At 31.0% G+C, this 72,089-nt stretch overlaps 7 protein-coding genes across 9 annotated transcripts; 1 reads left to right on the forward strand and 6 right to left on the reverse strand.

Annotated features, from left to right (window-relative positions):
* Positions 1-1,624: 1,624 nt before the first annotated feature.
* On the reverse strand, positions 1,625-6,018 carry LOC108329497 (squamosa promoter-binding-like protein 9). Its single transcript, XM_017563725.2, has 3 exons — positions 4,992-6,018; positions 2,671-2,810; positions 1,625-2,536 (listed from the first exon to the last, which is right to left on the reverse strand). Exons 1-3 carry the CDS (start codon positions 5,351-5,353, stop codon positions 1,944-1,946), a joined length of 1,095 nt encoding a protein of 364 aa, XP_017419214.1. The 5' UTR covers positions 5,354-6,018; the 3' UTR covers positions 1,625-1,943.
* Positions 6,019-20,016: 13,998 nt separating this feature from the next.
* On the reverse strand, positions 20,017-22,153 carry LOC108327976 (uncharacterized). Of its 2 annotated transcripts, none has more exons than XM_017561729.2 (2): positions 21,796-22,153; positions 20,017-20,799 (listed from the first exon to the last, which is right to left on the reverse strand). In XM_017561729.2, exon 2 carries the CDS (start codon positions 20,746-20,748, stop codon positions 20,338-20,340), a length of 411 nt encoding a protein of 136 aa, XP_017417218.1. In that variant the 5' UTR covers positions 20,749-20,799; positions 21,796-22,153; the 3' UTR covers positions 20,017-20,337. The 2 variants fall into 2 exon arrangements, with proteins under 2 accessions (XP_017417218.1, XP_017417219.1); XM_017561730.2 differs by lacking the exon at positions 21,796-22,153 and adding an exon at positions 21,399-21,786.
* Positions 22,154-26,270: 4,117 nt separating this feature from the next.
* On the reverse strand, positions 26,271-29,495 carry LOC108326925 (transcription termination factor MTEF18, mitochondrial). 2 transcript variants are annotated; one of them, XM_017560538.2, is made up of 2 exons: positions 26,934-29,495; positions 26,271-26,428 (listed from the first exon to the last, which is right to left on the reverse strand). In XM_017560538.2, exon 1 carries the CDS (start codon positions 29,270-29,272, stop codon positions 27,614-27,616), a length of 1,659 nt encoding a protein of 552 aa, XP_017416027.1. In that variant the 5' UTR covers positions 29,273-29,495; the 3' UTR covers positions 26,271-26,428; positions 26,934-27,613. The 2 variants fall into 2 exon arrangements, with proteins under 2 accessions (XP_017416027.1, XP_017416028.1); XM_017560539.2 differs by having other exon boundaries at positions 26,923-29,495.
* Positions 29,496-32,596: 3,101 nt separating this feature from the next.
* Positions 32,597-37,027, reverse strand: LOC108327034 (UBP1-associated protein 2C). Its single transcript, XM_017560705.2, has 6 exons — positions 36,851-37,027; positions 35,646-35,766; positions 35,284-35,427; positions 34,560-34,756; positions 33,950-34,025; positions 32,597-33,244 (listed from the first exon to the last, which is right to left on the reverse strand). Exons 1-6 carry the CDS (start codon positions 36,973-36,975, stop codon positions 32,897-32,899), a joined length of 1,011 nt encoding a protein of 336 aa, XP_017416194.1. The 5' UTR covers positions 36,976-37,027; the 3' UTR covers positions 32,597-32,896.
* A 2,708-nt stretch (positions 37,028-39,735) lies between these two features.
* Positions 39,736-42,174, reverse strand: LOC108328723 (protein PHOSPHATE STARVATION RESPONSE 1). The gene is made up of 7 exons (XM_017562618.2): positions 41,511-42,174; positions 40,931-41,099; positions 40,771-40,847; positions 40,657-40,696; positions 40,282-40,336; positions 40,084-40,153; positions 39,736-39,970 (listed from the first exon to the last, which is right to left on the reverse strand). The coding sequence occupies exons 1-7, from the start codon at positions 42,069-42,071 to the stop codon at positions 39,854-39,856; spliced, it is 1,089 nt and encodes a 362-aa protein (XP_017418107.1). The 5' UTR covers positions 42,072-42,174; the 3' UTR covers positions 39,736-39,853.
* A 4,568-nt stretch (positions 42,175-46,742) lies between these two features.
* On the reverse strand, positions 46,743-49,903 carry LOC108323469 (uncharacterized). The gene is made up of 6 exons (XM_017555941.2): positions 48,891-49,903; positions 48,586-48,799; positions 48,389-48,505; positions 47,858-47,912; positions 47,691-47,760; positions 46,743-47,202 (listed from the first exon to the last, which is right to left on the reverse strand). Exons 1-6 carry the CDS (start codon positions 49,482-49,484, stop codon positions 46,993-46,995), a joined length of 1,260 nt encoding a protein of 419 aa, XP_017411430.1. The 5' UTR covers positions 49,485-49,903; the 3' UTR covers positions 46,743-46,992.
* A 16,412-nt stretch (positions 49,904-66,315) lies between these two features.
* LOC108323472 (uncharacterized) lies at positions 66,316-67,320 on the forward strand. Its single transcript, XM_017555944.2, has one exon. It carries the CDS (start codon positions 66,400-66,402, stop codon positions 66,967-66,969), a length of 570 nt encoding a protein of 189 aa, XP_017411433.1. The 5' UTR covers positions 66,316-66,399; the 3' UTR covers positions 66,970-67,320.
* The last annotated feature ends 4,769 nt before the right edge of the window (positions 67,321-72,089 follow it).

Raw genomic sequence — 72,089 nt, forward strand, 5'->3', positions numbered from 1 at the left:
TATCTCTTAACATTCTTCTAAATCAATGTAGAACTTTTGAATAAAGTTTTGTCCTTTATAATTTGCATAGATAAAAAACAACACAATAGATAAGAAAGTATTATTCGTACATGCGTTTAAGTGTTAGACCTTTAACAAAAGGGTGGTAGATAGGGTGATATGCCCCTGTCTACTGGCTTGTTTGAGGTCACAAAGAGATTTGCGCAACTTACAACCTTAACATATTAAAGACTTTAGTAATCTCGAGTAAAGGATCAATCAACATAATATGAGATCTCACTGAGGCAAATTGGTCATTGAGCGTTTTAAGAAAAGGAATAATCTTGTTTTTTATAATTCTTGGTGGAACAAGAAAATGTAATGTCACACTTACACAGTGAAAAACAAGACGAAAACTATCAATTTCTTCCCAAATGATGTGCAACTCAATGTGAAATTCAGTAATGAAAAGTGGACTTAGGTGTAATTTGTAGAGTTCTTGTAAAGCAGTGACTCGAAAAATGTCTCCATGATGAAAGTAGTGATAAAGATCTTGCCACATCTCCGAAGCCATGGATTTCGATCAAGATTTTGCCATATCTAGATTTCGATCTAGATAATATATTTAAGAATCGATTCATGGATCGATCGTTAAAGTCATGAGAGAACTATTGTATTACATCAATACAAATACTCATGAAAAGAGTTATGCAATAGTGGTTCAAGTAGGTTCCATGATGAATTTTAGCTTGTTTTTGAATTTGAGCGCAAGCTTCATTCCCCGAGGCTAAGCATGATTTTTTGCCATCTAACACAAAAGAGACAAGAACAAGGGCAAGATTCTTATTGGAATGAAGGAAGAAAGGATTGGAAGGATTGGTATAGGGTTAAGAAACCATAACAAAAAGGGAGAATCAAGAATTTGAACCATGAGATACCATCTTATTTCTAAGAAATATAAAATATTCATTGTATTGAAAAATCAAGTTCTTCTAATTGAGTGTGTACAAACAGAGTTTATATAATACTCTACATAACAGAAACGAAACAATGAACAGAATGTATAACAGAAAAAAAAAGAGAAAACTGTTACAACCATACCCAGGAAAAAAATATCTACTAATAATTATCACGTTTATGAAATTTCCATAATCTTGGTTTTTCATGTAGGTCGTTGCAGGGGATAGCATATTTAATAAGGGCACAGGACCAAATTAGTATGAAGGCCACGGTAGTGCAGCTCTCAAGGTTATGCCAATGAATCCCGATGATTTAGGATTTGATTTCACAGCTTAGGTTGAATTCGAATTTTCAATTTTATCTTTGCTGAACGGAGCATTATTGTGTTTCAGCGGGTGCTTCTTCTAGTTGATTAGCAACGGAACAAGGGGAAAATAAATTAAGAACATAGGCAATGAAAACCATACCTTCTTTTATTTCAGACTTTGTTTAAAAACAAATATGACAACGAACGCAGTTTACAAATTGACTTCAACGGAAAATCAAACATGAAACTTAGTTTTACTTTTTGAAATGAACGCTGGGACCTCCCAGTTGAAAATCACATGCCTTGTTATCTAAGTCATTCAACTCAACACACTGCAAAACATTCTCAGGTGACCAATGTGTGCAACACTGTTCAAAATAGTCAAAAGATAATATCAAATAGCTTTTAGTAGGGGTAGCAAATAACAAAGAGATTGTCCTCCCCAATCACAAATACTTCAGAGGAGACAGCAATGGCAGATGACACCATACCTATGCTGCCAAAACAGTAACAAAACACACTCTCAGGTGATTCATTTGGAACCTGAAAGTACCACAAAAGAAGCAAGGCCACCCACGCCTTGATTATCAGTTTAAACAAACCAAAACAAGCAAATGATATCAGTCTGGTAAGTAACCAGGTAGGCACAGGTTTGTGCTATTTGTTATTACAAGCCACAACAACAACAAAAGTGCATTTAAAGTGACCAATGAGCAGATTCATATTCCCTGGACTGTTCTAGATCCATGAAATGCCTCCTTCCCTGTTGAGACAGATCTAACTCACCATGGAGCTGGCCATTCAGAGGCTGTGAAATATGACCCAGACCTAGATCAGGGACAACCTCAGGCGAACAGTTACCAGAATCAATGCCCTTGAAACACCACGAGGTATTTGGAAGTTCATGGAGTGATGCACCATGAGATGAAGCAGTAAGTTGTGTCATGGGTGTCCCGTTGAAATTTATCATATTATTCAACCCAAGACTTGGTGCTGTGTTTCTAGAACCCCATGTTTGACTTGACAGAAGAGAGAGAGCACAGCTCGAGTCAGTGACACCTGTGTAACTTTCCCCTGGAGGATGACCGGGACCGGCAAAGCTTGTCCCACCAACCGAACCCTGCAAGAAAATGTCAGATGGTGTCTCTGAGTTGCCGTGCCAGCTAAGTGTGGAGGTTTGACTTCCAGGAGCTAGCTCGGATGATCTAGGAGTTGGAAGTGAATTTCTCAGACTAAGCTTAGGATATGAAGTCAATTCCATCAGAAAGTTGCCCCCTCTGCCACTATTATCTGTCAAAAAAGGTGCCAAACATTAGAATGTGTTTTATATATAATGCCAAGAATGGCACAAGCTGAAACTACACGTCCTTCCCTATAGAAAATTTGAGAGGCATGAAACTGATGTTTTACTGATAGTTTCTAACCAAAAGCAGATGAAGAAAGCCTGGCATAGCGAGAGGTTAAGAGAGAGCTGGGTGGGGGCTTTCTCCGACGTTCATTATGGCCAGCCAGTCGCCTGCGGCAACTTCTTTTTCCTTGATCAAACTCAGGAAGCTGGTGAAATCTGAGCAAGGCTATGAAACATGATATTAGTTTTTATAGCTATAACTTATAAATTATTCCAATTTAAGTCAAAGATAGATGAATAAGTGCAGCCATGCTAACATGACAAGACTATTGTTTCCTAGCATGACATGCTATCGTGTTGTCGCCACACGTATTGTTGCCACAAGACGAAATTTCTAACAGACTATACAGTCATAATTGAAAATAGTAAAGAGCACAAGCAATATAATATGTATAAACAATAGAAGAACGGTGTTTTTCCATTAGATGTAGCAATCTCGTTCACATTTTGAAATGACGCACATCATGTGAGCATGTCTTGCACTGAATGAGATAGCATATTAGCAGAGTATAAGACGTTACTTGACACCTGCTTTACAAAGACAATCCTTAAACATTGCTCAGATAACATCATGTGGTTCCATGATACAGAGAATTCAGCTTTAACATATTCGTAAAATAAAACTATGGACAATACCAATAACGCTCTTTCTCTTCTTTATTAGCAAAAGGGGAAGCAGTAAGAGAAGTTAAAAATCTTAAATATAGGGAATAAACCACAATATAGATCTTCCTATAGCCCCATTTGAAATGCCTTAAGTCAGGTTGGATGCTAGAAAAATCCATATTCAAAAATATATTTGCATTATCACTGATATTAACACGTATTTTATCTAAGCATAGAGTATTATTTTCGTATTTTCTGATTATTCTCACTATGAAAAATAGCTTGCTTCTCCACTAGAAATTCTACAGATCAAAAGTATGACCTATGACCTAGAAAAGCCTCTTGAAACACTGAAGAACCGTGAGACCAAAAAAGACAAAAATTACACTTGGAGCATATACCCAAAGGCTATCCCTGCTCCAAAAAACATACTGCAAAGGAAAACCACGTTCATTGACTAATGTGATGCAGCCAATGAATGGCAGATGTAACAAAAACAGTCTGCATAGCTAGAATCATAAAACATGATAGAAAGAAAATAGGCAGGCACATAAGCAAGGCGTGTGGTTCGGATTTCACACTCATTCTCAATAAAGAGATAATAAGTCAATAACTACAGAGAATTAGACAACCTATCAAGCTATACATGAGTCTCGGAGGCAATACATGAACAATTAGACAATGTATCAAGCTTATGTCATATAAAATCTCATTATCTACTACCAGGACCCACTTTATGGATGGCCAGACAATGGAAGGTTGTGGCCACTTTCATAGTCCAATTAGCGGAAAACTATCATTATGATAATAATGCAAGCCTTAACCAACAACCCAAGCTTCACTAAGATAAAAAGGGATTGCTCTTGTAGCACAAATAACAAATTATAAAACACTTGATTCATAACACTACTGAAATACCTGGATTAATCTTTTCACGGATACGGACCTATAAAGTTTGCCCATGTTTGGTAATATATTATATTTGAGAAACAATAGGTTTTTTCAAAGGCTCTCTCAGTAATCTATAAATAGAAAAAACAATCATTATTTCCCCAAAACATGAAATCCAATCACTAAACAGTAATCACAAATTATAACAGCACATGAATACAGAATAGAGGGCCCATACCCCAACCCCACAAGGCTAGAGGTAGAACAGCAGAGTAGTGTAGTGTATTGTGATTTTCAGACTACAAGTTGCACACCCACTTCAAACCTTTTCCGTACAAACCGAGTTATTATTTTTAATACCAAACACACCTGGGGTGCAAGAATCAATTCGCTGAAAAGGAAAACAATATTTCACACGCGTTATCAGACAGCCGTTCAGATAAGCACTTTAAAGCTAGGCTAGAGGAAAAAGCAAAGTACACCGTGCATAATCAACCAAATCATAACTGAACAAAACATCTCCAGAACGGACACAAAGAATCACACCAAAACTTGATCAAAAGCAAGACCACGATTAAGGAACTAAACCAACAACACCAAATAAATAACAAGCCTATAATTGCAACGACAAAACAGGATAACATATCTCACCTACAAACCTACACCACAGGCACCCGAAACCTTAGAATAACGGACAATTTTTTTAATAAAATAAACAACACCCTACCCTACTTTAACTTACCTCACCTATTATAGTAAAATAATAAAAGAGCACAAGAAGAAGAAAAGGAAAGAATTTTTTTTGTTTCAGGTAATAACAACAATGAAAGATGGGTTGACCTGCTACACTGTTGACAAAACCTTTGTTGAAGGCCAGCAACAATGACTGTAGGGGATTTAGAGTGCATGCCACAGACCTTGTGCCTAGAATAGTAAGCTTTAGCATCACTCAGATCTACCATACACCCTTCAACTTGACACCTTGGAGGCTGAGCTGGTTGAACAGACCCACCTCTTCCTTTCCTTGAAGAAGAGGAAGAGGAAGAGGAAGAAGAAGTAACACCAGCAGCAGCAGCAGCAGAAGTAAGAGAAGTGGCTGGTGTAGCCAGACCCACATCCTCAAAATAGATTTTTTGGCCGAATTTCAAACCGTTGAGGGACTCAGAAGAGGAGAGTTTTGTGGCAGCAGCGTCTGAACCCATTGTTGGTGATGAGAGGTGTGGTGGCAGGCTAAAGTGTATTGTTATTGATGTTATTATTCATTGTGGTCTGTTTGACAAGAATAAGAGAGAAGAGAGAGAGAGAGAAGGAGGGAGAGAGAAAGAGAGATAGGGGTTGGTTGTGAAGTTGTGAATGTGAAAGTATTGTGTTTGATTCAAAGGAGTGGTAGTGGGAGAGTAAAGTGGAAGACAAAAGAGGAGGTGGAAGGGTAGGGGGGAAAAGGAGAGAGTTGACGCTGGGCCATAGTGGCAGTGGGCAGTGGCAGCGTGTGGTACACTGAGAAGAGAGAAGGAGTGAGTGTAGTCAGAGAACCAAACACACCCTTGTCTGTCCAAAACCAAAAATAATGGAGGTAAAGCGCCAGCTACGAGAGACAGATTGTACCCTCTTTCGTTTTTCTCCTTTTTCTTCCCTTCCCTTCTCAACTCAACAATTCAATTTCCCTCACTGCCTCCACATCCAAATCCAACGTTTCAAGTTTTAACCATTCCTGGCCCTAACAAGTGTAACTGTCGTTTTGTGCAACTTTTTCTGTCCCTGTCACATACTCGCTATGCTAGCTGGTTCTACATACGAAAGGGATGTATCCATCCACCCAAATTTTACAATAAAACAAACACATCTCTCTACCCATCCCTTCCTAAAATTCAAACACACATACCTTCACATTCACATATTAATTTCAGAATCAACATATACATACATACCCATACTTTCAGAATCAAAACTACTACCACCACCAACAACAATAATAATAATAATAATTAACCCTAACCTCGCAATTCTTACCCTCTTCCCAGCTACTACACTAGCGTTTTCATAGAGGATCTCCTCCATTTTCCTCGCCCTGGAGAGTCTTTCCCTTTCGCACCTATTTTCTGTAGCACAAGAAAGTAAAGGAAAATATCAAAATTGTAGTGTAACGTTTAGTATGCTTAAATGTCATTCAACGTTCTATTACATTGGTTTTGGAAGTACTGTACAATGCAAGTCAGCGTTAATGGGTTGTTTAAGTAACGCCAAAGCGCCTCACTATAAATAATATCAAACAGTTCCGTATCCCACAAAATGTATATTTTAAACTTGATTTGTGTACTTAGAAACTTTTTATTTGTTAGATTTGGGTTTCAATTCTTATGAATATCCTACTATTTAGTTTTAGTTCTTAAAGTATTGTTCGGTTTGTGTCTTTCAAAAGTGAATTATCTGTCTCTTAACCAGTGATTTTGTTAATAGTAAGTTAGCAATTATAATCTGTGTCATCATTCTCTTTCTCACACGTACCCTCACAACCATCACGTCAACGAGTCCTAATCAATAAGAAAAATAATAAAAAGGAAAATTAAACATAAAATTTTTCAAATAAATAAGTACATAAAGATATTCTATATCTTTTTATTTTCTCTTCATTCCTTTAAAACTAAATTCAATAAAAAAAGTATAAAGTAAATTAAATAAAAATGTTGTACCTTCTTTCTTTTCTTTTCTTTTTTTCTCATTCAATTTTCATGAAAAAATTTCGTTTCCCTTTTTTTAGGTTAGGGAAATTGTTAAGGATTGGGAGAAAGAAAGGGAATATAACAAATGAGACGAGGAGAGTACGGCAGAAAAATGAATCCGTATCTAAGTGAGATTAAGAACATAATTTCAAATATAATCAATTATTAAATAATGAATCCGTACAGTTCAAAACATAAAATATAAATATAATGAATACTTTTTTTATTAAACTTTAAAAATATATTATTTTTAATGCATATTTTAAAATTGTAAAACTAAATACATGATATATAATATGAATACCTGTTTTTTATCACTCAACTTAAATCAATATAAGGATTTAGTTTTGTTGATTTAAAAATGGGTGGGTTATTATAAAAATATATATATTCAACTCTTATCAATTAACGTAAAACTATTCCAAGTTAACTTAAATATAAATATGTCATTTTATTAAATGCCTGTCATAATAACTTTATCCTTTTAATAACTCTAACCAATAAAAAGTTCAATGGAAAATACAAAATAAAAAAAAAAAACCTTTAAACTATTTCAAATTATACCCTTTTTTGTTTTGTATTACATTTGACTTTCCTTTTTTTATATCTTTTAATTCACCATCTTTTATCTCTTAATTTATCATTTTTTTTATCTCCGTCTCTAAATTAAATTTGTTTTTTTTAAATATTAATATTAGAATGAATTATATATAAGTTTAAAGCTATTTTTATAATAGAAAAAGTTATTACTACTTCGATAAAAAAAAATTAGTGATCCATTTCTCAATCATTATCCGTATACTACATTCCTTCTTTTAATTACCACTCAAAATCAAATCAATGTAATTCCAAATCAAAACAAATGATAAAATCATCAATAAAATAATTCAATTTTATATTCACATCTTAAATCAATTTAATTTCAAACCAATTTTCATAATATAAAATTTCAAAGAATAGTTCATTAAATCACACAAAACATGATAATTTAAAATACAAGATGTTACTTGAGCAAGCAGTGCAATCCTTGGCACAATAGAAATGTTTCACTCTCCTTTTTACTTATATGTACTATTAGTGTTTCAACGTCCCTTTTAGCATTTAATGGACTAAACACTCTAAAAAGAGACAAAATTTGTCTTCACATCTTTCTCACACAAACAACAAAATGTAGCTTGAATGATAAATTACATTGCTTGAGGGATCCACTCAATTAATGATTGAGTGATGATACTCTATCACAGCATTAAATATAATATCATATTTAATTACTACAACCTAGAATGTTTTATATAATCATACTAGTATACTACAATAAGAGGTTTATATTAATCTTGTACACAATCCCATAAATTATCCTTTAACCTATATATTTTTAGATACAATAAATAATATATACAATAATAATTCTTATCATTAACATTTAAATATATTCATAGGTATCTAACCTATTTCTTTCTAGAATATCTATGAAACACTTTCCCAATATCAAAATCACGTTAACTTATAAGTTTATGTTAATTTCTCTTTATGTTTTATTGTGTTTTAAGAAATTATATTATAACACCTGAAAAGTGAAGAAAGTTTTAACTTATTTTTAGGAGACTTGATATTCAAAAACCAAACATTATCATGGGATTAACGATAAGATTTATGTTTGTGTTTTGGGCGTATGGGTTGAATATATATACTTAAAACAATCTTTTTTATTTTTTAGTTTCTTTTCTTTTTATTTGGATATTCGGATTGGATATATTGGCTAAAAATATTTCATTTTACTTGTATTTATAGATTTTTTTTATAGGTTTTTAATTAAGATTAGGCTAATGACAATCTAATTTTGTTAAATCTAATTATTAACTTGTTTAGGTTAGATAAATAATTAACTGATTCTCATAGACGATCAATTTTTTCCAGCTCAAACAATCGATTTAAGAAACTTCGACTGGTACGTACATATATCATACAGTTTGCAAACCAAAATAGTTAAAATCTCTTTAGAAAATCTAGATTTAATTATTTAAGAATGAATTTTAAATTTAAGTTAATTTTATAAAATCAAACACATCACCATGATTTTAAACTATAATAAAGATTAAACTATAAAGTTAAAATATTTCTGTAGAATCTGAATTAAGTCTTTAAAAATAAATTTTAAATTTAATTAAAATTTATAAAATTAACTAGATTAAAATTATATATCTAGTGGAGACGAGATAACGTGACTGACCAGGCGGATAAAACCTGTTGCCTCCTGGATTAAAATGTATCACTCACTACTGTTAGACACCTTCCCTACAATTCAACTCACACCAAATTATTTCATCAACCAACCTGAAAGTCAGTTTCGAATGATACGAAGAAACCTAATTATTTAAATAGTATTAAAAAAAACTGAAAGTATATACAATACGACGTATGTACTGACGATTTAAATAATATAAAAAAGGCATGGAAAAGTAGTAATATATATTGAATGAGTTGCATGTAGGTGGGTGTACGTAAGAAAAATTGTATGAGTAGATGAGTACCCTATTCAGCAGTCGATGGTAAAAGTGAGACATGAATGCAGCCATGAAATAGGTCCTATAATATATATATATATATATATATATATATCCGCAATACAATAATCAATAGGGAAGCAACATAAGATGCCAAAGTGGTTAAGGATGATGAATCGTGGCAGATTATGAAACCAGCCACATTTTCTGATAAAAAGGCTTTTTCTGCAATTTCTATCTACCATCGTATAGACAAGATCTGAGTCTGCACAGCATCTTATTAATAACGACGCAACATCAACTAAAACTACTCTTACTTCCATCACTCTTATAATTTACCCCACTGCTAAAAATACACTATAACTCTTACCAACTTTAATAACTCCTCATCGTACACTGGGCCTGTGTCAATTCTTTCTATCACGTGTTTAAATCAATTCCACTTAATCCTTACCACTGCTGCACATCATGTGTATTATAAACTAATTTTATTTTGAGACAGATCAAACAAATTCAAATTAGTAAAAAGAAATATTAGTGTTAAGTTATTAGAATGAAAAAATTAATTACGAAAATTTCCAACTTTGGTGTGTAAGTTTCAGGTGACTTATAGTGCACAATAAGAAATGGACTCACAATACCATAATGTGAGTATTTCTTTTTTTCATCCTTTGTCTAGATGCATTTATTTCATCGGCACACCTTCTCACCCCTTAAAAGCATATCATATATATACAAAGTAACTTTACAACAACCCTATACATCATCGTCCAAATTAAGTTAATTTTACGTGCTGTTTACATTTTAAAAAAATAAAAAGTTGTTTCTTTAATATACGTATATGTGATAAACTAATATACGCAAACTTATAATAATATTTTTTTCATGATTAATTAATATATATTTTTCTTTTCATGTCTTGGTTTCGATTTCAAGTTCGTGGATGTCAAAAAATAGAAGAAAAAGACGTATTTAAATTATATTGGTTATTTTTTTTAGTATAGAATTTAAGTGATTGAATGTTTCAAGTTTTATCATAAGTGTGTTAATGTTCTGATTTTAAGTTTGTTGAGTAATATCGTTAGAGTCAATCAGTTGGTATTATTTATTTTAGAGTATTGTTTGTTACGTTTTTATCCTTAAAATAAGTCTAGAAGAATTGAAGAAAAAAAAAATTAAACTGTTATTAGACCTCGATTCTTTTAAACCTTAACTCTAAACAACATCAGAATATTGAATATGATAATAATACTAACTTTTGTATTTTTCTTGTTATTTTTCTCTTTTAGTAATAGTCATATGCGAATTCTTCCTCATTCCTTATAAGTCAATTATATATATTATAAGTGTAAATATTAAATAAATTTGAATATAAATTTTGACAGTATAAAATGATTTAATTTTTCTCAAAGACTGATATAAATATAAGTTTTTGTGTTATAGTTTTAAAATACATTTTTATTTAAATTTTTTAGATTTTGCATAATCAAGAGAGGAGAAGAAAAACCTAGTTGCTACCTTTTGAACATGTGCAAGCAATTTATTCCTGGTCCAAAATTCCTGACTTTTGAACTTTCTATGCCCCATTTGTGTCTTAGTTTCTACTGTCAGACTAGTTAGCTAAGGATTTGATGCAAACCATAGGAGACATACAGCAAGCAGAGTATATAAAAGATGATTTTGCGGGAATCTGTTTTACAGCCAAGCCCAAACTATTATGCGTTGGACAGAATGTCTTTCCAACAGTTACCCTCTCATTCTTAAAGACCACTTTGTTCCTGAAATTCCATATGCTCCAAATAACTACTACCTACATCCTATTTCCTCTGTCAATTAAGTTAAATTGTTGAAAGTTCTGCCTTGATTGGTTGTGATCCTACAGTTTAAAAAGTTAAATCATGGACTGATTCTTCCCATAAACCCTCCATTCTACTGTTATCGCTTGCCCCTCATCCCATTTGTTGTTGTCGCCCTCCATTGGGTTGTTGTTGGGGGCTCCATTAAGGGTTGGTCTACCTTTTATTGGTGGTCTCCAAGGAGTAACCACGACAGTTTTCAAACTTCTAACTATTAATTTTTTTTTAATTTTATTTAATTTGAATAGTTTGGAATTACATTTAATTTTTATTTGATATCTAATTAAGATTATATTTGTATTACATGTTGTATGTTGAACGTGTTCGTTGAGTCCGAGAGTGTTCGACCCTCTACAATGTTTTTAGAAGTTATTATTTTAAGTATCAATTTTATAGTTGTATTGTGCCTTAATTTCATGTTTAAAAGATTTAATATAAAGATTGAATTATACTTTTATCTTTAATTATTTTTAAATTAAAGAAAGCATAAAGAAAATCATTATGCTAAACTTGAATTGAGCAATTGCAAAAGACACACAGATAAGACTAAAAAGTAAACAATTGTAACATTCCATAGAAGAATATTAAGTGTGGAGAAGGAACGATTAAAAGAAAAAATTGGTGGTGGATATTTTTGTCAAAAAGTAGGTAATTTATTATAATAAGATTATCTCAAGTGTTATAAAATAAATTTTTATAAGGAATTTGATGTTAATCAATATAGTATTGAGTTTGAACTGTTAGATTATGTCAGAACCCATTTAAAACCCACTAAAAACCTTATTCGAGTGGACGTCAGGTGTAAGCGATTAGAGCGTCTGAAGTTCAGAAAGTGGAAGACAGGTGTGTGATGCATATTGGACGAACGGTTTTGACGGTAGGAGTAAAACTGAAACTTTCAAATTTTCGTGTCACTTCTCTGCATGCACCATCCATCTTCAACCTTCTGAAATCTCCTCCTTCTCTCTAGATTTCTTCATCTTCTCTCTAAGAAATCTTAACCATTCATTTCTCCGATCATCACTCAGGAACCATTTCCACTCTTCCGGTCTCAAGGGCTTTCGATTGAACCGATCAGTTTGTGAAGCTGAGCTGGTAAGTTCTTCTCTTCACTCAGTCATGCGTTTTCCTGGATGTGCAAACCAAGTTCTGGTTTCATGTGTTGATCACTCTTCTAAAATGAGTGGTTCTGATAGTGTTTTGGTTTTTACTTGGTTTAGTTCTGGAAATTGTTGAGCGTTGAGGGTAGAAGGACTTATAGAGGTGAATCAATAACCATATCTGGAAGCGTTCGGTCACGTTAGAGGTAAGGGAAGCTTATATAATTTGATTTAGATTCTTGCTTTGTATGGATGCATGTTCGTTGATTTTTGAATGAATATGAAAAATGGTTGTTACTGCATTGTTGACGGTATGAAGAACTGGAATGATATTGTGTTTGATGATTTGGTTGATGATTAATGAAAGCCATGAAATGGGTAGGGATGTTGTCGAGAGTCAGTATTGATCATTCAATTATACCAATGTTCGTTCTCAGTAGCGTTCGTTCTTAATAAGTGTTTGATATTAGACCAGCGCTCGTTCGATATAGTGTTCAGTTTTCTTGTGGACTCGGTTGGAACTGGATCCTTTCATTTGGAGAGAGCTCTAGTTGAAGACTAGCGTCTTCGTTTCGTTTTGTAATATTTTTACTTAAGCGTTCAACCAAGGATATTCATTCCTTGGTATTTGATTATAAACTTCAGTATATCTATATGTATTTGTATATTTCGTTCGTTCTTGAACATTAGTTAAATGATATCTTATATTTATCAAGCCTTTATTCTATAAATTAAGTTGTGCTTGGTCTTACACCAAGCGCTTGTACTAAGTAGTGCTCGGTCTTATACCAAGTACTCGTACTAAGGGGTGCTCGGTCTTAAACCAAGCGCTCGACCTTGATTCAGTAATATGATTTTTAAAATAAGGGCATTCGGCCAAAACCAATAACGTTCAGTCTCTACAGTGCTCGGTCTTCGACTAGCACTCGTTCTCCTTGATGTTAAACTCATAAATAAGCTAAGTATTTATAGCGTTCAATTTCTTCATATAAATCTGTAACTTATTATTATTCGATGTCCTACAGTATCAGTTTCTATGGTGTTCGGCCTAGAGTCTTAGTACTCGGCCTAGGCTTATTGACATTCGGTCTAAACTCTCATGAGGTAGTTCATTAAATTGGCTCACCTTGTAAATAACGTTTGATTCTACTAGTCTTTGAGAAATATTATTGTAATCGGCCTCTTTCTCAACCCTGATAGTAACTCTCTCGGTTTTGATCTGTTTTGGAACTGAAGACCTCTCGGTCTCACTCCAAGTATTCGATCTCGTTCGGGATTGAAGATTAATGTTCGATATTTGGTATCCTACGGGATCTTTATTCAAATTGGTTAAGTTGAAGTTTTAATGATGAAAGATAATGAGATATGATATGGATGAAATGACTTTGATTATGAACGAGTATTCCAGGGAGGAATATTCATGAATGGATATTGGAATTGGTAAAGTATGAATGTGGGCACGCTAAGCTGGCGGTTCATCCTGATATTCCGTGATTACTCGTTCTCACATAGAGAAGGGTAAGTCATGTGTGAGAATGGCAGGAGGTCCTAGTCTTTATGGTTAATTTGGACAGATAGGACTAACCTCGGGTGACAACTGTTGAGGGTATCCCAGTTACTACATCACCCGGGTGCACGAACGTCATAGCTACACATAATTCATACAGTCCGGACAGTCAGAGTCTAGTATTAGGCTTTGCATGAAAGAGTTAATGATTTATCTTGTTTAGTTGATTGTGTGAAATATATGTTGATACTTGAATTAAATTACATAAGCTTACCCTATTTCCTGTCTTGTCATGTATTCCCGTTCGTTCGTCCTTGTCATTGCGATGATCACCCTATGGGTGGGAGCAGAAGGAGAAGAGTTGCTGGAAGAAGCATTGGAAGAGACGGACGTGAAGGTCGAACCTTAGGACGCTCGGTCAATTGTTGGCCTACTCTTTTGTAGGAGCGTTCAGTCATGCGTTTACTTTATCTTTTGATTTGACCGTTCAGCATAGGAAGAGTTATAAGCCGTTCGTCCTATATTTGTAGCCATTTGGGCAGTTTTAACTCCCTGCTATTTTTTGTAAGGTCGTTCGGCCTTAACTGTACGTCCTATCTTTTGTAAGAACTGAGCTGTAATATTATTATATGTGATCATTCTATTATATGGTTTTACACTATATTTTTGGAATGTTACAGATTCCAAGATAACGTTCCTACTCATGGACAATTAGGGGGAGACTATTTGATAACTCTCCAAATTTGCATTATTTTCTGTGTTTAGAAGATTTTGTTAGTGCATTTTTGTTTTTAATTTCTTAGAATTATATTAGTTTTATGTTTTTCTCTTAATTCTTTAGTTTTATAAAATTTTAGTTAAAATCATGTTTTTAGGGGTAATTTTTAGCATTTGTAAATAATTAGGATATTAATATTTTTTTTTAGAGAAAATCTTATAATGAAAATCTTTTTCTTTACTTTTTCTTTTAATTTTTTTGACTTGCTGAAATATTTCTTTTATTGGGCATTAATTCATTTTCTTCTTATTGCAGAAAGGCCCTAAGAATTGGGTTACAGATGCAAAGCATTTGGGTTGGATTGGGCGTTCAAATTGCTGGAAGCTACTGCTGGAATGCTGCTATTGCAAACTCTGGTGGGCTGAAATCCAATTAGTGATGCGGTGCGTTTTGGTGCACTGTTGCCTTAGGGGTTCTTTGCTGGAGTACTTCATTTGGAGAAAGGGCAGAACGAAAGCTGAAGAGAGGAGCACATCACTTACCTGAGGTTCGTGCTATTCCATCGAAGTTGCACACGTGCTGAAGAAGCTGATCGGTGAGGAAGAAGCTGACCGGAGAAGCTGACCAGCAAGCAAATGGGGCTGACCGGAGCTGCCACGTGGAGAGCTCGAAGCGTCACAGCAAGGTTCTCCATCTCCCATTTTTTCCCCTTTCCTTTTCCCTCTTTCATTTTCTTTTGTTTTTCTGACCCTATAAAAAGGGCTTTCACCTTGTAAATACGATACTTTGGCACATTTTGAGATACAGTTTTCTGTTCATAGTTCTAAGCTCTGTAGATTAGGGTTCTTTTCCATTTTCTATAGAGTAGGATCCCGTTCTCCTTGCTTTTAGAGCGCATATCACGGTGGTGACAACCGCGGTGCTTCTGATTGAGCTTGTATTCGGTACAATTTTTGTAAGTTTCTTTTCTCGTTAATAATACAGTTTGTTCTTGATGTTTCATATGTCCAGTATTTTGATATTCTGTTATGTTTCGTGCTTGTGTGTTTCTTGTGTTGTTTCAACGAATAAACGAATTGGACTGTGATTCTTTGCATTCTGTATTTCCTTTTGGAATCAAATGACTCTATTTTGAGCATTCACTTTCGAGATGTCTCCTCGAGCCAAAGATGAGTCCAGTAAATAGAAATTCATTTAGTTCTGTGTTTTTATTCTTGTTCTTCTATTATTTTTGTATGTGATTTTAGATCTGAATTGAATTTTTATTTGAGATTTGTGAAGGAAAACATCCACATTTCTACATCTGTTTTGGATGTAATATGACTCCATAGTGAGCATGAATTATCAAGAGGTCTTCTTGAGAGATGTTAAGCTTCATAATTGTCAGATTAAATTCAATTTCAGTGTTGTTATATTGTTCTTGTTTTGTTTCAATTATGATTTCTGCTCCTATTTTCTATTTGATGATATATAGATTAGGTTCAGTTTTAGTTTTGTTTTCCTTGTGCTGTTAACTGTTAGCATTCATAGGTTAGTTTTAATTACATTCAGTTCTCATTTTAGTTTAGGTTCTGTTCTGTTATACATAGATTCTATAGTTTAGTTTAGGTTTTATTTTCTTGCATTTTATTTTTCCTCTTTTCTTTTTAAAACAGTTTCCGTTTCTTTATTGTTTTCTTTTAAATTTTCTTTGTTTTAATTCCGTTTCCCCACCTGTGAGTTGGTAGTTAGTAAATAAAATATAAGAATTAATTCTACACTTTAAGCTTAATTTTAGCCGAGTCTTTGGATTGATACCTAGGTTGTCCTTATACTTCATTAGTGGGGAAACTTACTTTGTTCTGATTTTGTGCGACCAATATCAGTTTAACACTATTTAAATGCAACAACTTGAAAGTTTTGAGGATTAGAAAAAAAAATCCTCATCTTAAAAAATCATTAAATTACTTGAAAAATAGTTTGTGCTAATGGTACAAGGAGTTTGACTATTTCTTGAGGAGGTCAAGGCTTTTTATGTGTAAATATGATAATGGTGTGTGTTTTTCTCTCTTGTAGGTAAATGGTACCATTATACTAAATCGTTACAAAATAAAATTATGAGATAATAAACTAACACCGAGAAATGAGATGAAAGATCTTGTTTTACAAAACAAATATTTTTTTATAAATATACAAAAGGATCGCATAATAGAGAACTTAAGTTTGTCTCAACAAGATTATTATAAGATAACATGGTAGTAAAGTTGGAAGGGAGAGTGTGAGAGGTTGTGGGTTTAACTTTTTTCACTAACATTTAGGAGTAAGAAGGTTGGTTTTGTAGATTTGAAAGAGAAGTGAGAGAGATTGTGGATTCAACTTCTCTCAGTAACACAGAATACTAACAATTAACATTTATGGATAAAAAAAAATACAAGATTGTTTGAATAAAGGTAACTTAAAGAGTTAATACATACTAATCTACTAGTAAATACATATTTAGGTTATCTCGTAAAACTCTTTGTAACCTAAATTCCTAGCTTTCAAGAAGAAATTAGAAGATAAAGATTATTCTATATACTAGTAGAATTGTAGAGAATGGTTTGTAATAGACTAAATTTGACATTTATTGTTATTATTATTAGCATGATGAGTCATGATGGAGCTTCTTGAAAAGGTTGTGTGATGAAATGAGGATAGATTGAATTGAACTATTATTATTGTGATAAATTGAGTTAGAATTGTTTTATTATAATATCACTATTTTTATATAATTTATCTTATACTTATTATTTGAATGACAACGTATTATAAATTATAATTGAACCGTATATATGAACCTATATTTAAAATTAATTATTTTATATTTTAGCGACAAAATTTTCATAAAAGTTTGTTAATCGAATCTAAGTTATACTTAAATTTCAAAATATGTTAAGATAAAAAAAATTAATAATAATTTGTAAGTATTTAATGAATTATTTTTGCTGTTTGGATTTTCAATATTTAACATGGACAATGGACTGATGATATTTCATTTAAGTTTCTGTAATAGACTTATTTGTTTATTGTTTCTCAAAATAAGGATGTTTAAACATTTTATTTTTGTTTAATATTAAGCTTATTATACATTTATCAATATTTTTTAAATATATTATTATATTTTATAATATATTTAGCTTCACCATATAAATCTACATCATAATTTCAAACTAAAAAAAATACATATTTAAAATTGTAATTTGTAAGTGAAAAACATTGTTGAATTAAAGAAAAAATTTAAAAAAAATCAAAGACCAAATCGAAATCAATGTCAAATTTTAAAATTGAAAATATAATTAAGACAAAAATAATAATATTAACATGTTACAGTATTTATTTAATTATTCATTATTTTATTTTCTTACTTCAGCTACATAATTCACAAACAATATTCTTCTTGGACAACTCGCAAACACTACCACATTTAAGTTTTCTTAACATATTTTCTTAACTTAATTTCAAAATTATTAACTTAATTTCTTAACTATATCTTCATTTCAAAATTCAAAATTATTAACTTAATTTGTACTTGGTAAAATAGTGTAATTTTTTTAAGATTTAAGATAAACTTTTTTTACAAATTTCTAAGACCAAATCTAAACTAACCTAAAATTTCACAGTAAAAAATATAATTAATACAAAAGTGCAACAGTATTTAAATTAGTTAATTTCTTTGTTTTAATTTTTATTTTGTATGGATAATCCACAAATGATAACGTGGTTAACCCACAAATAACACTTCGTACGAGTTTTCCTGATATGTTAATTTGTCTATTATCACTCAGAATAAAGAACAAATTTATTATTAAACTTCTTAATGATATTTATATTATTTTAGGTACATTATTTTATATTTAAACTTGTTTATTTATTTAATTAAAGGAATAAGATATAGCTATATATTTAACTTAAGCGTACAATACATTCCCCATCATGAACTATTTCAATTAATTTGAGGATAAACTTAATAAGTTAGTCCAGTATTATGTACCAATATAGTTTGAAGTATATATTTTTTATTTTATGCAACATTATATTAATTTTCTTTTACTATATATATAATAATAAAATATAATTGTAAACGTAAACCATACGAATTGAATCGACTCGTAAGTACGAAAGAGTCCAATGTAGTTCAAATATGTCATGATTTATAATGCTTATTCATTAGATAAAACAATTTAAGAATTCTTGGAAGTTTAATCAACAAAATAAAAATATTACATCGTTAAAATATTTTTTTAAGCGCAGTAAATCAACATATAATAAGTAAATATAAATAATATAATTTATAATTGTTCTGTTAATTTTTTATCAAACACTTGTTAACTTAATTAAAGTTTTAGGTTTGTTAACTTGCATTTAGAGGCCCTTTACGTTTATATTTAAACACAAGTTTGGCTAGAATTTTGACGAGACTAAATTAGCCTTAAAAGAGTTTTATAAGTAGATGAAGATTAAACCACATGTTTAGGAAATAAAAGTCAAACAACTATTTAAGATTTAAAAAAGAAAATTTGACTTTACATAAACATGTATTCAATCCCAATGTACCTGTTATATTAAGAAAGAGTTTAGTATTAATTTTAATCATGTTAATTAAAAATGCATACTCTCATTTTCACCAGAAAACCAAAGCAATCCATTAATCAAATAAGATAGGTGAGTCTACACAGTTCAAGATTTTTTGACTTGTACTTGACTTATTTAATTATCATAAGACTTTATTAAACCCTAATTCAACTCAAACACTTATTTAGAAGGTCCTAAATATATCAACAAAACATACTATTATATAGGTTAATGAATTTATGTTATTTATATTCAAATAGATAAATTCACTTTTACTAAAACCATTTTACTTCTATAATGGATTGTGAAAATATAAAAGAATCTTCTAAGTCTAGCTAGCAAAAGAGAGAAAAAGAAAAAAAGACAAGATGAAAGGTGATAAAAGAGAATGCAGGTCTAGCTTCGAAGCAAGTCAAAGGAAGCAGATCAAACACTAGCTTAGGCCTTGTTTGGGGACTCACTCTCTAGAAAAAAAGGATCCCTATATATCAACATCATCAGGCTTTTCTCAGCTTTACTCCTGATCGATCACAATCATCACATGTACCCTTTCTCCAACAGGAACATTTATCCATGCCTTTTCTTTTCTTCCTTTCTTATGCTTTAATCTTCCTATTTCCTCTCATTGTCTACTATAAATGCATGTTGCTAGACATACCTATGCTTCTTTCTCCTTTCAAACTAAAAATAACACCCAAAAGGCCAATGTGTGATCATAACTAGTTGACCAGATGGACGTGTGAGGCTTCTTGAAAACTTTATGTTGACAATAGTTGTAGAGGACTTGGAATTTTAACTGGCATTGAACCATTCAACAAGATTACATTACTTGACATCACACACATACATGCTTGTGGAGGAAACAAAATGTATCTATCAACAAAAAAACTTTGTTAATTTGAAACAAGTGAGAAATCCCCTTTTGCCTAACAATGATGAAAATAATATCTACAAAATTTCAGACTTTTCTTTTTGCAATAGTTTTATAGAAGACTAAAGGAGCACTGTCTGCTATGAATCATCAAAATTAAAATCAGAAATAGCATATGGAAGTTACAAAGAACAAAATGAGCAATAACAAGCAACCATAACAAGCCTTACACAATCAAATAAACCCTCTCTCTGGTGATAACAAAACTCCATCAACTCCAAGGGCTTTTTAGAACAGAACTTTCATGACAACCTTGCTGCTCATTTGCAATCTACCCCGGCCTCAGCAGCACGGCGAGGCTTGTTCTTACGCCGGCTCCCATTCTGCCGGAATCCGGTAGACTTTATTGAATCATCAGGGCCTGACTTTGCTAGGATGCCATTGTCGTCTTTCATTGGATCTATCTTTTCTTTAACCTGTGTAGATCTCTTCCTTTTCCTTTTATTTATTGTGATAGGTTGAGTTTTCAACTCATTGGTAGAGCCATTATTACCCTTGACATTCTCCTCATCTTTCTCTATAGTTTCAGCTACTTCCACTTCTTCAATTTCATCAGTCAGTGGCTTCAGAGGTCTTCCTCTTCTTCTGTAAGCTGGGACTTTATCCTCTTCACTTCCAGGATCCTCAGTTATAACAGATTGCTTCTTCCCTTTTCCTCTGCCTCTACCCATAGCTAAAAGCCCTTGTTGACAAAAATGAACTAAAATTTCTCTACCAAAATTCTGCGCAGATAAACAATTATACTTCAAAGGCCAAACAAAGATCATATAACTGAAACAAAACATAAGGTTTAAAAGATGATAGTTAAAACCGCACATCAATTCTGAGTGATGTGCTACTTGAAACCAATTCTTGATCACATACACTTTTTAGTTTTAAGTATCACTTGCTTGCATCAATTATTTGTTTATACTAAACCAAAAGTAACAGAAGCCAAGTTTGCAATTATAAGTTCTCTTCAGTTTCTTTACTATTTAAGGATCAAATACAGAATGCATCAGTTAAAATTCTGCTGTTAGTCAAGATCAAGGAATTTAGGATACTATTGACATATGATCTCTCTTCACATGGAAAACATAAAAAACTTAAACACCGTTTGGAAAACTCATTCCAGAGGATGATTCCTTTTGTGAATGATCAGCAAAATAACATGCATAAGCACTCGACTTGCACGATGCATCCCACTATTTCAGAAATTCTGAATAACCAATTTCAGAACAACCAACCAAAGGACCAAGTTATCTTAACTTTCACCAAATAAAAATTACAAACGCATCAAACAGTGAAAACATTGCATCGCATTTGAAATCATTTTCCTTACCAACAAACTGAACCACACCGCGGATCACCTAATCGTAAACCGAACAAATGAAGCCATCCTCACTCTCAGGCAACAACTAAGAAACCCAGATATAACAAAACTCAATTTCAATGTAAACAGTGTAAAATATTTCAAAGTTTTTCAACTTCGATCTAGTTCAAGCTCATGCAAACAGACTTCATAAACTGCTCTGCTTCAAAACAACATGAAATCTAACAAGAAAGAGGAATTCAAGCCACTTTCCCAGTTTACCAAAAGGATCAAAGCAAAAGAAGATAAACATCAGAATAGAAAAAAAGAAAGAAAGAACAAGAAAAGGCAAGCAATAACATTATAGATTTACACAGAATTGAGACTGATGAAGTAAGAGACAAAGAAGAAGACAAATGAAGCTGACCTCCTATCTTGAATCAATTTTCCGCATAACAAAGACAACCCATTTCACAAAATCAGATAAGAAAAATCCAGAAAGAGGATAAATCCAGATGGGAGCAGCGGTTTTCTATGAATGGCTTGAAGGAAAGCATAAACAGAGAGGGAAAAAAAGGTCAAAAATTTGATCTGGGTCAAAGAAAGTGAAGATACAGATCAGAGAAGTGATGAGATGATGAGCAATATTAGCTTAAAGACAGAAACTTGATGAGCGAAAAATGTAGAACTAGGTTAGAGAGAGAGAGAGAGAGAATGCAGTGAGCAAAGGAAGAAGTGAAAGAATGCAGAGAGAGAGCAGAAAATGAGTGGAAATAGGATGGAAAAATAGAAAATGGAAGATAGCAAGATAGAGTGCAAATTTTCTCTCTTTTTATTATTTTTAATTAATTACTTTAATCTCTAATAGTAATAAATACCTGTCAGAAATAATAATATTTTTTGAACTAGTATTCTGTATTAAGTTATTGTAACAATAACCAAATACTGCCACAAAAAGGTTAAAACCTCTTCTTCTATATTACAACTTTCTTTTTTGTTATGTGGATGTGAATTTGAATTGTGTTTTTAAATTAAATAGCAACTACCAATATAACAGCGAATGACAAAATATTTATTATTATTAACATTTTATAACTAATATCTAGAGTAGTAAAATCTTTAACAAGGTAATTAAAATTATTATTAATAAGTTTGAAATTACTATTCCAAGATCTTTATTATAATTTTTTTCCCTCAAGACATGGGTGAGAATAAACAATTTTTACTAAAATATGAAAATATGTTTATATTTTATTTAAAAAGCTATTTCCTTTTCTAAAATAAATAAATTTTCCCATTATATTTTTATTTTTCTAAAACTAGTAAATACTTATAACGCGTGAAAAAGAAAATATATTTTCTAGATATAATATTTTTGAGAATATAAATCTTAATACTATAAAATTACACACGTTTTTAATATTATACAAATAAAAATGGAAGAATGTATTTGTTTTTTTTCCTGTTCACTACCCAATTTATTTCCTCCCTCGATTATGTTACACTATCGAATTTTCCATTATGATTATTGAAGAATATATGAATATTTATAATCATTACTATACAATTATTCTTTTTGATGTATTTTATGATATACAGGAAAAGTAAATAATATATCTTTTCTAAGTCTCTTACTGAATAAATTACAAGAAATAAATATATTTAAACAAAAATATTACAGTATTTAGGTAATTAAAATAGGAGTTAATGCGTCTACCAATGTCAATTATTTCAATATTTTTTAGAGTGGTTAAAGAACTTTAATGTGAAAGCAATTATTTTAAAAATATGAGTGTTGATTGGTTTTTGATAACCTTCTCATACGAGAAAAATAATAAGCAAATCTTTATAAATTAGAATTAGTTTATAAAGTAATTTGTAAAAAAATTATTATAAAATTTCTTTAAATTTTTATTTTTAAAATTTATACATAAACTAATTTTAGTTTATAAAAAAAAGTATTTTTCAACATTTACTATTGAAAAACTCGTTAAAAACATGTCATATAATTGCACATATAATGGAGTATGAACATTGGTATTTTGTTCAACACTTTAATATTGTTTTTGTTGATATTAATTTGATAGGGGATAACAATTGGTAGAACTTTCTATTTTTGTCTTGAAGTATTAACTTTTCTAAAAGACCATAGTTTCACATTCACCTATATTATACATGATATTTAAAGACTGTGCTTTTAGAGTTTGACATTGATATTTTATTTGGTTGGACAATAGAGGAATGTCTAGTAATCTTATAATAAATTAGTCTTTCATGCTATTATATTCTCCTATGGTCTTATAGGATGATTGATGCATAAAAAATTATCATCATAAGACTATGTATCTTTTGAATGAAATGTTAGTTTTTATTATCATAGAGAGTGATTACACATTAAAAAACAACATTCTCATTCATTTGTAACTTTAAAATATAAGATTCACTTCTTTTTTTATTTTTAGTTTTCAATGAATTTAACTAAAAGATTAATTTTTATGATATTATATGTTAAAAGTAAGTTTATTGATTAAAATTTTTAAATGTGTTTGGTTGGAAAATGATTTTATTTTCTTATGTAAAATTTTTATTTTAAATTATTCTTTAAAAAAATGGCTGAAGATATATAAAATAATAAAGATTAATAATTTTCATATTTTTTTAGTGTGAAAATTTTAAGATTCGAAAATAAAATTCATTTTAAATAGTGTAATATTATGACATTTAGGTTTTTTTTATAATATTTTTTTTAAAGAATACTACTTTGTATTTTTTGTGTATGAATTCGGTTGGTCTTAATGTAACTAAGATGATAAATTATGTGATGAGTTTTCAAAAAGTTAATTTCTAACATAATTAATTAGCTATATTATATATATATATATATATATATATATATATATATATATATATTTTGATGGTTTTTTTAACAAGATTTAAGAAAGGATTATATGAATGTGATTTAATCTCTGTTCATATAAAAAATTAATATTATTCTCAATCTAACATATTATGAAAATAGGTTTATGGGTTTTATTTCCTTTATAATGTTTAATTTTGTTACTTCTATTCAACGATATTCAACCGTGAGTCATTTAATATGATTTATCTAAATTATACGATGATCTTTATTTATTCAGTTGTTGTGGTTGTGTTGTTTTTGTTAATGATTTAAATCATTATCAAAACGAATTAGAGACTCTCCTGTCATTAATGAATTTTCTAAAATTCATTAAGAGAAATTATATAAACGTGATTTGAACCTAAAATACAACAAAAATTACACAATTTTCGATTCAAAACTTTTAAATAATAAGTTTATGTATCTTTTTTAATTTTGTAAAACTTAAACTTACACTTTAGTTATTTCAATATATATATATATATATATATATATATATATATATATATATATATATATATATATATATATATATATATAAAAATTTTGTGCTAGATTATTAAAATGTAACTTACATTGATGGTATTCCTTTAGCACAAGCACTTCACGTTTAGAGCAATTGAGGGCATTTAAGCATTGTTCCTTATTAAATATTTACTGCAAAAATCATGTTTCTTTACAATATTTAGAAGTTAATTATAAGACATAGCAACTAGCAACATTATAATAAGTCATTAAGATGGATAATTTTAAGTTCAATTTAAAGTAGTTATTATGAATATTTTTATATATAATTAATTTTCCATGTATCTGATGAGTTCTGTATTTTACACCTATTATCATTATAACACCTAATTATAATTTGTAGAATCATTATAATATGGACATCCACTAAAAGGAATTATATTTTTGGAATTTCTACTTTGTTGGTTAAACTTCGCTTTCATTTTCTTATACCTTTCAAATCATATTCAACGATCAATACATACACTTTTAGCATTTCCATACCAAAAAATGCATGCTCACACATCATGATCATCGTTTTGGTAACATATATTTAAATCAGGTAAGTTTTAAAAGTAAATAAAATTATTGAATAATGTTAAAAAAAATCACATCATGGCTTTTAAAATATTAGAATACCTGAAATATTATTACAAAGCCTTTATGATAAAATAAATTAAATTCATTTTAATAAATTTACTTTTTTTTAATTGAGATCCAATATGCGTCAGATTTTGAAGCTTAACTTACAAATTATTTAGTGAATTAATTAAGAAGTATACAAATAACTTACACTTCACAATTTTAATTAAATTAGAATTGTGTATTAAACATTATTATCCTTATTATTGAATATGGTGATATTTGTACCTTTGCTTTAAAACAAATTTTGTAAATTTAATATAAAATAAAATACTGTCATACTTAAAGCAAAGAAAAATACAAGATTTTTTTTTTGCTTAGTAGGGTTTTTGGACCAAATATTTGAGAGATTTATTTAATGTTATTTTTTATTTTTTATTCAATTTTGTCTTGATGTTAATATTGTTTGAGAGGTGATGATATCCCAATGACTCTAAACTTCTTTCACCCTTTATTCTCTTTGTTACTATATATCAAAACATATTTTTACTCTTTCGGAAGACGACTATGGAAGTGCAGTGACTACAAACAGAGTAAAAAGTTAGAGAAGTCAGGAGAGAGTTATTGACATGTAATCACTTTTGAAACCTATCAGCACCAATTTAATAAAAATGACAATATCAACTCATTTCAAATAAAATAAACTAAATTGAATAAAAAAATTGAAAAGTTACATTAAATAGATCCCTTAAATATTGAGGTGAAAAACCTATAAAGCCAACAAATTTTTCGTCAAGTTTGTAGGATACTACATAATATAACAAAAATAAAAAGTTTTAATAAAATAAAAATGTATAATATTACATATAAAATATTTAATATTTACTAGATTTTTTTATGAATAACTAAATGACGAATAAAAGAAAATAAAATATATTAAATACTACTTAACACACACTCAAAATCAAATCCAAAATGATAAATGGAACATGGTAGTTGGGTCCGCCATAGGGCTATTGTCCCTTTGTAATGATGCCATTTAACGAGTTCCAACTTCAGTCCAAGCTTTAATCATCTAATGAAAGGACAATTCAAATTAGACACTATATTTGCTCAAAAAAGGGTAGAATTGAAAACCTAGAATTTAATGGCCAATTGAAGGGAGCCACCTAAAATAGGATTCTAAAGTTAGGATTGAACGGTGGTTAGTTAAAAGTAGTTTGGTTGCTTTAAAGTTTGTATTTAAATACTAGACTTTTGCCCCGGCAAGAAAGGCAAAAATTCCAACTAATCAGTGTGGAGGAAACAAGCCACTAATAGTTCAAGATCACTTGTTTCCTTAATTTCTGATTTTCAAAAGATGATAATTGGCTCTGTGGCAAATATCCAAAGATTACACTATTCATCATTAAGAAGGTTCATATTCTTTCTAAGTTGATACGCTTAGTGTTTGAAGGTTCTAAATAATTTTGGTTGGCTCTAATATGGTACTAATTCAGCATAGTTGAAGAGGGGCAACATTCTATCAGATGCAATGTGGGTTTTCTAAAACTCCTAGACATCGTTTACCTGCTACTTACATCAAAACTTGCAGTGTCTGATTTCAGAAGCATACTGTTACATAATGCCAAGCTGCGGTGAGCATGTATGTTCCTCTTCACAATTTATTTGGCTGGAAACATAATCATATCAACAAATTTATTCAACCCAGCAAACCTGATCATCTAATTTCAATTGTGAAATACAGTTTCTCATCCTCAACAGCTCCACTGCTGGTGTGGTTCATCCTTGAGGAACAGATGTAGTCAGACTATAAATTAAACCCTAGCGATCTGCAATGTAACTGGGGTAAGAAGGTGATATTGACAATGTCTGTTCTATCTAGCCAACGTTCTTTCCATCTACAAGAAGTGTGATAAATATCAGCAATCAGCAATCCTCTAGATGTTAGCTCATGAAAACCTGCATATATTAGTCGTTCTGTGACATCTGATCTTCAATTGGCTATCTGCAATGCGCACACCATGTCTACCAACTTTAAGTGACTTATTCCAGAATAAAACTTGCAGTTCAATCATCCTTAAAATATGGTGAAAACAGGGGATGCGAAATTATCTGACGCAGAACCACAACCAGGTTGAAAAATTAGTCCATTATTATCCACGTCAGAAGCAATTAGTCTCTGCGAAAGACTCGATATATTATCTCATGTTTGCTTTCATCAAATAATACAATCGAAGTGGAGGATTTCTTCAAACAACTAAGCCATAGAAGAAATTTGTGCCTTTAAATCCCGCCAAACTTGAAGGCCAGAGGGATGGCGATTTACGTACATCTTCTCAAACGCTTTATCAGAGCATGCAATTATAGTGCTCAAAGCAAGCCCTGCTTCTGCAGCTCCATGCTTTTTTAGCCAATTATACATTGAAAACCTCAGCTTAACCCTTTGAGCCGAATACGAAAGGAAGGAAGGAAAACTAGCCAAATCCGACATTGCATATCCTTCATTCACAAGAGACTCAATTTTCATGTTGATCCTATCCGTGGTCTGACTAAGAATCCGCGGGGACTCTCGAATCATCTTACAGACAACCTCATAATCCAACCCAGCATTAACAATAAAGTCAAGTCTCTCCTGGAGCTCAGCTCCCCTACCCCTGAACAACTTAATCGACTCATTCATTGCTTTGGAGTTCTCTTCGTACCCCAAGCTCAGCATGAACTCCTTCTTCAGCGCCTTGGATTCACACTCCAAATAAGAGTTAACCAGAGGCTCAATCCTCCTTCCCAAAGCCCAACTCTTCATTACCAGAGGATCATCCTTCACAACTTTACATAGTCGCTTCTTTCCAACATTCAAGTTAGTAAGTAAAGTAATCGTTCTCTTTATAGTGAAGGAACCCAACACCAAGCAGTGAGACTGCAAAATCCTCCCAATCTCCGAAGCCTCCATCTCAATCTCTGTCAAGAACAGAAAACACAATCTTAAATTGGACAAAAATTTCACAATCCGAATTTCCGGAAACTCGTGCAGCATGACACAAACCCGGTTTACAGACAATCCAAATTTCAACAAAAAGCCAATCAAGGATAACGCACAACCTCCAGATTCCTCAAAAATCAATCCAGGGCTACTGGTGATTAAATCACCCAATTGTTTCTCGTTGAAAACCCTAGAAAGCAAAGTCAAAACATGAAACATCACCCTCCAATTACAACAACCCTTGTTAATCAACAAATGTTCTCCAATCCAATCACAATCCTTTCCAATAACACTCTTCAACATTTCGAAAACCTTAACAAAATCAAAATCAACACCCCCAACCAAAATACAGGGGTTGGAAGCAACCACATTGATCAAAGTCTTCCGCGAAACACCGAGGTTTTCGTATTCCTGAAGCTTCGAGATCAAGATCCCGGGTTTATACCGAAAAACCTGAGGTGCGAGTTTGAAAACCCTCCCCATCTTGGTGCGGGGTACCCCGAAGTTGCAGAGAGCCTTGTGATTCTCCATGAGCACAACGTCGTCGTTTAGGTAAATCATATGAGACGGGAGAAGGGGCGCGTACTCGGAAGGGGAGAGACCCGCACTCTCGAAGAAGGGCTCGAACTCGTTGATGGGGTGGTAGCGGAGGTAGCGTGAGATGGAGCGCTTGGTATTCACGTGCGGCGTGTGCGAGTGGGTTTTGGCGAGGAGATCCTGGATGAAGGAGGGCGAGTTTCTGCACATGTTGTCGGCGTCTAAGAAGTTAAGGCTGCGCGTGGAGTGGAGGTACTCGAGCAATGCGGCTTGGGCTTCTTTTAGGGTGGCTTTTCCGGCGAATTTGGTAGCGGATTTCGTGCTCTGAAGTCTAGGGTTTTGGCAGGGTTTAAGAAGGAAGAAGGAGCACTGAGCGTGGAGTTTTCGAAAGGGGAACATCGTGGGTACGGCGTCGTTTCGGAGGGGTGATGATAGAGAAACGTGGAGAGTGAAGTTAGATGGAAGAGAAGACACATCTTTGGGTCAACGGCGCAGCTAGGGCGAACCCACTGCCATGTTGATGCGTTTCAGAAGCCACGCCAAAGCCCACAGTCAACTATGTCCCAACTCATGTTCCGGCGGAGATGGGTTAGTTATAAATATTTTTACAACCCTCAATTTCTTGTACAAAATTCACACCACTTTATCACTCTTGTTTTCATGGTACTAATATAAATTCAAAAAAAATATATTTATTAATTGATTTTTTTGTTATTTAAATATTGATTTAATACATTATTTGGTTCCTATTTTTAGGGGTTTGGTTCAAAATGTTCCTACTTTTTAAAAAAGTTCAATAAAATTTCATATTTCGTTAAAAAATGTTCAATCCGGTCCTTTTCGCTCACGCCGTTAAACATCTAACGGTGTAAATGCCACTGTTGCCAAACCTGAGTGAATTGTGTAGTTTGATGAATATGTGACACATTTGAAGAGGTTGCACTGTGTAAATATTTTAAAATAATTAAAATGACGTAAGTTAGGTGCAAATCCCAACAGCCACCACTGTCGGACCGAGACCGGTAGGGAACCGCACTGGCGTATCCCGGTGGGTACTAGAGGGAATCCGGCGAGACCTGGAGGTGCGGGAGAGCCACTAGCTGGGTATCCTCAACGACAGCGGCAGCGGGGGAGGAAGAACGTGCGGCCTTCAGCAACTTGTGTGCGAAATAAGAAGCAACCTTAAGCTACTTTCCATAACAACTCGAGAGAGTGCGCAAGAGAGAAGAAACCACCACTTTTTGTCCTCCACCATAAGCATAGTGAGTAATAGAGAGAAGACTCGGAGTACCAAGGAGTTGTGCAGGGGTCCTTGTTGCAGTCACAGGATTTTCTAGGAACCAAGGGGCCTTTAAAGAATTCACTAGAAAACCCAGGTAAGGGGAGTTAACTTTTTGATGTATTAATTGAGCATGATGTGTTTCCTTTGAAACTTGTTAATCTTGAGAAACGGTATGGATAAATAGTATACCCAATTGGAAGGTTGTGGGTTGCTAAGGAAAAAAAATGGTTTGGGATGTTATTCCCAAAATATGAATGCACGGGTTGAAGGATTACAGTGCATGTGGTTTGTAGTAAGGGATAAATGCATATCGTGAAACTTTGGAGGGTAGCCATGGGTTGGCTAGGTTAAGAATGTAAATAAGAGTAGAAATTTTTAACGTGTTGTATGAGTGAAATATGACAATAAAGTGCATTGGTGATGGGTTCTGTTCTGAATAGAGATACCAACATGGGTTTATGGGTATAATAAATTATTATTTTGTAATTGCATGGAATGTTTGATGGATATTAAATGTATGGAAGTGGTATAAATGTTAAGTAATGTAGACATAATGGTATGAGTGCATGTTTTCTTCTTGCAAGTGAAGAGTTTCAATGCATGTGGGGGCCAAGGTAAGATGAAGAGAAATATTATATTTTCGTCCTGTATAGTGTAGACGTTGGAATCCAGAGAGTTAGAAGGGGTTCTTGATATTGACATTTAATGGTTTTCGTGGTACCTACCTTGGGAGGGAAATCATAATATGGTTAATACCAAGTGCATGAAATTGTTGTTGTGCATGTGTTGTTATGTCCCTTGTTGATAGGTAAACTACGCAAATGATATTTTGGGATTGCATGGGTGTATTATAAGAATGGTGAAGGATTACAGGCTAAGGTTTTCGTTGTAGAGATTTTAAATTTTCGGTCTATAAAATAGGTCTAGGGAAGCTAAAAGAGTTTTTTTTTTTGAAGATATAAAGATTGATGAGAGAGGTGCAGAGGTTATCTAATGGTCACGGTTTTGTTGTTAATAAACAAGGATTCTTTGTTTTAATTATATTGATGTTGTCCTAACAGTGAAATATCTAGTTTTATGGGTTTCGAAAATTATATCATTATTGAGTGAAATAATATAAAGGTGATATAGGGTGGAATCTGGAGGTGAGTGTATAAAACTGGTGCATTGTTGGGTAGTGTCCAGAGAAATATTCTCTCTCTAATCAATAGATCAATATCTCTCTTCAACTATTAAAAATCATTTATGTTTCTCTCTTTGCATTTAATTCTTCAAATAGTCATTTTCGTTTCTCTCTCTCCATTTAATTCTTTCAACACATATTCATCAAACTACACGGCTCACTGATGTTTGGCCAAAGGACACATCGTTATGTTTTTAACGAAATATGGAACTTTACTGAACTTTTGTAAAAGTAGGATCACTTTGAACCAAACCTTTAAAAGGTCTTTTTACGAAGTCATGTTGTGCCTTGAGTTCAATGAATAATTTCTCCAAAGAAACCAAATTGTAATACCTATCTTACTAGTTTAGTTTCTTCCATAAAGATTAGAAAAAAAGTGATAATTCTCCTTTTATTCAATACAACTACTGCTATAGTAAGATGAAGTCCAATGGCCAATTCAACGCGAATATTCATATATATATATATATATATATATATATATATATATATATATATATATATATATATATATTAAGATGGTGTGTAATGGCCAAGACGAGGATCACATACTTAATACCAAAAAGCAAATTTATTAAAGATCCTAATATCTAAGCCTTTGTTTGTTCCCACGTTTGTAACACTAGATAAGGATGATTTTCACATTCCAACAATTTTGAGAGAAAAAAAAAACCCAACTAAATGTTACTTTTATTTCTTTTTTCCAATATCCACAACAAAATATGTTCTCATAAAATTATTTTTATTATCATTAAAATTAAATATAATGATAATAATAAGATTAATTTGATTATTTTATAAACATTATTTTATATTTTTTTTATAAATAAAACCATTTATCTTTTTCCTTAATACAAACATTCATATATTTTACTTAATTTTCTGTTATGTGCTCATGTGTAGCTCTCCTAATCATAATTTACAAATGAAAATATCAGAATCAGAAATCTGTCAGTTTTACAACACTTTTCTTTTCGGTTCGATTGAAAGAAAAGACGAAAGAGTTTTATTTTTTCATTTCTTTCCATTCAGGATTTGTCACTATAGTATTTTTAAAATTTTAATTTTTTACTACACAATTTTCCAAGTCTATTTTCATTAAAGTTCAAAAACAACAAGGAATGGGAATGGATTCTGCGTAGTAGGAGCCACCTGATGGACATCCCTGCAACAGCGACCATGTGGTGTGATTCATGAACAAATGTCAAACAGGGGAAGGGGTGAAAATTTTATAAATGTAAGCCGTCCAGCGAGGCTAAATAAACCACACTCAAGAGTAGCAAATTCAAAGGTAACTTAAATGCAAAAACAAAAAAATGTTGCTCCCGTTCAAGATATTCAGAAAAAAAATACATATAAAAAATTTCTAATCAATATTACAGTAATAAATAAGAATGCCAAAAATCAACTAGATGAAAAGCTGTAAAGAGAGGATGCAGAGGTTCATTAACAGGTGATGTGATGACTTATGATATGAGAGGTAACTAATAGCTAAAATGATTCGAAAAGAAAAGCAAAGAGAGGGAGTGTCAAAATCATCAGATTCAGTTAAATGCATTCATTGCTTGGGATAGTAATAAGGGTAGTTGTTCATTCCTACAGGTTGGGTAGGCGGAAACCCATGTTGGTCTTTCTTTGCAGAAAGAGGAGGGTAAGGAATCTGCCCTTGTGTTGGATAAGGAGAAGGTACAATGTGAGGGTTTGGATAAGGAGATGCGGAATACGGTACAACAGTTTGGGGGTAATTGTAATTTATAGGGTGGCCAGAGCTTACATGAGCTTTACCAGGCTGCATATAGCCTGTGGTCATAGGTAAGCCAGCCATTGGAACCACTCCAGAGGGAAATGGCGGCTGCCCAGTTTTTCCTTTGTTGGAATCAGCATATTTTACAATTATATTCCTTCCCTGCAATCAAAACAAGTAACATGTCATAACTTCCAAAATTTATACAGCTTCAATATGAATTGCAATTTCCATTAAAAAATATAACAACTGCCTGCAATCAAAACACATGAGATTGTTATTGATCATGCTAGTTTATTGTCTAGTTAGATAATTACCAATTAGGGAAAGAATCTCCTTCCAATATACTACATGGTAGGAGTTTGTATTTTAGTCATAAGTAGGGTTAAACATAAAAACAAATTCAGATGTAGGTTGAATAAATTTTGGTATCCCCAAAATCTTTGTTTCTGTTACTTGTAAATTAATAATATAAACGTACTAATTTTCTAGTGTCAGATGCTATCATCCTTGCAAATATCAACATTCTTAGTTTAAGAGCAACATAGTTACTATCAAGACCTGAGAACATATTTATTAAAGGTTGAGAATCAAAAACACCAAAATATTTTAAGAGAAACCAATTTCAATAGGGGTAAATTTGGAAATATAAAAAAATTATTTAACCCTATAGTCTAATATGCAGCCTAAAAGTGTGTAAATCACCATATTTTATTACTTTTTCTTTACCGTATAATTAAGATGCCTTTTTCAATGATCTTCCATTTCTTATTGTCACATCCAAGACATTTTTAAGCACAGAAATAAACAGGTCCCACTCTAACAGCTAACCTCGGACTTGATATAAAATATGAAGCGTTTGCTTACCCCAAGAGTCTTTTCAAGATCATCTATGGCCTTCTTGGCAGCTTCTGCTGTCTTGTACGTGACAAAGCCAAAGCCACTACAGTTGGAAATAAAACAATAATAACACGTTACAGTAAGAAAACAACTCAGAGAATTACCGATACATAGATGAAATAGGTTGTTAAACATGATTTTTTGAAGTTGATAATTCAGAGAACAAAATTGTGGAACTTCAAATTGAGACTTCGACAGAACAAATCGGCACAAAAATAGATATATGAAATTGATAATTTCAGAGAACATACAATTAACATATAGTTTTTCCCTATGTGACTGTTGCAAATATATAGGCAGAGCTCTATATATGAGCGTTGCTCTATATAAACCATTTTCTTTAAAAGAAAAATAATCAAAGCCATTCCTGACAACCCGTTTCTGAGCTACTAAAGTGAGCACAAATAGATTTTTTCAAAAGCAACACTGGATGCTCTCCACCAATGAATACATGAATACATACTTAAGTGGGCTGGGGTAACAAATTAACAACTATCTTTCTCAGGCAATCGAGCTTCTCTCATGGAAATTAAAAAGACTATAAAGTTTGTATCCAAGTAATACGTGTTGCTTTTACCGTGATTCATTTGTATCCCTGTCGTATGCAACTGAACCTTCTTCTATTTCACCATGCCTCGCAAAATAGTTGAGCAGCAGTTCACTTGTGACTTCTGGTGATAAGCTTCCTATATAAAGCTTCCTCAGGGAAACATCAGGAGCACTACTTGTTCCACTTAGACCCTCACAGGCTAGATTACAGACAGCCAATCTTCCCTGAAAACACAAATTTCTACAATCAATCAGGGAAATGTCGGAATGACAGCTGCAGACAGTTTCACACATATTAATAGTTTTTCATTTTTTGGGGGTTTAGGAAGGACAGCACCTACACAACTAAACTACTAAAATCTATAAGAATAAAGAAAATACAAATCACAAATAACCTTCCTGTGTATTTTCGACCTTAGGCCCTAAGGTTTAAGAAATGTCACTAGGCCTGAATGTTTCTCAACAGTACAAGGTAGGTAAACGTAAATTGGATTCTTCAACATGAGAAGTATTGAGAAAAGTGCACAAACCCTGATTACAGGTTGTTTGCTACCAGAAAATAAGCTCCCTCAACAAAGAACCACATACAAAATAATCTTCCTGATACATTTCATAGTTTGGGTGTATTGGGATTGGCAAGTTAAGAGATTCAAAGAGGCAAACTCAGATACCATGATGTTGCTAAAGCAAAACTGCAGATTCATGTATATAAGAGATAAAAATCCAAAGCAATAAAATGCGGCAAAGCTTACATCAATTAACTTGCTAGAAGCTCTCAATGCTTGCTGAGTTGATTCCATATTTTTGAAAGTAATAAATCCATAGCCACGGGACTTCCCTGTTACCTTATCATAGATCACAGCTCCTTCCTCAATTTCTCCATGCTCTTCAAATGCCTGGAAAAATAAGCAATGTATAAGAGGCAACATACAGAGAAGAAAGAATTTTTCATTTTTTTTAGCTCTCAAGGCTCGAGCCAGAGACAAGGTACAGGGTGGGAAATACAGGGACAAAAATTTGGAGCTCTAGAAAATAAATTTTGTTGGGCAGATTCCATGTGACATGGAAGCAATCACATGCATGACACACTAAACACAATCACCAATGCACTCACAGCACGCAAAGTTTCTGAATTGGTATTCCATGCCAAGCCACGAACAAAAAGCTTTCGATGGGCAGGATCAGCACTTGCAATACTTTTTATTTCTTCTGCAATTGAAGGATATTGGGACCCTCTTTATGCCTCAACATGAAAACAAACACACATGCACACGGTCAATCACACAGCATACAAGTGGGAGCAATTTCTTTTGGCCCCTTTTTATGCAAAGCACACCAAGCAAGCAGAAGGTACCAACAATTCAAAGATGACAACTGCACATTGTATACACACAAATGTAAAGCAATGCCCAAAAAAGGATTCTTTTCTGAGAAACTGAAGCAGAAAATTAATACCCGCCTCAAAGTAGAAAAAATTATTTTCACCAAGCATTTATTGATTTTATTTTAATGTTTTAGGTACAAATGGTCGATTTTTGTTTCATCTAGTCATAATTATAATAATGCTAAATTTGTCAATTAACAACCATGATGCCCTGAGATGACAAGCCTTGGCACACCAGTAACTAGTAAGGACACTGCCTTGTGTCCTAGACACATAAGGTTCAAATCCACAAATTGCAAGGATAATGTCATATGCTTCTTTCCTCCTCCAATCCCACTATGTTATGGGTCACCCTTCTAGAACTATGACAACAAAGTGCACTGGGTCTGGGTCAGCACTAAGTCATTAACTACAGCCTAGATTATATGCCAAACACCACCTTTCATCCCCACAACAAGAAACAGCTGGCAATGGGGGTGAGACAGCTTAATGGAATGCAAGAAGGAGGAAATTGTTATGGTTGTCCATATTTCAATCTGTACTTAGAAAAAGGGACAAAAATTAAGTTTGAAATTATTCCGAGGACCGTGTCAATGGTGAAACAGTGAAAAAAAAATGCTAATTCCTAAAGACCCATGCTTCAACAATTTTAAGGCCAAATCCTGCAATTCCAAACTTTACCACATACTCACAAATCCAACAAGGTTAAAAAACTATATATTACAGTCCCCAAAGGACACTACTACAAGATACAAGTTCCACACGAGCCAATTCAAAATTAAAATACACAATTCAATGAAAGAACTGCAATACCAACGGATGAAAGCGAAAAAAGATAGCAAAAAAGCATGGGGAAACTGATTGCTCGGAGAGGATGACGGAAAAAGAAAGAAGTTGAAGAAGGAAAGAAGTGGAATTGAGAATATGAAACGCACAATTTAGCTAGAAGATCAACAAGCTGGGGTTTTGCAAGAGGTTCAATGAGGAAGCGAAGTTCTTCCTTGGAGGCAAAATCACCGTTTCCTGCTTCGTCCAGTTTTCTCTTCTTCAAATCTTCCATGTCTTCTTCTCCACCTTCTTCCACTCAACACCTCCGAACCCAATGCATTAGGTCTTTAATTGGGCCTCTCTTATACATCCACCCTGGGCTTCTGGTTTATATGCAGTACGGGCTTATCTTGCAAGAAACTCTAAGGCCCGTGTTCGGCCCAGCCTCACCGTAAATAAATTTGTAATATACTTTCTATGTATAATCAAATTATTTTGTCATTTTTTTTAACAAAAAAATATAATTTGCTCTTACAGATTTTTAAGTGTAGAGACACATCTACCTTTACTACAATACAAAATTTATATCTATATATAAAAATTATAATTTTATTAATTTTGTTTGAACCAGTTAATAATTAATAATTGAGATAATTCAACATATATTTTATCTTTAATAATTATCCATTAAGCATATTATTTTTAATAAATATATTTAACAATTATTAAATATCAAATACGATGTTTGATTATCTTAATCAATTGAAACAAAATTAAATAATTATATTAAGATTATAATTTCTTTTATACTAAAAACAAAATGTGTCAATATTTATACTATTTATCTTTCTCAATTTATATATTACTTCCATTTATTATCATCCTTGAACAAAAAAATTACTTACTCTTTAATTTTACAAGACATTTTTTATTTTATTTAAATTTTGAATTATAAAAATTTCTTAAAACTTTGAAAGTTACTCAACAATATAAAAGTAAATCTACTTTTATACATAATTATATGTACATAATTTTCAAAAATACATTGAGAAACTATAGATATTTCTTAACATTATAAGAAGCAGAAGAGGACTTCCAATTTGTTTTACAACACCTTCAAAGGATTTACATTGCTCTTTTCTTCAAACTCTATATAAAGAAGACTTTTTTTTTTTTAGAAACAAAGTTGATGAAACTATTGAAACAATGACGAAAACAAATTTGCGTAATCTTAAATAATTCTTTCATTTGTGAAAAATAACACTTTTTGTGTTTCATAACTATCTAGAAAAGTGCATAACTTTTTTTATGAGACATTGTGATCTTTTAAATTAATTTTTATGTAATCTCCTCTATTTCATTATCTTTCTTTTTCACTACCTTTTTAGTCTCATCAGTCTTTTTCTCTTTTCCTTGTTCTATTCTTCTTTTAACTTATATATAATTAATGTATAACAAATATTATCATATTTGGTGAAAAAATTGTCACCTATTTTACTAACGTATTTATCGAAAAATTTTAAAGAACTTTAATTACTAACAAATTTTTAAAAAATTCAATTACTGACAAATTTTTAAAATAAATAATTACAAACATATTTATCAAAGAATTTTAAAAAAATTAATTATCAACAATTTACCTACTACACATTTAAAAAAAATTATCGATAAATTTATTAATAGATTTTACCACAAAATACTCAAAGTTCAAAATGGAAACTTCGACACTCATTTATCAACAAAATTTATTGATAAAAATATTCGTCGATAATATAAATTCAAAGTGGATTTTACTAATAAATTGATAGATCATCAATTGCCGACAATGTTTTTGTTGATAATAAAAAATATATATTGACATATTGGATCCATTATTTAAAGATATTTTTGTTATTAGTTAAAATTCTAAAATCATTCACTAAAATTCCTTAGTAAATTTTATTTTATGGATAAATTTTTTCTTTCTTAAAATGTGATCGGGTAATTTAGCATTTTTTTGTACTGTTTAGTCAATAATAATTGTGTTCCAAATAATATTTAGTATTTAATAAGGAGTGAGTATTCCAAAGAGCACTTGGTGTCAAGAATGATTATGTTCAAAAAACACTTAATCTCAATCAAGAGTGGTTGTATTCCAAATTATAATATTTGGCTTTAATAAAGGGCGATTGTTTTTCAAATAATACTTTGGTCAAATTTGACGTGATCAAGTCAAAAAGACATTTATGCTTAGCCAAAAGGTGAATAGGGGTCAAATAAGGTTTAAATCAATCTATTTTAATTGAAGGTTAAGTCGAGTCAACTTGAATCAAATTGAGTCAAATCAATTAAGGTTGAATATATTTTAATCAATCAAATCGAGGTCGAATTAGCTCGAGTTGACTTGAACTAAAAGTTAAAATAAGTCGAACTAAATTAAAGGTCGAACTAAATTAAAGGTCGAACTAAGTTAAGTTAGACTCAAAGGTGAAGTTGAGTTCTCCGTAAAATAAAAATTAAATTGTGTTATTCAAACAACAAAATTGAAATCTAAGATATTTCAATTACACCATCCAAACTAATTATTTAAGAAATGAATATAATTCAATTGCAAGTAATTCAATTACTAAATATTTCAATTTTTTAGAATTGTTTTAAAGTTGTTTTTTCGTACATAATGTAAAGGATTGTTGTATTTAGTGCAATTTAAACTAAAGAAGTAATTGTTCAATACCATCATGATTAATATAACCATCATGATTATAGATATTTGTTAAGTGGTTTTTAAGTTTAAATCAATTATACAAAATCTGAATTTGTTAAGTGAACTGTAAGTTTAAAACAATCCTATAGAAAGATCATATTTACATTAATTTATATATTTTAAATTAATCTTATAGTTAATGTAAAGAAAAAAGATAATTAATCATAAATAAACCATACAATAAAAAGAATTGTCAAAAGTATTTATATACGACCCTCACTTAGTGAAAGTGTTTTCGGTTTTTCTCTTTATGTGTGAATGAATGATGTGAGATTTGTGTGGGAATGCAGAACAAGATGCACATAGACATGTTTACGTTTTGAAGTTGCTGCCAAGAACTCGTTTCTCACACTTACATGTTTGATTGTCTATTGCAAGACCAAAGGCAGCAAAAATAAAGTATCTTATCAAAACAATTGAACCATGATTAGGGGACAGTTGCTTCGAGTTCTGTGTCCAGTTTGGGTTTTTTCTTTTGGTAATCAAACATTACTTTGAGTTGCTGGCTCTGCTGTTGAATTAGCATTTGGAGATTTCGTTGCATCTAGGAAACAAGCACAAGATAGTAAAGGGTAAGTCATCCAAATGCTTGAGTTTCATAAAAAATTTCATTCATGTGTCAGTAGATATTTTCATCAAAGAAATTCTATGTATTACCTCTAGTTGTTGGCAGATATTCCTCCGAACCTCTAGTTGCAGTTGCCTTGATTCCTCAATTTGCATGTGGCTGCAGAGTTGAGAAAGCAGGTTAACTGTTTGATATTTTAGTTGAAAGATCTCTTGCTATTACTGCATATAAAAAAAGGTATCATAACAACACAAAAGTGTAGATTGTTGTAGTTTAAGTAATGCTACATTTTCACTTGAAGCTCAGCCACCCCATCCATTCTCTGTCCTTCCTCGGATTTTTCTGAAAGGCAAAGTGGTAACTGTAAGGTATACCCCAATAGCAATGAAATTATAATTCATAGAAGCAAACAAAAAATGTTGTAGGGTTGGTTGTGTTTGGTAGAAATATTTAAATATCAGAAGGCAGAAATTGAGGAATCATAATGATATGTATCCGGACTTAAGGTGTGTCCAAATACATTTCTCTAATTTCCACCTTTCTGTTTTCACTCCAATTGAGCTTACCAATGGTACAGTTCAAAAGAAAGATGTTTTGAGGAATTTCAGAAGGTATATGCATTACGGTAATATAACACCATGGCAATGACAGAAGTAATTTACCCTGCAAAGCTTTGTGCATGTTTATTGTAGACCTACACTTCTGCAAGGCACATGTTAGAAACATTAGTGAGACAATTAGGTGAAACAAAATTGATCACTGGAATTGGATTTTACCTGTAAGTGACTTTTAACATGAGAAATGGACAGCAAATCTGATTTCATCATATCTAGTATAGCCTTAGGTTTTGCCTCTGCGATTAACAATGAACAAATTAAGTAACAAGAGGTTTCTTTGTTGTTTTTTACTTTTAAGTGTAAACAATAGTTAACTTACTTTCTGGACCACCAAGACTGTTAACAATCATCATAAATGGCTCGTGTAGATCGTCGGTCCATTTTATTCTTCTTTTGCCTCTTCTAGAAGCAGAGTTGCTAGAAGTTACACAGGCAACCCCACAAAGTCTATGAGGAGCTTGCTTTTGTGGCTTTGTACATGATTCCAACTAATATAAGACATATTGCATCTCATCAGCACAAAAATTCAAACTATCAGGTAATGATGTGTGTCTGTTGTATGAACCATTTTTAAGTTTCCATGAGTTTTACCATCAGAGAGAATTGGTTGGAGTTCCTAAATCCTACACAAAGCGTTGGGTTTATCAAAACTAAGTTAAGAACATATGAATGGGTTCTCCGTTTGATATCATATATATAAAAAATTAACCTGAGTGTCAACGATCAATCATGCGCCTATGAATTTCTATACAAGGGAAGACTGATAATTTTTTCTCTAAGCGAAACTAAGATGAAAAGGGTTATGATGGAGGCTCTTTTCTCTAAGGAGTTTTCACATTAAATCATGTATATTCAAATGGAATCAGAAACTACTAGCCACACACTGAAAAAGTAAGCACCTGGTTTCTCTGAAAGGAAATTTCAAGGGGCCTTTCATCCGTGGCAGCATCATCTCTGAGTAATTTATCTTCTTCTTGGGAAAAGTGATCGTAATATGGCATACCATCAGGCTGCATGCTGCTATGTTTTTCAGAATAGGAAGTAATTTTACAATATTTTTCAGAAGAAGAAGGACAATCTGCACCAGTGCTGGACGACAAGAAAGATTCAGCAACCGGGCACAAGGAGCTTGTGAATTGAGACGAGGGTGGATCTTGTTTGGTGGTAAAGTTATCCCCAGAGGCTTGGCAAATATTCAGCATGTTAGAGTCAAAGCACCAAGCAGGAACTTCGATCTGATGCTGATGATGAGCATGTTGTTGAGCTTGAAAACTCACAAGCCCTTTTGTTGCAGTTGCACAAAAGCCTTGTGGGGTTTGAATTTGAAGAGGAGTGGTGACAATGTTGAAAGGTGAGCTTTTTGGCTCAAGAATTTGGTCTGATCCAACAACCTTGGCTAGGTTGCTAATCCCCATGTATTCCCAATCAGTTCCGTACATTTGGGAACTACACTGATACATGCTTCTCTACTCTCTCAAAACCTAACCTAAAACACCTAAACTCTTGCCCAAATTTAGTTACTCCATTTCTGTGATGCTCATTTATATGCTAGAAGAGAAAAGGTATTAACAGTCTCTTATACAAGACTTCAAATAGTTTTTATTTAAAATAAAAGGACGTGTGGGAGAATAAAAATATGTAAGGGATGAACAGTGTGAGGAAAAGTTAACAATGTATACAGACATAGTTGTGTCCTCGTACAAAGCGAATTTCTCAATGCATTAGGACATGGTTTCTGTCTAAGTACATTCTGACCTATGAAAAGTATCAAGCATTGTAGCATCACAGAGAAACTATGGACAGACATTCTTAATTCATTGATGCAAAACAACTATAGTTGTTTATTCTACTCAACAACAATTAGAACAATGCATTACTTTGGACAGGCCGGAACCCCCCAATCTTCCAGTCATTTTTTACATATCTCATGTGAAACATTTTCCGTTATTCAAATTAGATAAAATTATTATTTTTGCACCGCCAATATATATTTGCTAATATATTTATATGATCTTCTGAAGATAACATTATAACATAGTTATCAAATATTAAAATAAATAATGCAACTTGAATGGTGTAATTAGAATGATTTGAACGAAGAAATAGTTCTCTCACTAAGTTATAATTTACTTTTTATGATAAGGGAAACGACGATACTTTTATAATAAATTACAAGTTTATTATGAATTTTAATTAAATTTGGCATAGCATAAAGATACTATTACAGGTCACTTATAACTGGTATAGTAACTTTTTTTATGTCATTAGTCTGACATTACTTTGTTTTGTGCTGATCATTCTCACCTCTTCACTCTCATTCTTCATCTTCGACCACTGGTTAAAGGTTTGTATTCCTTTGGTTTTGGTTTTTACATGATTAAACGTAGAGTTGGTATTATAAGGTATTAACTCTTTTGAATCTTTTGGGGATTTAATAATTGTATTGATTATTAAATATATGCAGAGTTGGTTTTTATTTGATTAAATGTCTAATTCTTTTGGGGGTTTTAAGTATAGATTGTTTAAGGAACGCTTTCAATGTGCTAATTATCATCTGTAGTAAATTGTTTATCTATAACCTTCAATAAATTCTTCACATTATCATGTTCATCAGCAAAAACTTGAATTTGAACAAAGATTTAGGTCTTTATGAATGTTACATAGAGATGATTTGAACTTTTTCCATTTTTCATGAGAATAATTGCCTCCACAGTGTTGATCTCATTAATACGTGGTTATTCTTCTTTCATGATAGAATATATAGTCAATGCTTATCCAGCCCAAATGAAGAACTTTCTCCTTTTTTTTTTTAGTTTTCATTCTTTAACTTGAAACTGTCAGATCTTATATAAAAAATATTCATAGATTGATAATACATGTTTAAAATCATAATTTTACAATATAATGATCATCATGTTTTACCAATGTAAATATATCTTAATTAATGAATATAGTAATATAAAACACTTATATTAGCTAAATAGTCGTATTCAACTTGACTTAATTTAATTGGATAGTTAAAAATACAATCCAATAGATTATTCTAACCGATCGCAAAAAACATAAGAAAATTCCTATCAACATATTTTATAATATTACTTATAGTAAATTAAAATTATATATATATATATATATATATGATTTTAATTAATTAAAGATGCTTTATTTTATAATCTATTAGAATCATATTTGTCAATAAATGTTAACATTAAGGGTGAAATTTTTGCATTCACCTCAAACAAAAACAAATAATAACACATAAAATTGCATCTATAATATGTATATTTTATCCAAACTAAAAAAGTAATATATACAATATAGTATATTAATATCTAGAATAACAAGTATACAATATAGAATAAATCATGCCAAAATTTAATATGAATAATGCTATATGTAACTTTAAACGTAGTAACACTTCAGATATGTGTAGCTTAATTAGTGATTTTGTAGTAGCTTTTAACTGTTAGGTACCCGGTTTAAATTTGATTGGTGTAAATATTGGATTATTACTATTATTAACGGTGAGAAAACATTTTAAAAAAGAAAGAAACCGCCTTTTTTTATATTTCAAAGCATAAATACAACATAATTACAATTTTTGTTCTATTTTATGTCTTTCTTCTTTTGTAAAAAAACAAAGAATTTCTTACATCTATATTTATATAATTTAACTCTTTACTAATAAAAGATATTATAGAAATTTTTTAAAACATTAGACATTTATTTACACATAATTTTTTATATAATTTACTTAATAACCATCTAGAATATTGTTGTTACGAATTGTCATTTGTGTAGTTACATGTACATTAGTACAACATATTAAAACAAAAGGCCTTGGATTACGTGCACGTGACTTAAAAACTTTGAATGAGAAATTCATAATCTATTTTCAGCTAAACAAAAAACTACTTTTTTTTATCAATAATGGCAGCAATAAATTACCTCTGAATAAAAATTTGTGTTAACTCCAATGTTAAAACCAAATCCTCCTAAAAACATATAAGTATTATAGTAACTTAAAAATTAAAAAAAAATTTAAATTCAAAGATTTCTGCAAACAATAAATTATTTTTTATAAATAAAATTGGAAACACAGGTATCAAGACGTGAGTATCATTTACTAAAAGGAAAGATGAGAAAGAAATTTTTTATTTGGGAACTATAAACCCATTAAATGTCATTTTATTAAGATCTTAAGCAAAATGAATTTTTATTTCAAAACTTAAATGTTTGTTCAAAATTTAAGGAGACGTGAATATCATTTAGTATAACTTTAGTAAATAGTAGCGAAAACACGTGTGCGTGTTTATTTTTCTTCTATGATAATAACAAATATTATTATTATTATTATTATAAAATTAAATATAAATAATTTATAATTATATTATAAATAGTTTTATTTATTTTGTATATAGTTTTATAATTAAAATATAGATAAATTTAAAATAACGGTTAAATATTAAAAATACAGTTACTAAATAGTAAAACTAACAAGATAATTATTTTAATTTAAAAAAAATATTTAAAAGATAAAATTGAAAAAAATATGTGAACATCAAAAAGTTAAATATCCTTTATATAGATATATATAATTTTGTTAATTTTTTGCCAGTATAGTATGCTTTTAATCTTTCTAAAATATTGTAATTTCAATTTTTTTCTCCCTCTTTTAATTTTGAAATTTATTATTGTTTTTCAAAAATTCTATGCAAATAATTCCCAATATAAAACACCATTTGAAAGACTAATAGTATTATATTTTGAAACCAAAAGGGCTTAAAATAAATAAATTAAAAAAGGTAAAACCATGTTTGAACAGGTTTAAAGATTCCAAAATTATATTTTAGTGTATAATTTGAATGTGATAAATTCATAAATATTATTGGGACATTGTGAAGAAAATGGTTAGCAATAATAAGAGAATATATATAAAGGTCGAAGAATGAAATGCCAAAGAAGGACGGCCACAAGAAATAAGATTCAATAAAAACAAGGCTTCGAGATTCCGGTCTATTCAAGGTTCCCTCCCCAATTAATTAACAATACAATACGTCCCTTTTTATGTTTTCTATGCTAAATATTTTCATTTTTTTATCATTAATATATAATACTTTTAGCAAACCTCTCAACAATAACAACCATAAATAACTTTTAATATTTCTCATTACCTTTACAACATATTACAAAATTAAAAGCTTTTTCTTAAGCTTAATTACCTAATTCATCATTTTTTAAATAATTAATTGATATATATAAACAGAATTTAGATTTAGGACGACGTTTTGGTATTATCCATTTACCAGGTTTTCAAAATACACTTATAAACACTAACTTTAAGGCTTTAAAATGTATTAAACTTTTTTAATATATTAATATTTTAAGGACTCAGTAGAAAAAAAACAACAAAGAATCTAGTTTCATATAAATATATTGTAGAGCCTAGATGTTCAATTCTAACAATCAATATTTTGAAAGAAATACATGGGTTTGTCATGCAATTTTAAGATATAAAAGATTATTCGTTATAATTAAATTTCTCTATACTGATTAAAAAAATTCTTAATTAGTGTTCTACACATTTGTATTAATTCCATTTTCTAAATACGAGCATTATGATAATTGAATAAATAATCAAATTCTTATCTATTTTTTATTCTATCAAATCAATTATAATTATTGACTTATTTTTCATCTCTTCTCATTAACAACTTAATTTCCACTCTGTCTTTTTTTTCCTTTCTTATTTTACTTCTTCACTTTCAACAGTTCATATTTGGGGTCAAATTCATCAAAAGAGGAAAAAAGGGAGTAGAAAATTAAAATAATAATCTCTTGTATTAATAATTTTAATACAATGAGAGAAATTAGAAATGTTAAAACTGATCAATCCAAATTCAACTTAATTTATGAGAAAAATAAGATGAATTTTGGATTGAATATATTTTAGGATCATATTGAAAATTTTGGCTTAAACAAATTCTTAGGTTCCGCAATCAAGATACGAGGATTGATTTTAGTTTTAAGAAAAGTAAAATCACTCTTTAATGCTTCTTAAATTTGAGCAGCCAAACACAGAACCGACCAAACCAAATCATATGTAACAGCTCAAAACAAAACAAGAAAGAAACACAGAACGAGCAAAACAATGGCTTCTTGCTGAAAAAACACATAAGACTCTGCTTACAAAGTTTATTCCCTCCTCCCCTAGTAAAGCAATGCTACTTGTTTGTTTCTATAGAATATATAATGTAAGCACTCTAAATTATGTACTAATTCATATAGAGTTTGCATATGTAGGATAAACAACAATGCTATAACAAAATCACAGGATGTAAGCATGCAGAAAACTGTAATTTTATACATAACCATATCAGATTATAGGCTTGGAGAGGCTTGGGAAGTGAAGAAGGAATTGTTGGCTCCTTCAGAAACAGAAACTTCACCATCTTTATGAGTAATTGTTGTCTCATCAGTGCCTGAATCTTGAGTATTTGAGAGGTTATTACTTGTCTTTTGCTGCTGGTCAAACATTTTTTTTAGTTGCCTTCCTTGTTCCTCAATTCTCAGCTGCAATTTTCTCTGAACCTGTAACACCAAAGTAAGTTATATGAAAACTTAAGTGAGGACAGAGTGTTAAAAGAATCCAAATATACCCTCTCATTCACTACTTTTAGCATCCAATTCCTCAAAATATGTGCCTAATTGTTATCCACATTTTAGCACATGACAGTGCAATTTCACATCATCACCTATGCCAAAATGGGTATGTCTTGAATCAGAGAAAGGCCAAAATAGAGATGTCTAGAAGTTTGTTTGTAAAAATGATACTTTATCTTCTAAGTATGTGAGGTATTGGATTTCATTGTTCTTCTGTGACTAAAATCTCTACATCATTTCTTCGATCTAAAGCTGGTTGAAGGTGAAAAATTGTGAAATTCAACGTTTAAGATTCAAGAAACTTTCAGCTGGTTTGGCCAGTATTCAAGTTTTTCTTACAAGAGGAGGGAAAGGGTCACAGATTAAGTACAATGTAGGAATAAAAATTCACCAGAAAAATGATAGCGTGGATATACCTCTAGTTGTTCGTGAAGACACCTTTGAGCATCTAATTGAAGCTTAAGTGCCTCTCTAATTTGTAAGCCTCTGAAGATCAAGAACAGTGTTAGTTTGGTAGATTACAAAACGAACTAAGAAACTTGAGGAAGTACTATTACTACAGGAATATATTAAGTAGCATTACGTTTTGACATCAAGATGATGCACATTTTTTATGTGGCTTCTTTTGTCTGATTTCCCTGAAACAGAAGAAAGTTTTCGGTTCAGTATGTGGAGTTAACCTGATATTTGAAAGAATAAAAGAACAAAGAAGATCATGAATAACTTGTGGGAAGAATAACGCAAAGGAGAACAATAGGTCATATCCTAAAGGAGAAGAAAAATATAAGATGTAATAGGTTTTGTGATAGAGATAGATTAAGTGTTGTATAGAATATTATGAGCTGTTGTATGAATAACATAACTCGTACGAAAGAGATCAAGTCAAACTTTCTACCATGTCAGGGAAGAAATGCAGTTATTCTGCATTGGAACTTCTGCAATCTACATTAGTTTATTTAAGTCTCAACAACAATTAAAGAATCAAAACAAAGGGAAAAAGAAGGTATTTCATCATTTGTGACATGAATGTCACTAAATTCAGGCACAAAGAAATGTACATGACATGAAAAAGAAACTACACTGCAAGTCTGGTAAATAACAAAATAGAATTCACCTTGACTAGGCTCTGGAATGAATTTTGCAATTCTATATTTCTGCAGATGACTTTTGACATGGAAGATAGTCAAACCATCTGTGTCCATCATCTTTAATATAGCTTTTGGTGTTGCCTCTACAGTCAAACAGCAACAGAGGATTATCAGATGTTACACAGATGCATAGCCAATTAGAAAATTTAGTTAAGTTACATACGCTCAGAGCCTCCAAGGCGATTCACACACTCAACAAACTTCTCATGAAGATCCTTAGTCCATCTTATACGTGTTTTGCTTGAGACTGCTGCCCCATTAGAAGCAGAGTTTCCAACAGTTGACACACTTCCTGCTGAAAGTGTTGGAGATAACTTCTCGATCTGAGAAGAAAATCTCATATGTGCAACAGGTAAATCAAAAGATCCACGAGCAACCTGCAAACAAGGAAATTAACTTCATAAAGAATCTTCAGTAATGGACACATGAAAAAATTTTCATGTGGGCTTTGCCAAAAGGAAAACTTACCGTGCGATCCTGAATTCCTTTGTTAGGAAATGAGGAGCCCCTGATGACACCATCAATGAACAACTTCTGTTGTTCAATTGGAAGGAACTTGGTGGTGGGAAAATTCCCACATGAAATTTTATTGAACTTTTCAGGGGATACACGACATTGATCATTATTGAATTGAGATTTCACTATGGACTGCAAAGTGTTTGAAAAATCATAGCTTAAGTCAGGTTGGTTTGCTGAGTCCAAGAAAAGGTTGTCCCTGGGAGATTGATACAAAGGGAATTCCGAGTCATTAATCTTGCATAACTGAGATTGAACACCAAGTTGGCAATCATATTCTGCAAATCCCATGCAGTTTTCGGCAGCATAAAAGGCAGAAGCTGGTGACTCAAAACGGCTGATAATGGTGCCAGATGATTTGACATGGCCTATGTTTGGCAACTGATCTGTGGCTTCTCTTCCAACCATCGCAAGTGGTCCCATATTCCAGGGCTGTCTGATATCAAAATATTGACAGTAATGATTACCAAACTCAGAATTAAAATCCCCACTTAGTCCATGACTTTGTTGAATCAAGCCTCCCCAATGAACCTTGTTCTCGTTCATTGACACAATATGGACCCAAAATTTTGATGTAGGATGGTAATAAGACTAATGCATATATCAATAAATAAAAGAACTCTTTGGAAGCACATAAAGATTGGGGAGGGGAGAAGAAGATTGGAAAGGTAACAATAGGAAAGCTCATAAAAATTATGTTTTATATTCCGAAAGGCTTGAGGTATAAGATTTGAATCTAACTGTCTAAATGCTACCGTGCAAGGTCATTAGCTATTAATTATTCTTGAAAAAAGGGATAAGAATGAACAATAAAGAATTGACATTAACGAAGTAGAGTACATGGAAACAAACAAAAAGTTTTGTCGAAATGTTGTCTTCACGTGAATTAAAACCAAATGCAAAAGAATCAATAGGAAAAGTAGGAACACTAAGCAACCTAAGTTAGATGGGTCTAAAAAGAGGTTAAGGGAAGTTCCATAGAGGACAAGTTCAACAACAAAGGTCGATGATGATGGGTCATAGATGAAAAACGGTCCCAGAGTAATATTAAATACCATTGATATCTTAAAAATGGAGAATATTGAGATGGCCTTATGGGCATCTGTAGTGTCATAATTAAATGTTAGATAAAGATACTGGCATAAATTCACATATAATAATACATCTGTTATTATTCCTACAATGGATTCGGATGAAATAACTTTAACCACACACAGGGATGACAAATATGTTATCAAATTAAGTCATGTTCCATTGCTTCCTGCCACTGCATCTTGCAAAGTGGGGTATCAGAAGTTACCAGAAAAGTGCATCTAATTTTTATATTCATCGTAAAAGCACAATGGAACTTTAACTATAAGAATCCCAGTAAAATTCAGTAACCTAATGGACTCTCCATTACATAAAGGTAAAACAAAGACACATATTCAGTGCATTCATATGCACTCTCACTTCCGTGTTGCTGTATATCTTTCTTTAGACATATTTCTTACCTCTATTTTCTTTTAATTCCTTCATTTTTATTTTCTTGGTGAATAAGGTTTTACTTGACAAAGGGAAAGGGAACGTGTTAGAAATGATGCACAATATATAAAATTAAAGAAAATGGAAATCAACACGTTTAATGTGGAAAACCTTTGATGGGAAAAATCAGGGGCTGAGGACGACCTAATTCATTCATCACATAAAAATAATTGGGAACAAAGGAAATATAGATAGAACATTTTATTCATCTTTTATTTGTGCCATAAGGTAGATTTTTCTTTGTTTTATGTTTCTATAGTGAAACATTGTCGCATTTGCATGTTTTTATCATTGGGGAGTGTATGAGTTATGAGAGGTTTTATCCTTTCTTGTTGTTTCTTCTAATTTGGATAAGCTTAGAAAACTTCTTAAATACACTTTATGCATTTCTAATCAAATTATTCTACATCGTACGAATCTCTTAAATAATTTTTCACAATGAAACTTATTATATCCCACATAAACTTATAATAATGCTTCTTTTCTAATACCACATAAACATCTCATCAAGCTATCAATAAGATACACCATTGGTTAGAATGGGACATTGTCATAAATATGAAGGAATTTCTTACAATATTGGAAAGGAGGCTGGAGAAGGTAGTGGGAGATAGAAGAAGGTGGAGGGAGGTGGTGAGAGATGGAAGAAGAAAGATAATTATATGGGTTTCAAAGTAGGATATGAATTAGATTTTGTCACATGATACTTGATATTAATTTAACATCAAATTAGCTCTATTTAATAAATATTAAAACTCAATTTTTGTAAAAAATATAAGAATTAAACTACTAATTAAGGCTTTAAATAATATAATACAAAAATTAATTTTTGAATTCTTTTTTTAAAAAACAAAAGTGGACTAAACCTCTTCGCCCCACCTCTGCCTTATAAAGTTTGATGAGCCACATAGTGTGTGGTAAGTGGATTGACAGGTCGAAAAATAACTTAATTTATAAGTTTATTTTTATACTTCCAACAAGTCTTATATTATAATATATATATATATATATATATATATATTAAAATATTATATAAGGTTTGTTAATTTATGTAACTTTTGTAACAAATTTTAGTTAACAAAAAAATCCTTATTTATAAAAAAAAAAATACTTTAAAGACTATTTTAATACATACTTTAAAGACATAAATATTTTAATAGTTTTTATTTTTAATTTAAAATAAAAAAAATAATCAGAAATTATTCAAATACTTTTAATCTTAAAACTCAGAATTCATAATATATAAAAATATTTTTATCAACTAAAATTTAATATACTTTAATAGATTACATAAATTAACAAATCCATATATATATATATATATATATATATATATATATATATATATATATATATATATATATATATATTATAATATAAGATTCTATACACAAAAGGATATATCTCAATACAAGATAAAACATACTTAAAAAAGTTAAAAGGGTATGTACATAACTGAAAGATAACACAAAACTTGTTGTTAAAAGACAAGACAAAGCATCATCTTATATAAGTGATAGACTATAGACAATCTAACTAAAACACCATCAAACATTTTAGTAAACCGCCTTATGTGTTTTTGATAAAATAATCATAATTTAGAATTAATACGCGAAGAAAAAGGTATTGTAAATTGTTAGAGATAAAGAACACAAGTAGAACATGTAAAAATTAAAATAGAAGTCAACGTCGATACTAATTAACCTAACTTGGGCCATGAACGAAGCTGCATTTGTGTTGGTGTTGACGTAGACTAATTGAATAATTTACTTTCTATATTACTTTATAATATTTATAGAAATCTATTTCAAAACATAAGAACGAATGTTGAATAGCACTAAAAAGCCTAATAAGGAAAAAATGTTGAGTACTTGGAAAAATCCGCATGGGATGATTCGAGTGGTAGTGGATGAACATAAAGAAATTCATGTTAAGTATAAACTATTGCAATGTCTGTCACATAGGAAGATGTTAATGATTTATTTTCTGGCAGCAACCCCAAACGTCATTATCAAGTGGTGGGAATCAAATTAATGGGCTTGGAGTTGAAAGTTTGAGTGTGGAAAGAAAAATTCCATAGTAAAAGTTCAGCTCAAAAGGAATAACCTACGTGGATTTAGAACCCTAAATTCACTCACTATAAAGTGCACCAACTCTGTCTTCTTCCTTCCAATTAAACCTTAGCTTAAAACTTCATATTCTAATCATGCTTGCTTCTTATTTTAATTACTGCTTTAAGATTCTTACTTTTGGCCTTAATATTACTATCACACTTAATAATTTACATCATTTATAAAAGTTGAGATTAAATATATTTTAATTTTTTTTTCGCATACACTATCATTTAAAAATCAAGATTAAATACATTTTAAATATTTTTTTAATATACAATACTTTAAATATATGATGATTAAGTTTAATTTAATAATATATAATATCGGAATCATATTAATAAATGTTTTTCTTAAATAGACATTTATTTTCATTTTATTGTCAAAAATAAAATTAATTAAAATATTTTACAATATATATTTTTCAAAAATGTTTTTATAATTTACAATATAGGATTGTTTGACAGTGATTTTGTGTAATAAATTTTGTTTCTGTAGTTTACATATATAAAAATCAATTTTAGTATATATATTAGTGGTTCTATTATGTTAACGTTGTGAATTGACAGTCATTTGTATATGGATTAGAGGTATATCCCTTATCTTTACAATAAAATTACTTTGATAATCTATTTTTTTTTTCTGAAATATCTATCCTTTCTCTGGATGTAATAGAACCTTGTTCCATCGTAATCTAATGATATATAAAACATTGGAAAGTGAAAATACTTTACCATATAAAGAAGTATATGCTGCAAAATGCAACTTCATATTAGCATGCAGGCAGTTGACTAATTTTATTTAAGATATGTATCATGCTATTTTTCATTATATTTTTATTACCAATCATTCTGTTGATTTTGAAACATATTCTATCAAACTACTTTACAAGATATATGAGTTTGTCTTTTTCTTTTTATTTTCTTTCCTGGAGAGTCAAATTTCGGTATCTAAACCAATTAAGTTATGTAGCTGGCTTGTATCTTTTTATAAAATTATTATATATATATATATATATATATATATATATATATATATATATATATATATCATATTTAATTAAGTTTTAAGTATGTTATTACTTTAATATTCTTATTTAAGTTTTTAATTATTAAGTCAACAAAATTTATTTTTTAAATTGAATTTCTATCGTTTGATTTATGTCATTAATTGGAATAATATAAATGTTATTTTTCATCATTATTTAGGTGTTTAGACAAAAAAAGATAATTTATTTTAAGTTCATCATAAATTTGATTATTTTAATTTAGTTCATATTAAAAAAATTATTTTATTAAATGATAAGTTTATATATCTTGAATTAAAGTGACGCAACTCTTTGAATTTGTAATCTTAAACAAAATATCATGAACAATAAAAAAAATAAAGTTTTCGAATTTATTGTTTTATGTTTTATTGTTGATTTGATTTCTTTTAGTATTAATTTATAGAGGAAATCTCTATCACTCTTTTATAAATAAAGTTTGAGATTCAAGTTATAGTGTTAATTTTAATCTTGATTATATAATATAACAAAATTTTATAATAAAAAATTAATTAAAAATACTTAAATTTAAATTTATGAGTTAAAACATAATTAAATTATTTTTTTATTATTTTATATAAAAATACGTAAACTAGAACAATATAAAGTACCAATTATATAACTAAAAAAAATAAAAATTACATATATTCAAATAAAAATTACTAATTTTAATAAAAACTTAATTAAAAGTAATTATAGCTATGAAAAATTTAAAAGTATATAATGCAGTATTTCTCAAATCTGCCTACCACACGAATATAATTTTTTTTTTCTTGTAACGATTTCTTTCCATCAACTCTAGTAACGAAATGCTATATGCTATATTCCACCTTTCTTTTCCTTCTTTCTTTTCTGGCGAAAAATCTTATTACTCTACCTCACAAATATACATGCATGCTCTGAATAAAAAAATACACTTGTATGCTTTTTTTTATTTTTTATTATATAATCAATGCCTTCCTTGATTTTGAATTGTATGTGTAAAGACCTAGAAAATAGAGTATTAGAATAGATAGGTATATTAAAATAATGATACGAGTTTTTTACTTTAAAAATAATCTTATAATATAAATAAAACTTTCTAAAACTCGGTTCATTATCTTAAACACTTCATCTCTCTAAAACCTCTGTTCTCTACTCGTTCTCTATCTTCTCTCTAGCCTTCCTCTGTACTGAGCTGTCGGATTGACGATCATGAGGTGCCCAGACGTCCACGGCGTAGAGGGCTTTATAACTGACCGATCAATTTCTCGATTCCAGCGGGTAAGCTGTTCTTCTCTTTTTCTTCGCTGTCTTGAACCTAGACCATGCAATCTCTGCTGGTTGCATGTGTTTTGTGTGTTCTCTTGTTCATTCTCTGTCCAATTCTATCTCTAAGAGCTGTTTTTGATCACCAATTGGTGATTTGTAGGGTCTTGTTGATTTTCCTTGTGGTGCAAGGTACTGTAGAGGTGATCTGGCGAGCTGGGCTGTGAATCTCTAAGGTAAGGGGAGCTAGATTTCTATTTAAATTGGTAGTTTGATAGGTGTGTGTATTGAATTCTGCATGTTGTTGCTGTTTGAGCTTAAATGTAGTACTTGTGTAAGTTAAATCATGTATGCTTTGAATGACAAATGTTGAATCTGGGGAATGTTTGTGAGCTGATTTGGATGTACTGTGCAACTGTAATTGGATGTGTTAGATGATGATATTCTGTTATATTAGCTATTATATGGAATGCTAAGTGAATTGGTAGTGTTTTAGGTTAATTTTAAAGGAAGTGAAGTAGTGAATTTGAGATTTAGAGGTTATGAGTTCATTTAGTCTGTTTAGGCATTTTGGGTAAGTCATTTGTGACTTGTATGAGTCTTTCAAATGGTCAAAAACCTGTGCAAAGTGGTAGAATTGATTTTGGCTCTCTAAGTTATGAAATTGAATGTTTTAGAGTGGGAATTGGATCATAATCACTTTAGATTGGTGGTAGGCATGTTTAGAATCACTTAGACAAGTCTAATTAGGTATATAATACAATCTAGGAGTGTTAGAAGTTGGGAAAAATAGTTAGAATTGGTATTTTATGGTTGAGTTGCATAAATCTGCAGAATTTTGTTCTGCAGATTATGCAAACTCGCTGTGCGAGTAGTTTCGCATAGCGAGTCGCTATGACGAGGTGCTCTCTGTCAAGGGCATTCGCACAACGAGTTGATGCGTTGTGCGAATGACTTGAGAGGTTGCTCTCTGTTTGTATATATTCGCATAGCGAGTTTGGGTGTTGTGCGAATGGTTGGAGTGAGTTGCTCTTTTTCTAGTGATTCGCATGGCGAATCAAGGCGCTATACGCCTGGTTGTGGTCTGGAGTTATTTCTAATTTTATTCGAATGGCGAAAAGGATAGCATAGCGAGTGGTTTGGGAATGTTGGTCTTTGTTTGGGATTCTCGCATAACGACCTGGGGCTGCTATGCGAGAGGTTGAGGTTTGGTACCTCAACGAGTTAATTCGCATAGCGAGACAAATCGCTATGCGAGTGACTTCTGGTCTCGCCTTGCGAATTGGGTGCGCAGAGCGAATGGTGGTAAACAAATGTCTCTCTTTTGCTATTGTATGGGATGGAATTCTATTAAATGTTGATATATCTTGTTAAGTATGTTTAAGGTGTATGACAGTATATAAATATGTATGATTATGATTGAAATTACAAGTAAAAGTATGTGATTCAAGGGGATGAATGTAAGTTCAGTGTAGAATCTCTTGGTGGATTCCAGGTTGTTTAGAATAATTGCAGGAAGCTCAGTCTTGAGGGTTTTTCTGAAACTCCAATGGTCTTTCATTCTCAAGTATAGAGGATTGAACCATGTGGTGAGGAGTAGCAGGAGGTCTTAGTCTTGAGGGCTTCTAGTGTGCCTCAAGGCCCGGAACAGACTAACCTCGTGAGGGTGGCAGGGTGAAACCCATTGGCAATGGCTTTGCAAAGCAGTAGAGGCCATCACGAGTGCATAACCCACCATAGCTCAGCAATTATTCTAAGTCCGGATGAGTCAAGTCTAGAATTTAACATGGTAGGATTTATGATTTAGTATACTGTGTTTGATTGAACTTTGCATGATATATGTTATTTTAATTGTATGATCTTTGTTTATCTAGCTCACCCTTTTGCTTCTGTTTGTATGTTGCTCGTGTGGTGTTTTCTTTTGCAATAATCATCCATTTGGATGTGAGCAGAGATAGATGAGGTTCCTCTGGAGCAGGCCTTGGAGGGTGATGACGCTACTGTTTAGTTTAGTCGGGATCTTCTAGTTGTTTTGTATAGTTTTGAAATACTCTATTGTAGATAAAGTTTTATATTTTATAGCCATTTTGGATGACTGTAAGATTAACTCCTTATCTGCAAGTCTTTAACTGTTCTATCATATTATGATGTTGACTACTATTTATAAAATTTATACTATATATTTTGGGATATTACATTATGTAGAGTCAAATCAACAATAAAAGAGATCATAGAGGAAAATTAGTAATATATTTATTATAAAATATTATTTTATTCAATTAAAAAGTAAACATCATGAATGATCGGAGATGTGGAGGTTCGATAAAGTTATGTATCAAATATTTTTCCTCATTCTGATCAAAAGAATATCAAACAGTTTCCATTTTCTAAATACAGTAAGCAATGATACAACAATGTAGGTATGAAAAATTAATTTAGTATATATATTATTGCATTGATAACGCACGCGTTGATCTACCACCAATTATTTTTTATTTGAATCTGTTCCAAAGCATTGATATGAACTGCCAAAACAACAATTAAAGACCCAATAACAAGGGAATGACATGAAAACAATGAATTTCATGGTGATTGATATACGATAAATATAAACATGGAATTCATATAATTAATAATAAAATTATGTCATTAGATGCATTTGATGAAGTTCATGAATGGTTGTAATCCACGCTATAAATATAATGACCCTTAGAACCTCCAAGAGACACTTTTAGAGTTTTCGATCCCTTTTTATTTAGAGTAAAGGGTCGTATGAGCAAGGAAGGATCATAATATTAAAATCCATCTACAACTGTAAAGGGATAGGTGTTTGTATGTTTTCACTTTGTCACCTCTTGTTTTATGAACAATGTAGTAAAATGATTTGATAAATTATAACTAGGGATTAAAAGGAGGGTTGTACATCCCCACCTCAAATATGTCAGCGGCATGGAACATGATTTATTACTAAAATCTGGATAGTTTTATTATCTTTTAAACAATCATTAAATGTTTTTTTAAATCTTACTTTTAATAGTTAGGTTATTTATTTAAACTATATAAATAATATAGGATATTGAGACTATATAAATATACATGCATTTAATTATAAAGACCCGGTGAAATTTACTCTTTTATAAATAAAAATATAACTATCTGATTTAAGCATCTTTTACAAGTGGATCTCTCCTCTCAAAGGAGATATTTTATAAATAATAGAAGTAATTAAATCACCGTTACGATCTTGTCACATATCCACAAGTTCATGTTCAAGATCTGGATAAGAACATTGACACTCATTGTAGGTCCTCGGTAAAACGTTTATCTGACATCATATTCTCATGATCACCATACACAACTACCTAACAATGACGATGTAGCGCAGGTATCATCATATCGAGATCGAGATCATGTAACCTGCAGTAGCTCTAACCAACCTAAAGAAGGAAGAATCATCTCCTCGATCTCATCCATCAACCATCAGTGAAACGAATACACAAGTGAAAATATTTAAATATAGTTCTTAACTAAAGCACCATCCTTTCTCTTTATGATGGAAACACTAGAAATGTGGAAATGATCAATCCCAATTTCCCTCGCAGGTAAAATGTGTTTGTATTTTTTATGCTTGCTGACGGTATAGATACAAAGTCCGATCACTAAAGAATAAAGTTTGGCCTCCAAGCTCGACCACCAAAGAACACAACCTACCTGGCCACGCATCCCAACCATGAAGCCTGACCAACAGAAAATTAAACTCAACCGTAAAGCTCTACCAGAGAGAATACAACTCTTCCGACAAAATTCATTACCAAGGTACAATTTGAATCTAAGAAAAATACTTTTTCGATTTAAATGGTGTTGAATTCATGTTTTTCATGACAATCCAAAAATAACCTAAAACACGAACTATCATAATCATTAAGAGAAAACCAAGATGAAAATATATAAAATATCTCCAAATTCTTCTTTATTATATTAAGATATAAAGTCTCTCACAATAAAAATATTTTTTACAATACAGTAAAAAAAAATTAGAAATAGAAATGATTAATAAAAAATTTCTATGGAATTCTGAAAGAGCGAAAAATCTTTTTTTTTTTTTATCAAATCCTATCATTATATTGACAATTGCAAAAAACTATTCATACTATGAACGTAGTATAATGGCGGTTGGGCAAGTATGCCCCCATCGTCTAGTGGTTCAGGACATCTCTCTTTCAAGGAGGTGCATGGCTGTCGTCAGCTCGTGCCATAAAGTGTTGAGTTAAGTCCCGCAACGAGCGTAACCCTCGTGTTTAGTTGCCAAGATTGAGTTTGGAACCCTGAGCAGACTGCCGGTGATAAGCCGGAGGAAGGTGAGGATGACGTCAAGTCATCATGCCCCTTATGCCTTGGGCGACACACGTGCTACAATGGACGGGACTGAAAGTAATTCTTAGTAATTATCATATAAAATTTAAATAAATTCTTTCAAAATATTATTGAATATTAAATATATGAAAATAAGTTAAAATAAAATATAATTAATGTTGTTAATAAGTTATATATTCTTTTTGTGTCTTGACTTTTACATAAAGTATGTCATGAGCAAATAATAGATAATTCTGAAGTGTCACTATGTGAAAAATTATAATAATATTTAGCAAGACTTTTATAAAAAAAAAACACACATATATATATATATATATATATATATATATATATATATATTATTTTATTTATTTATTTAAATTATACTGGATTCCCTTTTTGAGAGATATATGCATTTTTCTTTTCATCTTTTAAATTCTCAAAATTGATAAAGTGCAATAATTACTATAATTGAGGTTTGCACAAAAATAAACATTTTAGCAAATTAGTAAAAAACTTAGTCTTAATAGATTGGGCTAGTTAGCTTATTTGCGCGGCTAATGATGGGCCATCATTAAGGGGCTTTGTGGTCGAAATATATGGGCCTATCAGTAGTGAATCTGTAAATTTCAGATTTGGGCCTAGCAGTAATAAAATAAATTAAAATCCTTTTAATTAACATAATCATTTCAGATTTGCATATTTATATTATATAAGGGAACATCATGAGACCTATAAGTCAAAATCCCAATATTGAGACTAGACAGCATGCCTCCAACAATGTGATTGGTAAAGAGATTTGCATGTTTTTATTATGTTTTGTAGGATTGTCTCATAGTTTCTCTATGGATTTTAAAGAGAGAGTCTCGAGTGTAGCAAGAAAAGAAAACAAAAGAAATAAACTTGAGACATGTGATGATTTTAAATTATTTAAGAGATATTAAATATCAGCGTTTGGTTTTAGAGATAAAACTGAAAATATTTAAAACTATAAAGATTTAATTACGATTTGTTTAGAAATATAAGGATTTATAAATAAATTTACTAAAAAAAATTTAATAAAAAATAAATTTATTGGAGTTAGAAGGACTCTCACATTAATTAATGTATGAATTAGCATCTTTGTACAAAAATTATGAAGGCTGATGGGTTTCCAACTTAAATAACTGATTCAAACTCATTATAGTTGTTCTACTTAAAATATTTGTTTTGCACCAATTAGACACTATTTTCTTTAAGAACATTTTGTTAAACAACTCGAATTTGAAAATTTATCAGTTCATCAATCTCTTACTTTTACATTAAATAATCTTAAAGCTATATAAAATGTTGTAAAATATTTTAATAATTTTAATTAAATATTTTGTTTTAAAATATAAATTTATATAAAACTAAAAACAATACCATTTCTTAAAAAGACTAAAACTAAATTTTAGAAAAACACACATACAAGACCATTTCTCAATATCTATTTTGAGCAGTGTCCAAATGCAACCCCTTACTGCACACAAATTGCATCCACACTGCATGATCAGTCTTTCATGTGCTGTAAAAGAACATCGAAAATGACACGACATTTTGATTACATCATCTCAGGTCTTGTTTTTATTCCCTTCAGGCATCGACAAATCACCCTTTAACTGCTAAACCTTCAAACTACCAATCATTATAATCACTTTACAAACTTCACCAATATCTGCAATGACATCAAAAGCACTAACTTAGCAAGCATTACGCAAGTAAATATTATAGCTTTGACTTGTTCAATGTTAATTATTTGATGTATTTTTAGCAAAAATTTTAGGTGGGTTGAGAAGTTCTCAAAATTTTATCTCATCATCAACCTCTGCATGCATTATTGGAGTTCGATTCAGTCATGTAGTTGTTGAGTTTTCTATAACAAATTAACTAAAAGACTTGCAAATTTAACTTTTTCAAGTTTGATTCCTGCACAAGCTTACACTTATATAGAGTGAATGTGTTATTGCTTTTTCTTTCCCTTCCTCTTTATTCTTTCCATGGAGTCAATTACGGAGAGTGAAACAATATAAAGATATAGCAATACTTCAAAACATCAATTTGTACAAAATGAACATGAACATAAAAATAAACTGAATTTTTATTAAACTAATTTATGTGTATATTAAGTTTTTTTTTCTTCATATATTTGAAAAGTTAGATTTTAATTTACAGGAGAAATTTAATTTATGTTTTTTCATCTTATAAATATTTTTTAATTATGTTTTTTTCAAAGTTTTAGTTCATTTAGTTATTCTATAACAGATTAGTACCACTTAATTAATTCCTAAATTGGTATTACCTTGGTTTGAAAGTTTTTGAGCAACTACACAGAAACTCCAGGAAAGAAACCATATAAAATAAAACGACTAGGTAAAAAATTAAATAAAAAGGTAGAAATTTTGATGAGAATAAGAAAAGTTGAAATGCAGAATTGCATGGGAGTTTCGTTGACGTGACAACTGATGCTCAGGGAATATATTAAAGGAAAGGTGAATTATTCCTATCTTCTGAAGCCACTTAATATATATATATATATATATATATATATATATGGAGTTTGGTAATTTACATCCGCTCTTTTTTCGATTCATATATTTTAATCATGTGTATTGGGTTTTAGTAGACAAAATACCCTCATATATTATGTATTCTAAGTTTTAAGTCAAAGGTACTAAAAAAAACCCTAAACTCTTACTCACATCCATCATTCCTCTCAACTCTTTCTTTTTTATCTTTCTCACTATAACTTTTTCTTTGTCATCCCTGATATAGCTCTAACTGAAAAAATCAGAAACACTCGCCTAACCTTAATCCACCTTCCTCACTTATCTAATTTGTTTCTCTCTCATCTCCATATTTTCTCTCATCCACGCACACTAACCTGCGACACCGTAATTTGTTGCTCTTGCTCTCTGTTCATTAATTTGTTTTTCACTTTAATAACAAAATAATTGATGATGTTGATGTTGATGTTGATTTTTGTTTTTAAATTTTAGAATTAGTAATTTATTTTCAGAGAGATTTGATTTTGAATATTAAGTTGTCCGAAAATACTTTTTTGAAGAGAAAAACCTTTATGTGGAAAGGGAATTCCGGAAAGGGTAAGTTATTCTCCAAAAAATGGATTTCTGAAGTCAACTCTTAAAAATAATTCTAAAAACATATTTTACGCAGAAACAATATTTCGAAATATACTTTTCATCTTCGTACATATAACCAACGTCAAAACATAGCAAAAAGAAGCTCCTACACATCGTACTAAATGATTTTACAGGAACAAATTATTGAAGAGAGTTATGAACAGATAAAATTGTTGTTGTTCACTTTGTCCCCTTATTTAGAACAGAGACCACTACTCGTTCCCTTTGGAATGTTTCATATTGATAAGCATATTTTCATTTCATTTTTGTAAAAAGAATAAAAATATTCTAACAAATTACACATCTTCTAGATTTGAGCAGATTGCAGAATATTGAGTAGTTTTCAAGAAGAACTGCATTGATATACTAACTAATTAAAAATCAACCAGAAATTAGTAAATTAATCATAATAAACCTGTTAGCTCTCAGTTGGACCAAAAAATTACTTTCTAAAGTAAATCACATCATGTAAGTTTATTTTAAACAATTCACATATCCAACTTGTTTGGTCAATATAAACATGATGTTGTGATTTATCATTTGTCACAGAAGTGAAATTAAGAAAAACAAAATGCACTAAATTTCAAATTGGAATTTAAACTTAATAAATTTGTTACCATCACGCTCATAGTTTAACTTCTATTCCTTTCATTCTATGATTTTATCAAAATTGGTATTAAAAAACTAAGGCTTTGTTCACTTGAATAGATTTGGGAGAGAGTGATTGAATGAATTTGAAGGTAAATTTTGTTGTTGTTTATTTGAGTGGATTTGGAGGTAAGTGAGAGTGAATTTGGAAGTAAAGTTTGTGAGAATTAGTGTATGATTTGATTGATGTGACAAATTAAAAAAATTTACTTCCAAATCCACTCTCACTTACATCCAAATCCAGTTAAATAAACAACAACAAATTTACCTTCAAATCTTCTCAAATCCATTCAATTACTCTCCCCCAAATCTATTCAAGTGAACAAAGTCTAAATGCTTTGCAACTATTATGGGTTGATGCTAACGTCTTTTCGCAAGGGGTTTCTTGTTTTTTTTTTTTTTTTGAAATTATTGTTGACATCAACATCATCAATTATTTTGTTATTAAAGTGAAAAACAAATGAACGAACAGAGCAAGAAGTTATATTAGGGTTAGGTGGGTGTTTCTGATTTTTTTTCAATTGGGGCTACTGTAGGAATGATTGAGAAAATGTTGGAGTGAGAGAGATGAAAGAGAAAGGGTTGAGAGGAATGAGGAATGAGAGAGAGGTGAAATTTCTTGACCTTAAAATTTAGAATCATAATATATGAGAGTAGTTTTGTCTACTAAAAGCCGGTACACATTGTTTAAATGTAGCAACTAAAAAAAGAGCTTATATGAGAGTAGTTTTGTTACTAAAACCCGGTACACATTACTTAAATGTACCAACTAAAAATAAGAGCTTACGCAAATATTTCTTTTAACTAATTTATAATTTGATTTCATTTTTGTTTATGTATTATAGTTTGTGATTTCGTTTTGATCCATCTCATCTGAATACCAAATATGGAGCAAGAAAAACGACCCACGCTTTTTAAAATTAATAAAATAACTTAAGAAATTAATGTTTATATATTATATTATTTCAAGAATGCAATAATATTGTAAATTAAGTTATTAATACCTATAAGTTTCAATTATTAATTATATAATAAAGTAATTTAATATAATAATTATTTTAATTTATCCAAGACAATAATTAAAATATTAAAAAATATTTATATAATGAATTATATTTTTAATATATTTAAGAAAAAAATAACTGGTGAGTAAATTTGCCAAGAGACCAAGTCGCCTTTTGATCGCTAAGCACCCTAGTTACATATAATTCTTAAATCTTCATCTCTACTTCAATATTTGATTTTTTTAAATTGGTATTTAATCATAGTTTTCTAAGATATGGAAAATAATGTCTTCATATCACAGTAAAATTATTTATTATTAATTTTAAGTTTTGAGTTGGTTAATTCTTATTACACATTTTTAATTCTATAAGTTTTCTAATTACTTGACGAGCTCAAGAAAGAATATAATGTTTGAGTAACAAAAATAAATGTTAATTCTCTTTTCATTACGAGCCGAGTTCTCAAACAATGATGATATTTATGCAAAGAAGAAATCAAACAGATTATTTCTTCTGAAAAATTATTATCAAGTGATGCAAATTCATTTAATATATCACTCAAGCAATGAATTTATGCTTGAACGAGAGATTTTCTTTTGTTTGAGGAAATCAAGTTATTAAGTGAGAATACTTGCTCAAATAACATATTCTTGCAAAACACGTTTTTGATAATGTGCATTTTATATGATTGAATTTATATATACAAACCTATGAGATAATTTGGATTATGATGATGTCGATATTTTTAAAGAAATTGTGATCTTGGTATTAAGTACAACTATTAAGAAAAATATATATTATTGATAGCTTATGTTACATAAATTAACATATTAAGTTGAGAGAAACTGAAGAAAAAAAAATGTATCTTAGAGTAGGGGTAAAAAGTCACCTTAACCTTAGAAGTTGAGATTGTTTATTAAGTATGTACAGAGATTTTTTTTTTGTTGAGAAAAAAGGTTAAATCATATTTTGATTTGAGTTTTAATAAAAACTCTTACTTTGAATAGATTTGATTTAAATTTTTACTCAAAAAAATAATAAGCATGATGACCATAGTACTATTTCACCATAAAAGAAATACTTGAGTGTACGTAATTTGGCTAATGTCTCCTTCAAATCCAACTAATCGATGTGAGTTTGATGTATAGTACTATTTCACATATACAAATTAAGTAAAAAAGGGTTAGGAATTGAGATAACCCTGCGGGGTTTTTGAGTTGGTAAACATGACAACATCATATTGCACTATAAAGTCATAAAACAGCATGTAAAACGTTCTTATTGTCTTCCTACGAAAAATCCCCTTTAATTTATTATTTAATTTAACTTTCTATCACTTTCAGCAACTTAAGAAATTAAAATACTTCACACAAATTATACATTTCTAAGGTGGTACACTGTAAATCAGTGCATCTTATACACGTAACATGAGTAATCCATTTCAAATATAAGACACCACTCACTTTATGACTAAATAAGTGACACTTATCCATACAATAAAAGCGAATTAATTAATAAAAGATATATATATATATATATATATATATATATATATATATATATATATATATATATATATATATATTTGCGTCAAAGTTTACCTGAATATCTTTAAAGGAGTGGTGAACAGCTGTGAAAAACAGAGTTAAGTGATCGAGTTTTCAACTAAATCAATCCACGATATAGATTACCCAACTTTCTTACGTTATACTCTTACAATTATTATTATCTGATGATCTAATTTCTTATGTCATTCAATGACACACGTTCTTGCCCCCATATAATAATAACATAATGCAAACAAAGTTGTGCGTGAAGAAAGTGTCAAAGTACGTATAAATCTGCAGGATGCTATTGTTTACGCAAATGCAGAAGAAACTTCTTAGCAATAAAAAAAAGCACTACAACTGTAGGAAACATTTAATAATATAGTTCCTAGATCAGGTATTATATATAATCTTGGGTTCGTAATTATGGCGATTCTTGAGCCTTAATCACCGTTCTCGAATTTCATACTACTGTAATTAACATAATTACACGACCAAGAAAGAAATTGAGTGTTGGTGAAGCTGCTGAAACCAACCAAATTTTTTAAAACAAACAAGCGGGTCTTATTCCCAACAACATATCCAAAAAAGAAAAAGAACAATTTGACTATTTTTCTCACAGAAAAAAGTGTAGGGTAGCCTTTAAATAAACAAGAAAACAAAGGGTAAAGCAGTAATTAAGGAGGGTTGGCACCCCATATAAACTACAACAACAGCTCTCAAACATGGACCAAACCAAATACGTGTGTAACGTTACACACTCTCGTCACTCTCTCTCAGACACTGTTTCTATGTACCTGCTCCTTTAGTAACACACAAAATGTTTAGCCCTTCACATCTAAAAACCTTGTACCCTCTTCAAGTTTTCTCCGTGAAACCATCTTCTCCATCTTCAACCATAAGCTCCATGAAGCTGAAAAGAATCGTCCACACCCTCATAATCTCCCACTTGTGCCGAATCATTCGTGCACTCTCCAAAGTCAAAGCTGTCGTGGTTGAGATTCTTAAGGACAATTCAGGCATCCACTTCTCTCACAAAAAGCATTTCACCAACAGACGCAAGAACATCATCTTAGGCTCCTTCAGGCTTCACTACAACTGGTGCTCATCCAAATCCTCCCACGTGTTACCGGTTCCAGAACCTGTTTTCGAAGGGTTGAGTTCTGGGGAGCCACAAGGTGAAGATTGCCCCTACCTTCGGTGGCTTGAAGAGAAGAAGGTTGAAGAGAAAAAGGGTGCAAGTACAGGTGCAGGTGCAAATAATGAGCATGACATGAATGAGATTGATGTGCTGGCAGAAATGTTCATTGCCAATTGCCACGAGAAGTTCAGGTTGGAGAAGCAAGAGTCTGATAGGAGGTTCCAAGAAATGCTGGCTAGAAGCATGTAAAGTTGTAAACCAAAAAGCTCAAGATGTTTTGGTGTTTCTTTTCCAAGTTAGTTCCCTCGGTTGTGCAGTGCTTTCCCACATTCGAATTCGAACCTGTTGACAACATGGGAAAGAAAGGTTGTCCATTGGGTCTTATTATTTATGGTCGCTCATGTTTATTAATTTGCCTTTTTCTTTTTATCCAAACTTTTCAAAAGACCAAGGGAGGGGAGTTTGAAGAATTGTACACGATCTGTGATGGGCTTGGGAATTGTGCAATTCTTCTGTCTATACGGTCACAGTGCCTTTAACCTTTAATTTTCAGACTTATTTTCATGATAATTGAGAACTGCTGAATGGAATTATTATGTAGATCTCATCTTCACTATTCTACCTCATTGTATATATCCAAGATGCATCATCATTGAATGTCTATCACAGTATTATTTTACGTATTCTCGCTATAATGGAAATATGAGACAAAGAAGTTACTCACATTCAAAGCAAATACCTATGTACACAGCGTACTGTGTTCCAAACACCTAAATATAGGTATAAATTACTGGAAACCGACGTCTTATCCATTGTTAAACCATTTTTGGAGGTACTTTCTTGTTTGTTAGTCCATGTGTAGGTTGTGGCCAAAACAATGAAAAAGAAACATCAAACTTTCCAATTCATTTGTTAACAAATTTGTTTCAGATCGAGTCCAAAATATGATTTTTTTTATACCAGTTTATTTATTTCCAACCCTACCATATCTCTTGCTGATTGCATAGCCATGTAGCACATGTCAATTGTAGAGCTTGATTTTGCAGAAGTTACGTTTACTTAAAATTGTTAACCATTTTTGTTTGTATCTGGACTCTAGATAAAAGAGTGGACTCGGTCTGTACCCAACTCACCTACTCCAACTCCTCTCTGCCTTTTTTTTTTCTCCTTTGAATTTTAGTTTACAAACATTTGATGAAATTTATGAAATTAAGAAAAGGGAGAAATTATTAGAAAGGTACAAAATGAGCTTTAAGTAGCACACTAGGTGGAAGATACACTAACAGAAAAGACTAGTTCTTGGGTTCATAACAGAGAATCTTAATTAACCTTAACATGATGCAGACAGTAACAATATTAAAATGATGGTCCCCGTTAGGTGGGTAAGTGCTTGGATCAAGATGCACGCACTCTCACTCACTACCGGACAGCTAGACAGGTTTGAAGATAGTTAAGGTGATAGATCCAACACTTTTCAAACCCAAAATCATGTTTACAAGTAAAGTAATATATACTAATTCATTGAGCTTGTCATCTATTTCTGCAATCTTCAGATGTACCAACTTGGAAGGTTATCCTTTCCCTTCTACCACTGATTGTGTTCTGTCTTACTTGACTTTAATAACATTTCAGAAAAACGGACATCTTGTATCAGCCTTAAAGGACGAGCACATGTCCATGACAAGAACATAGGTCATTCATGTCATGTGCTTCTGAACTTAAACAAAAGAAAAGTTGTATTCTTTTAGTCTAGTTTTGATATCAAGTAGTTTTTGTTACTCTACCATGTCAGCCAAGAGTGGCAGATCCTGCCTTTGCACACAAATTCGTACACTATTTAGAAGCTTTTTTTTTTATTGTATTGTTGATCTTGGACCATATATGCAGCAGCATTTGCTCAAAGTTTGAGTATCCCAATAATTGAGCAAAAAATAAACCTGGTAAAACATATGGTAAAAGAATTGTTTATCCTCAAGTGGGTTTCTGAAAGTCAGAGATAAGCTAATTTATAGTAGCTAATTGCAAGGGTAAATAATTGATATTATGATAATGGACTAGTAGTCTAGGGTAATCTTTGGGATGGGACTTCCTGTCTGATTAATGTTGGATCTTGAAGAAACCTGTGAGGAATTAATAATCACACAAATGATAAATAATTTTCTAAATGAACTATTAAGTGTATTAAAAAACTATCTCAGGAAGATCCAAGCATGATTAGTAATAAATTGGGTAAGGAAATATGCTAAGTATCACATCAGTTCATGCATGATGAGACTATCTTATGTAATTGTTGAGGAATCTTAACTATTTGATGAAAGGAACATCTAAATAGTATTAAACCATTTACACATTAGGATTCAGAATCAACTTCAGTGGATGAAAAGAAATAATAATCAGAAAGGAAAATCCTACTAAAAGTAATGCTAATAAAGCCAAGGTTCTTGAATAGAAATTAGTCATTTGATAACACTCCATATGAAGATTATGTACACATAATGTTATTCAAGAAATAGAATAAGTTTTTGAAAGGAATTAATTAATTTTGAGTTGTGACATATTTCTCTAAGTACAGAAGAACAGGAATTAAGACCAGTCAATAGTCCTTTAGCAATTATGCAGGGTTAATATGACAGTAAAAGGAGATAGCTATGGCATCAATATGGATGCCTTTTATTCTGCTGAGTTATGCTTTATTCCGAAACTTCTTTTGTTGCTTTATTGCAGATAGGTATGGAAGCTTTAATGGATACAAACTTGGTGCCTTTGGTCTCCTTGTTACCATAGAAACTCTGCTTTTACACATAAAAGTGAATGGGTGGAACCACTTGTGATTTTATTCTCTATGACAGGATCAAATGGATGAGGTGTTTCTACCTGCTCTAATTCCACACTTCAAATTTGAAAGCCAACTTCTTGGACCACTGGCCATGGAATAGCCCAACTAGTAGTCAACACTCTGGATCTCAGGATCTCTATTGTACCACCATTAGGAATACTTTGTTTTCATGTTACAGATTAATTACACAATAATACCTACCTTTTGGTTAATTATTATGATTAATCCTTTTCAATTAATGATAATTCATGTTCAAATTGACAAAAACAAATTATTCCTACTACTAATGCTTAAGGTGGTAGGATATGCTGTTCTAATAAATATCCTATTAATTCATGTTCCTATTATTAATTCATGTTCCTACTACTAATTCATGTTCCTTTTTGTACCATATGCCACATGGCTAGCCACAAGCGGTGCAAACAAAGGATTAAAACATGTTGTTCCAACTCATCAAGTAGGTGAATGGGACGACCAACCGGCCATCAATCTCGAAAAGCTTTAAGTATAACTTATAATCAAGTTTACAAGTTAAATATACTATCATAAGTTCATTTCAAAACTTATAAATGTAAATTTAAGGTAAGGAGGTAAATGATTGTATTTATTGTAAATTTAAGTGATCGACTAAATTATTAACTTGAGTGTCAGAATGTCTTTGACAAATACTCATATGTACGGATTGGAGTTAAGGCATCGAGACTTAGAAAAACTTAACTATTGATGCTTAAAACAACGTATGGCGATTTGGAGAAAAATGATTTAGAAAAAAGTGTGAACGAGTGTTTGATTTTGATCTTCAATCTCACGTCCGAAAGATTTTCAATATTTGTTATTAATGTTAAAAGTTAATTTGAGTTGTTAGATTTATTTCAAATTTTAAGAGAAAAAAGTAATGCAAACTGCTAAGAACATAACATAACACTTGGAATAAAAATTATCTGAGAGTTTGTGAAAGTGAAGATCGTGAAAACGAAATATGGGCTCTGAAATATGAATGTAAGACAGAAAAAACAGCTTTAGGCACTACTCTCTTGGCCTTTTAGCCTATGTCTACAATCCTTCTTCGTTGATGGGTCATGATCCATCATTTTTCTTTTTTGACAGCTTTGGATTTTGAACGTTCAAAACTTCGTTTTCTATCTCTTTTAAAGTACAAGTAAAAAAAAAAGAGTACAGTAGAGAAAATGGACTTATACAGTGAAAGTTGTGTTTGAATAATTTTTGGTTTTATTAACATCAATCTTTATATTACTTTTAAATATTTAAAACTGCATAAATTTATGTATAAAAATGTTTATCATAATAAAAGGATAAAATACAGTGTTTAATAAGAGCTTAGGAAATTCTTCCTTGTTATAAAAAAAAACCCTAATTTTACAGGTAAAAATTACTCTTGGGAGGATTTTAATTTATATATTTTTATAAGTACAATGATTTTAAGATTAAGAATCATAAGTTTCCTCATATTTATTTATAGTTTAAAAGTTGTTTTATTTGACCATCTAAAAATCATTTTAAACACACTTTTAAAATACTACTTTCAAAACTTAATAAAATAATTTTTAATCATATAATTTTTTTTAACGAAAATATCTTAATGTTGAATTTAACTAAAACCTAATGTTGACGTATTTAAATCCTCACTGGGTAATTTGCAAGAGGTGGAAATCGAATTACAAACTTGATTTTTCTCTTGAAAAAATTACTAATTTTTTTTATATAATATTGTTTTAATTTTAAAATATTGTCCGAATAAAAGGAAAAACATACTTCTTATTGATGCTTTCTTTTGCATAAACAATTGATAAACTAATTTAGAGACGACAAAATAATTTTGTTCAAAGATTTTAAGAAAATTCGAGATATTAAAAATGTTTTGTAAGATTAGAGATTAATTTACCCGAAACAAAGAAAAAAGACTTCCGATGGATTTTTTAAAGAAATTTTCACCAAGAAAACACTATACTAATACTAATGACACATAAATATACTTATAAGACATGAAACAAGAATTTTTTTTATGTTGAACTTTCTCACTAATTAACGTTAGACTAAGATTTACAAGAGGAGATATGATTTTATTCAGTTATGCTCAAATTATTATGTAGCTGATGATGGTGTGTAACTGATAATGTATTTAACATATTCTTTCTTGAAACCATCCAATCAAAGCAATGTTTCATATCACCGCCAAATAAGTTTCAATCTATTTGGCTGTAAAGCAAACTTTGTACCTAAAAGATGCATTATATGCCTGCATGTTTCAACAACTCAGTAACCAACAACCAAACGTGTACTTCTCTCTTTGCCATCTCTTCTCATCACTCATTTTTGAAAAATATAATTTCAATTTTTTTATATAGATCTCACCATGCTCTGTCAAAAACTTTTTCTTAATCAAACGAAGCTACTTCCTTCTGCAAAGCAAAATCCTTGGAACATACTTTCTTTAATTCCAGTTCTTATGTACACTTTATGTATTATGTCTCTGCTTTCTCTGATGCTTAAACATTATCACGAAAACCGTACA

Source organism: Vigna angularis, chromosome 2 (assembly GCF_016808095.1).
Source record: "Vigna angularis cultivar LongXiaoDou No.4 chromosome 2, ASM1680809v1, whole genome shotgun sequence".
Lineage (NCBI taxonomy): Eukaryota > Viridiplantae > Streptophyta > Magnoliopsida > Fabales > Fabaceae > Vigna > Vigna angularis.

Excerpts from the sequence above, each read along its gene's own strand:
- LOC108328723 (XM_017562618.2), bottom strand. The coding sequence starts at position 42,071 with ATGTATCAGTGTAGTTCCCAAATGTACGGAACTGATTGGGAATACATG. Across the intron at positions 40,337-40,656 it reads CATGCACAAAGCTTTGCAGG|AAAAATCCGAGGAAGGACAG; the intron begins GTAAATTACTTC and ends TTTGCCTTTCAG. Across the intron at positions 39,971-40,083 it reads ATATCTGCCAACAACTAGAG|ATGCAACGAAATCTCCAAAT; the intron begins GTAATACATAGA and ends CTTGTTTCCTAG.
- LOC108323469 (XM_017555941.2), bottom strand. The coding sequence starts at position 49,484 with ATGAACGAGAACAAGGTTCATTGGGGAGGCTTGATTCAACAAAGTCAT. Across the intron at positions 47,761-47,857 it reads CATCATCTTGATGTCAAAAC|AGGCTTACAAATTAGAGAGG; the intron begins GTAATGCTACTT and ends CTTGATCTTCAG. Across the intron at positions 47,203-47,690 it reads GTCTTCACGAACAACTAGAG|GTTCAGAGAAAATTGCAGCT; the intron begins GTATATCCACGC and ends TTGGTGTTACAG.
- LOC108327034 (XM_017560705.2), bottom strand. The coding sequence starts at position 36,975 with ATGGAAGATTTGAAGAAGAGAAAACTGGACGAAGCAGGAAACGGTGAT. Across the intron at positions 34,757-35,283 it reads CTTCTAGCAAGTTAATTGAT|GGAAGATTGGCTGTCTGTAA; the intron begins GTAAGCTTTGCC and ends TTGTGTTTTCAG. Across the intron at positions 33,245-33,949 it reads ATCTTGAAAAGACTCTTGGG|GGAAGGAATATAATTGTAAA; the intron begins GTAAGCAAACGC and ends TTTTGATTGCAG.
- LOC108326925 (XM_017560538.2), bottom strand. The coding sequence starts at position 29,272 with ATGTTCCCCTTTCGAAAACTCCACGCTCAGTGCTCCTTCTTCCTTCTT.
- LOC108323472 (XM_017555944.2), top strand. The coding sequence starts at position 66,400 with ATGTTTAGCCCTTCACATCTAAAAACCTTGTACCCTCTTCAAGTTTTC.
- LOC108327976 (XM_017561729.2), bottom strand. The coding sequence starts at position 20,748 with ATGGGTAGAGGCAGAGGAAAAGGGAAGAAGCAATCTGTTATAACTGAG.
- LOC108329497 (XM_017563725.2), bottom strand. The coding sequence starts at position 5,353 with ATGGGTTCAGACGCTGCTGCCACAAAACTCTCCTCTTCTGAGTCCCTC. Across the intron at positions 2,811-4,991 it reads TTTTGTCAACAGTGTAGCAG|ATTTCACCAGCTTCCTGAGT; the intron begins GTCAACCCATCT and ends AGCCTTGCTCAG. Across the intron at positions 2,537-2,670 it reads GCTTTCTTCATCTGCTTTTG|ATAATAGTGGCAGAGGGGGC; the intron begins GTTAGAAACTAT and ends CTTTTTTGACAG.